At 49.9% G+C, this 69628-nt stretch overlaps 3 protein-coding genes and 1 non-coding gene across 6 annotated transcripts; 3 read left to right on the top strand and 1 right to left on the bottom strand.

Annotated features, from left to right (window-relative positions):
* The first annotated feature begins 9248 nt into the window (after positions 1–9248).
* LOC122912131 (zinc finger protein interacting with ribonucleoprotein K-like) lies at positions 9249–27039 on the top strand. 2 transcript variants are annotated; one of them, XM_044257495.1, is made up of 4 exons: positions 9249–9463; positions 21703–21741; positions 23757–23883; positions 24564–27039. In XM_044257495.1, the coding sequence occupies exons 2-4, from the start codon at positions 21727–21729 to the stop codon at positions 25643–25645; spliced, it is 1224 nt and encodes a 407-aa protein (XP_044113430.1). In that variant the 5' UTR covers positions 9249–9463; positions 21703–21726; the 3' UTR covers positions 25646–27039. The 2 variants fall into 2 exon arrangements, with proteins under 2 accessions (XP_044113430.1, XP_044113429.1); XM_044257494.1 differs by lacking the exons at positions 9249–9463; positions 21703–21741; positions 23757–23883 and adding an exon at positions 24052–24176.
* Positions 27040–38533: 11494 nt separating this feature from the next.
* On the top strand, positions 38534–38668 carry LOC122914722. Its single transcript, XR_006385826.1, has one exon. It is a non-coding gene; the product is annotated as a U4 spliceosomal RNA (small nuclear RNA).
* Positions 38669–39461: 793 nt separating this feature from the next.
* ZNF772 (zinc finger protein 772) lies at positions 39462–44850 on the bottom strand. 2 transcript variants are annotated; one of them, XM_044257490.1, is made up of 5 exons: positions 44634–44850; positions 43985–44023; positions 42253–42379; positions 41790–41897; positions 39462–41178 (listed from the first exon to the last, which is right to left on the bottom strand). In XM_044257490.1, exons 1-5 carry the CDS (start codon positions 44709–44711, stop codon positions 40034–40036), a joined length of 1497 nt encoding a protein of 498 aa, XP_044113425.1. In that variant the 5' UTR covers positions 44712–44850; the 3' UTR covers positions 39462–40033. The 2 variants fall into 2 exon arrangements, with proteins under 2 accessions (XP_044113425.1, XP_044113426.1); XM_044257491.1 differs by lacking the exon at positions 41790–41897.
* A 4831-nt stretch (positions 44851–49681) lies between these two features.
* LOC122912129 (zinc finger protein 773-like) lies at positions 49682–60297 on the top strand. The gene is made up of 5 exons (XM_044257492.1): positions 49682–49845; positions 50737–50775; positions 52660–52786; positions 53291–53389; positions 59112–60297. The coding sequence occupies exons 1-5, from the start codon at positions 49813–49815 to the stop codon at positions 60206–60208; spliced, it is 1395 nt and encodes a 464-aa protein (XP_044113427.1). The 5' UTR covers positions 49682–49812; the 3' UTR covers positions 60209–60297.
* The last annotated feature ends 9331 nt before the right edge of the window (positions 60298–69628 follow it).

Below are 69628 nucleotides of genomic sequence, written 5' to 3'. Positions count from 1 at the left end.
ACAAATTCTTTTAGTTTTTGTTTGTCCTGGAAGCTGTTTTATCTCTCCTTCTATTTTCAATGATAGCCTAGCTGGATATAGTATTCTTGGCTGCATGTTTTTCTCGTTTAGTGCTCTGAATATATCATGCCAGTTCTTTCTGGCCTGCCAGGTCTCTGTGGATAAGTCTGCTGTCAATCTAATATTATTACCATTGTATGTTACAGACTTCTTTCCCCAGGCTGCTTTCAGGATTTTCTCTTTGTTGCTAAGACTTGTAAATTTTACTATTAGATGATGGGGTGTGGACCTATTCTTATTGATTTTGAGGGGGTTTCTCTGCACCTCCTGGATTTTAATGCTTGTTCCCTTTGCCATATTAGGGAAATTCTGTACAATAATTTTCTCCAATATACCTTCTGCCCCCCTTTCTCTTTCTTCTTCTTCCGGAGTCCCAGTTATTCTAATATTGTTTCATCTTATGGTATCACTTATCTCTCGAATTCTCCCCTCATGGTCCAGTAGTTGTTTGTCTCTCTTTTGCTCAGCTTCTTTATTCCCTGTCATTTGGTCTTCTATATCACTAATTCTCTCTTCTGCCTCATTTATCCTAGCAGTAAGAGCCTCCATTTTTTATTGCACTTCATTAATAGCTTTTTTTAATTTGAACTTGGTTAGATTTTAGTTCTTTTATTTCTCCAGAAAGGGCTTTTATTTCTCCAGACAGGGTTTCTCCAATATCTTCCATGTCTTTTTCAAGCCCAGCTAGCACCTTGAGAATCATCATTCTGAACTCTAGAGCTGACATATTACCAATGTCTGTATTGATTAAGTCCCTAGCCTTCAGTGCTGCCTCTTGTTCTTTTTTTTTTTTTTTGTGGTGAGTTTTTCCGCTTCATATTTTATCCAGATAAGAGTATATGAAGGAGAGAATAAAATACTAAAAGGGTGGCAAAGACCCCAGGAAAATGTGCTTTAGCCAAATCAGAAGAGACCCCAAATCGTGGGGGGAAGAAAGGGGGTAAAAAGTTCAGAAAAAATTTTTTTAAAAAAATAAAGGAAAAAATATAAAAAAGAAAATATATATATATATATTAGACTGGTAGATAGAACAGGGTCATCCACTTAATTTGGGGAGTATTTTGATCTCTTAGAAGAAACTACCTCCCCAAATTTTAAAAACATTATTATAAGGGTAAACACAATGAAGGGATGGAATATGACTATAAAGATGAAATTTTTTTAATTTCTAAAAAAGGATTTGATAAAATAAGCTGGTTGGGAGAGTAAAGAAAAAGAAAGTGGAGAGAATTTGCTCAGGCTGGAGACTAGAACAAAGCCCTGTGCTAGATTTAGAGTATATTTTGATCTATTAGAAGAAGTTGTATCTTTTTTAGAAGAAAAAAACCCTATGTGTATACAAAACATAAAGTTAGATACAATGAAGGATAAACTATGACTGTAATAATGAAGTTTCAAAAAATATTTTTTTTAAATGAAAGGTATTGTTAAGATAAACTAGTTTTAAAAATGTTAAAAGAGGAACGGGTAAAAGTTAAAAAAAATTAGCAGAAGGAAAAAATAAAATTAAAAAAAATTAATTAACTTTGCAAGACTAAATAATCATGGGGAGAAAGCCATGAATTCCATGCTTTGCTTTCTCCTCCTCTGGAATTCCGACCTTCTTGGTAAGTGAACTTGGTCTTGGCTGGATTTCTTGCTGATCTTCTGGGGAGGGGCCTGTTGTGATTCTCAAGTGTTTGCCCGAGGCAGAACTGCACCACCCTTACCAGGGCCCGGCTAAGTAATCCGCTGGGGTTTGCTTTCGGGAGCTTTTGTTCCCTGAACACTTTCCGTAGAGTACCAGAGGACAGGAATGAAAATGGCGACCTTCCAATCTCCGGCCCTGAGGGGCCAAAAGCTCAGGGCCGCACTCTGCAGTGCGCCATCGGAGAAAAGCGCTCAATCACTCCCGTCTCCCTGGCCTCCAGCTGCGCTCCGAGCTCACCCAGCCTGTGACCAAGCGACTCTGTCTCTGGCACACAGCTCCGCCTGGAGTCTCCCAACCCCGCAGATCCCTGAGCTCTTCCAGGGGTGTCTCCCTGGATCTTGTGGGGACCCTACTCACAGAGCAGTGGCCTGTGCCATGGACCACAATTTAAGGTAACCCCAACTTGAGAGCTCACTCCTCGTCTCTGTCTCTGTAGCTGGCTTTCTCAGGCACTGCTGGCTGCCCTAAAAGAAAAACAAATAGTTAACATGTCTGCAGACAGGAGTCTCCTTCAGTTTACAAATGTCCTAGTGATTTACAACAAAGAAGCTATCTTATCAGTAGCCTAGCTTCCAGAGACAAGTAACTCAGTTCCTAAAGCCCTAACATCGCCCTCCCCTCCATAAAGCTGAAGGAGGCTGAGGTGGAAGGAAATGTAAATGAAGTTAAATTTCTTCTAAACCTAAAGCTCATTGACAAGGATGTGTGATAGGAGGAATGTGACACTCCACCTAGAAACTCCCAACTGTCTTCATGTTAGTGCCTCATTAGAGGGAAAAACAGCCTTGGCTTGACAATAACCAGGCCTCCAGTATCCTGACAGTCTTCTTTACTGTGACAGCCCTTCTGAACACCCCCTTTGTCCTCACCTACCCAACTCCTGTGTATATAATCAGCCACTCCTCAGGATAGCGGGGCAGCAGCTCTTCCTGCCCATGGGTCCTCTCCTCATGCTTTAATAAACCACCATTTTGCACCAAAGATGTCTCAAGAATTCTTTCTTGGTCATTGGCTCCGGACCTCACTCCACTGAACCTCACCTATGTTCTAGAACTTCATCAAGACCACGCTGTCCCCGCATGGGCTTCACCCCAGCTTAGCCTCTGGAGCAATGTCCCTCAGTGGAGCAGACTTTTAAAAGTCCTGATTTTGTGCTCCGTTGCTCTGTCGCTTGCGGGGAGCCGGCCCCTCTCCCTGTGGTCTATCTTCCCGTCACTTTGGATTCACTTCTCCGCACGTCCTACCTTTCAGAAAGTGTCAATTTTCTGTTTCTAGAATTGCTGTTCTTCTTCTTTTCGATCTCCTGTTGGACTTGTAGGTATTCGGTGTCAGATTTTACAGGCAAGATACACATGATACCAGGTGAGATAGGCGCAAGGCAAGGTTTATTAAAGGCGCCCTCAGGCAAGCTTCCCCGACTCTGGAGAGGAGAGTCAGGGGAGCCGTGCCTGGGAAGGGGTTGAGTAAGCTTTTATTAGGCCAAGGCAGGGCGGGGGCTCATAACCATATTTGGCAAGGTCAGAGGTTAGGGGTTGTAACTTCCAAAGTGGCTGGTTTCTGTTTCTCGAATAAGTTTCAGTTTACTCAAGGTGATGTGTCCTTGACAGATGTCCTTCTGGTGGGAAAGTCCTGGGTAGGGGGAAGATGTTGGTGGCCATTTTATTGTTCCTCCTGCATTCCCAGGGCTGCCGACCTAACATTCTGACCTTTTTTGTATAATAGGGGCAGCGACTCAGATTTGGCTACTTCCTGCTGGCAGGGGTGTCCTCATAGGGTTCCTCAGATGTGGGCAGGCGGGAGTAGGGATGCAGGAGGAGCTGGTTGACAGTGACTCTGGAAACCTCACGTATGCGAGCCTCGGCCACTGAGGGAATCTGCCGTTGTAGGGATGCCAAGGACTCGGCTGAGGCCTTGATGGCTGTCCAGAGCTGTTCAGATAAATCTCAGGTAGCGTCTATGGAGTGGGCTAGGGCCCCGGTGCCCAGTCCGGTGGCCACTAAGGAAGACGCTAAGGAGACCCCGATGACCAGGGGAAGAAATACAGCCCTTTTCTGTCAGGGGAGGCGGGTAGTGAGAATAGCCATTTCCGCTAGGACTGGCACCCTCCGGAATGGCAGTCTGTGGTGGCCCGCTGACTAGACTGTGTGGTATACCCATGGGTCCAAGTTTCCACTAGGAAGAAGCACCACCTGAACCCAGGGTCACTGGAGGGGCAGTTATGGGGGGATGCAAGGAGGAGGGTGAGGAGAAGTGGTGCGGGAAATCTGCAACCATGTGGGCCCCAAGGTCTGGGAAGTCCAGCCATCCTGTGGTGGAGCTCACTTTAGGCTGGAGATGTGTACCCACGGGTGGTGCCCCAGAAGTTTTGCTATGGTGGGAGTCATAAGAATAACAGTATGGGGGCTGGTCCACCTGGGCTATAAGGACTTTGGGTGAAATTCTCTTAGGAGAACCTGGTCGCCGGGATTTAGGGCCTGGGGGAAGTCCCTGGGCTGTTGGAGGCGGGGATGGTCGCATCTGCATGAGCCCGTGAAAGCGCTCCTTGGAGAGTCAAATAGGGCAGGTAAGATAGGAGGGGTGGAGGAGAAGCAGGGAGGTTGTGATTGAGCAGGAAGGGCCTGCCGTACAAGAGTTCAAAGGGGCTGAGTCCTGACAGTCCACGAGGAGAGGCCCTGAGTCGGGTGAGTGCTAGTGGGAGAAGGGTTGACCAAGAGAGGAGAGTTTCTAGAGTGAGTTTTGTGAGTTGCTCCTTGATGAGGCCGTTGGCCCTCTCGACTTTACCTAAGGACTGGGGATGATAGGGGATTTGAAGTTTCCAGGTATTGTTGAGACTCTCAGAGACTTGTTGTGTGATGCTGGAGATGAAGGCCAGTCCATTATCCGATTGTAGGGTTCAAGGGAGCCAAATCTCGGGATGATGTGCTCAATGAGAATCGTGGCGACTATGTCAGCTGTTTCCCTAGTGGTGGGGAACGCATCCATCTAGCCTGTGAAGGTGTCCACAAGAGTTAGTAGGTATCTGAAGGTTTTGTGTTGAGGCATGTGGGTGAAGTCAAGTTGCCAGTCCTTTCTTGGCTGATGCCCCCGGAGCTGATGGGTGGGTCCCGGTCTGGGGAGGCCGCCATGGGCATTGACCGCAGAACAGGTTCTGCAGGCCTGATGTACATCCTTAATGGTCTAAATGGACGAGGGGGTGGTGAAAGAGAGGTTGGAGAAATTGGTATAGGGCCTTTGGACTGATGTGGAGAGACTGGTGGATGTCAGTAATGAGGGTGTGGATTAGGACATTCTGGAGGGCAATCTTATCCTGGACATAATACCATCCCTTGTTGCCTAACATGCCACCTAATGACTCAAGGGCTTGAATCTCATCAGTGTATGAGGGACTGTGGGGAGTGTTGAGGAACAGGAGGGGGGCTGGTGAGGAGTTTAAGGCCTTCTGCCAGGCAATAGAGTCAGCCTTGTTGTTCCCTAAAGAGATGGGGTCCTTGGAGGTCTGATGGCCATGGCAGTGGACAATAGCCACCTCGGTAGGGTGATTGAGGGCCTCAAGAAGTTTGGCAATGAGGGGCTCATTGACTATGGGGGTTCCCTTGGTTGTGAGGAATCACCTTTCTCGCCAAAGGACAGAGTGGGTGTGGGTAATGAGGAAAGCGTATTTGGAGTCAGTATAGATGGTGACCCATTAGCCCTTAGATGAGTGAAGGGCCCTGGTGAGAGCCACGAGTTCTGTCTTTTGAGAAGTAGTCCCGATGGGAAGAGGGGCTGCCTCTATGACTGCGTCTAGGGTGACTACTGCATAGGCAGCATGTCGCTGTCCATTTGGCGCTATAAGGGAGCTCCCATCCATGAACAGAGTGCGATCAGGGTCAGGCAGTGGCTGATCTGAGAGTCCTGGATGGGAGGGAGTAAGTTCTTCCAGGAGTTGAGGGCAGTAGTGGGAAGGAATGGGGTTAGACAAGGGTGTTGGCAAGAGGGGGCGGGATTTAGGTGAGGAGAGACGGAGAGTGTGCCCTGGGGGTTTTCTATGAACAGCAGGTGGTAGAGCTGAAGATGGGAAGGAGTGAGTTGTGCCAAGGATTTGTGGCTGACTAAGTCTCCGAGTCCATGGGGGGAGAAGACCGTGAGGGGCTGTCCTAAGGTAAGTTTGAGGACCTCCTTTGTAAGAGAAGCGGCTGGCTGCGGCTAGGGCCCTAAGGCAGGGCTGCCACTGGACAGTGACATCTAGTTTTTTGGAGAGTTAACGGGGATAAGGAGACCCTGCTACCGGAGGCAGTCAATGATGGGCTTAAGTCCTTGCAGGTGGGTCATTGAGATAGGAAACTGTGGGCGGGATGGAAATGTAGACTCCTGCTTGAGTTGTATCTTAACTGGGGTGTGGTGGGTTGCTACTACAGGTCTGGAAATATCCCACACCTGCAGTCTACAGAGGGTAGGCAGTCCAGGATAGAGGGCCAGAGAGGAGTAGAGGGAGGATGAGGTGAGTAGAAGTTGAGGGAGAGGGAGAGAGACGTATGGTGGCCTGAAGCTTACGGAGGATGTCCCTGCCTAGTAAGGGAACAGGGTAGGAAGAGGTGAAGAGGAAGGAGTGTGAGAAAGGGAACCCATCTAGGCCACGCATAAGGGGGAGGGTGGCCTTTGGAGTGGAGGAGGTACCGCCAATTCCCATAACTGCAACTGGGGAGGGACGAGTAGGACCCGAGTAGGAAGACAGGATGGAATAGGTAGTCCCTGAGTCCAACAGAAAGGAAATGGACTTACCCGCTACCTGGAGTGTGACCCTGGGCTCAGCGTGGGTGAGAGCAGTGTCCGAGTCTGGGCCTCATCAATCATCCTCCAATACAAGTAGTTGGAAGGTGGGACTTACCAACTCAGGGTCACCCCCGCGTGGAGGCGCCAGGGATCCCCCGAGGCTGGGGCAGTCCGATTTCCGGTGGCTCATCATGCGACATTGAGGGCATGGCCTAGTAGTTACTTTGGGATTGGGACATTGACGGGCCCATTGTCCTTCGGCTCTGCATTTGAAGCAGGTCCCCGGAGGGATACAGTTAGGGGCTCCCTTCTGTTGACCCCAGAACCTGCCAGCCTCAGGGCTGCTACCAGGCTTTGGTCTGCAGTTGGACCTTCTGTTGGAGACTGGCTTGGAGCTTAAGTTCTGCTGCCTCATCTCAGGAGTTAAAGACTTTAAATGCCATTTTCACCAGATCAGAAATGGCAGTTTGAGGGCCCTCCTCTGCTTTCTTTAATTTTTTTTTCCGAATGTTGATGGCTGACTGAGAAACAAAGTGGGTGGCTAAAACAGTCGCCCCTGCCGGGGAGGCAGGGTCTACACAAGTGTATTGAGTCAGTGCCTCGGTTAAGTCTGTTTAGAAATATGGCTGGGTTTTCATTGGGTTCCTGAATGATTTCCCTAATCTTGTCATAATTGACCGCCTTGTTGGAGGCTGCCCGCATGCCGGCATTGAGACACTGGACTATGCGGTCACAGCACCTGCAGCCACCTGGCCATTCTGATAGTCCCATCTGGGTTCTATAGCTGGGACCGCCTGAGCACCAACGGGCATGGTGGCGTCTGTGAGATGGAACTGGTCAGCATGTTCTCCGGCAGCAGTCTGAATGTGCTCCCTCTCCTTTGTGGTAAGGGTGGTGGTTTGGACCACATGTAGGTCATTCCAGGTGAGGTCATAGGCCTGGGCCAGATACTGGAATCCCTTTATGTAGTTATTGGGGTTGGCCTCAAAGGAGATGTGAGGGGAGAGTTGGTGGGGGCAATACCAGGATGGGAAGGGTTAAGTTTTTTCAGGAGTTGGGATAGGAGGGGGTAGTGGTAGACGAGGGCGCTGGTTCAGAGAGCCTGAACATAAGGGACCTCGGCCCATATGCCTTGGTGTCTGCTGAGGTTATCTAGGTCTGTGAGAATTTGGTAATCAAAAGTGCCTTCCGGAGGCCATTGGGATTGATTGTCTAATTGGTATTGTGGCCATGCAACGGTACAGTAATGTATGAGATGTCACTTTCGCAGGTCCTGGTCCAGTTCCAGGGTCTTAAGGTTAGCCAATAGACACCCTAGGGGTGTTTTGTGGTTGAATTTGGATTGGGAGGGCCCCATGATTCCTCACCGGGCAATCCAAGGGTTGGAGGGAGGTGTCCCCTCATCCAACACTGGGTTGAGGAGAGACAGTGTCGACTACCGTGAAATTAGGATGTCTCCCAATTCCCAGAGTCGAGGAGGTCACCTGGTGACCTTTGGGGTCCGACCTGACACGGCCATGATTAGGACAGGGCTTTCCGGAGAGATGCGGAATTGGGGGAAACTCACCATGGTCTCGGAAGTGGCGCTTGGAGAGGCAGGTCCAGGTCCAGGTAGGGAGAGGAGAGAGCCTCCTCACCAGGGTGGGATGGACTTCCTCCTGGGTTCTGGCACCAAATGTAAGGTTTTACAGGCTAGATACACATGACACCAGGGGAGATAGGTGCAAGGCAAGGTTTATTAAAGGCATCCTCAGGCAAGCTTCTGCGACTCTGGAGAGGCGAGTCAGGGAAGTCAAGGCCTGGGAAGAGGTTGAGTGAGTTTTTATTAGGCCAAGGCAGGGTGGGGGCTCATAACCATATTTGGTAAGGTTAGAGGTTGGGGGTTGGAAAGTCCCGAAGTGGCTGGTTTCTGTTTCTCGCATAAGTTTCAGTTTACTCAAGGTGATGTGTCCTTGACAGTTGTCCTTCTGGTGGGAAAGTCCTGGGCAGGGGGATGATGGCGGTCTGGCGGCCATTTTATTGTTCCTGCTGTATTCCCAGGGCCACCGACCTAACATTCAGAATGGTTTGATAAGCTATCTAGCTGATCTCCTGTGACCTGCTGTTGTCTCAGCCTGCTACTTCTCCACCATCTTGACTCCTCCTCAGTTATATTGCTTTTAGACAAGGCAGGGTTTCACGGTTGAAGGGCACACACTACCTTGGCAGGAAATGACATGTGACAAGTTGCTGTCATCTTCAGATTGGTGTCAGGTTCGTAAATGCATGAACATTAATAAAAGAAAACCTCATTTCTAATGGATTGATAAGGTGTTCAATGAAGACAATTAGATTTTCAAAATTACTTGGTTGAATTTTATTTTTTAACAATACTATGGTGTGTCCCTTTGGACGTGCGGCCTTTGGGAGTGGACTTAAGAGTCTGCAATAACAGATACCTATTTCTGGCATTTTCCAAGACTGCAGTCAGAGGAAACCTGGGTATACCGCTTTAAGAGTCAGCGACCCCCACGCGAAATCTTAGGAGCCCACTTCCCGGTGCACCTGCACGTTGTCCTTCGGCCTCCCTCACCCAAGTCAGGAAGGACCCGGCTCCCAGGTAGGGCGGGTGGTGCCGGGGAAAGACACAGTCCTCTAGAAGGCTCTGCGGCAAGCCCGGCGGGGCGCTGAGCCAATGAGAACGCAGCATGTGGCCCTTTTCCTGCGGATGCGCATGTGAGGCGGGACTTCCGGCGGCATCCTCAGGCGCTAGGCCCCTTCGCGTTCCCGGCCGGTTTGGCTGGTGTAGCGCGCGGGGAACCGCGGTTTAGTTGGGAGTGGAAGGAAAGTGTCGGAAGAGGCGTCGTTCCCGCCGCGGAGGCCGCTGCGAGGCTCTTCTGTCCCCGCTCGGTCGCCCGCCGCTCCCCGCCCCGCTCCTCCCGCCGGTCGTTGGCGGAGTCCGCGCCGAGGAAGCCGGCTCAGGTGGGTGCTGCGACCCCGGGGTCCCCCGCCCCGAGCGCTGCAGTCGGATGGAGGGGCGCCCTCGCAGCTCCCCGCAGCCGGGCCGGCGGGGCGGGAGCAGAGGGCGCCCCAGCGTGCGGTCCCGCCTCCGTCTGTGAGGTGGGGCGTGGCGGGGGAGGGCCCCGCAGGTGCTCCTGAGTCGGGGCCGGGAGTGGGGGGTGGGGCGGGCCTCTAGCGGGTGCGGGGAGCGGAGGCCGAGGCGGAGTGCCGCCTGCAGAGGCGGCGTGGGCAGCCGGGTCCGCCGAAGGTCGGAAGGGGCGGGGATGGGAGGGCCCCGATGGTGGCTTATAAAAATACATATTTGTTGATTAAGATGACCAAAAGATATTTCTCATATATATCTGGTCTTGGTCCATGGTTCTCCACTCACAGCTTCCAGAAACTGGAATTTCCCAAGTGTTGTCGGTGATGAAGTTGTTTGTGCTCGGTGAATGCGGTGACTTTTGGAAGTACTTAAGCTAGTTGGGCGTGGGTTGGGGGGAGGGGAGACCAACCGTACGATTAGACATTTGGAAATTTTAGTTCCTCCCCTCCCACTTTCTATTTCCCCCCACCTTGGGGGAAGGGAGATGGGCTGGAAGTTGAACCAATAGCCAGCAGCCACTGACTGAACCTACCGTGCTCTGTAATGCAGCTTCCCTAAAAACCTAAAGGACACGGCTCAGAGCTTCCATGCTGGTGCACAGGGACATTTGAGGAGAGTGGTGCACCTGGAGAGAGTATGGACGCTCTGCGCCGCCTTCGTACCTGGCCCTGTGCATCTCTTCTGCTTGCCCGTTGCCAAGTTATTTCCTCTCATGATGAACTGATGATCTAGCAAGAAAAAGGTTTTCTGAGTTCTGTGAGCCATTCCAGCAGATCAGTTAAACCTGAGGAGGGGATCTTGAGAGCCTCTGATTTTTAACCAGTGAGAAGCACAAGTAACCGCCTGGCTTGCAGATGGCGTCTGAAATGGCAGGGGATTGGGATTGACGTGGGGGTGCGTTCGTGTGGAACCGAACCTTTAACCTGTGATTCTGATGCTGTTTCCTCATCGTGTCAGAATTGAATCGGCTGCTTGGACATCTTGCTGGCTTTTAAGAATTGCTTGTGTCTCTCCCCCCTCCCGCCCCTCCCCCCCCCCTCCGGTGGGGAGCAGAGTCAGCTAAGTGTCCCACTCTTGGTTTTGACTAGGGTCCTAATCTCCGGGTCATAAGATTGAGTCCTGCCTCAGGTATTATGTAAGGAAGCCCAGGGAACTCTCCCCCAACCCCCTGCTACACACACACACACAACACACACACACAGACTTCTTGGAATTGGTTGCAGGGACCTAATGTTAGGCGCATATCCAAATTTGAAGTTTAAAATGGTTGAATAATGGGTAGGAAATGGAGACAGGGAGACCCCTGAGGAGGACACTGTGATAGATCCAGGAGAATTTGTGGTGGGGCTAGACCGTTGCAGTCCTAGAGCAGAGATGTGATGGGAGTTCGGCTAGATCATAAAGATAGAGTCAGTAGGGTTTCCTGCTGCATCCAGTCTGTGAGTAAAAGGAGAGAAGTGGAAGACCATCTGAAGTTTGGTTTTTTGTTTGGTTTGTTTTGTTTTGTTTAGAGGACGGAGGAGAAGACGGAGAGAGAATCTTAAGCAGGCTTCATGCCCAGCATGGAGCCTGATGTGGGTCTCAATCCCAGGACCCTGAGATCATGACCTGAGCCAAAATCAGGAGCTGGACACTGAACTGACTGAGCCCCCAGGGGCCTTTAGAGAAGTAGATCCTTAAGATTGTTCTTTCAGATGGGCTCTGTAGTGAGGTTCGAGAGGCCTGAAACCAGAGGGTAGGGTACAGGTGGGCACATATTCCTGATGCTCTCTCTGAGGGGAGCAGTCCTGGTGTGGGATGAATTCTGGCCTGTGTTTGTAAAAAGGGAGGTCTAGGTGAGGTAAGGCGCTGGCTTGTCATGGAGACTGAGGTATGAGTTGGTGTAGCTTCTCCTTAGAGCAGCTGGTCGGGGCCCTGCTGCCTCACCTCCCATCCACCGTTCTGTAAAGGGCTCCCTGCATGCTGTCTTCGGAGGACTGTAGTTTAAGGACTAGTAGTGTCAGTGCCTCCCTTTAACTTAAGAATGTATGAGACAGTTACTGAATTGAACATGAAACAGCCACCCTCCAAATATGTACACACAGGCAGGCAGTTAGAAAGGAACACACTGAATTACTTAAATTTATCCAAATACTTAATGATTGGTTTAAATGTTAACTTACCTTTCAGTATTGGCTTATGATGTAAGTTTGTGTATCACATCCTCTTAAACCCTCAAAAAGTGGGAGGAATACACAATCAAGTTTTTAAGGCCCCACACTTCACTTGCACTGAGAACACAGAACCATGGCTGCTGTGGACTAGCGATAGCCGGTCTACAGCATGTCCTATGTAGGTGCGGTATCAGTGTCAGCCCTATGAGGCAGAAAACAGTCTTCTTCCCATTTTATGGAATAAGTGCACACTGACACTCAGGAAGGGTCAGTCTTTCCAGAGTCCCACAGCTAGTAAGAGGCAGCACTGAAGCCCAAGGAGCTCATTTTGGACCTGCTTTGAACCATGGATCCTGCCATGGTTCCCATTTCTCATGGCCTCCATCCTTCCACAGGGTTCTGTGGCAGTGGCAGAAATGCTTCTGGACTCTGCACCAATGAGTAGTGGATGTCCCAGGCTCCTCCCCACCCTAATTTTCACCCCAGTGGTTTAGGTAACTGTCTATAGGGAATGGTGATGTTCCTTTTTTTTTTTTTTTTTAAGATTTATTTATTTATTTGACAGACAGATCACAAGTAAGCAGAGAGGCAGGCAGAGAGAGAGGGGGAAGCAGGCTCCCCACCGAGCAGAGAACCCAATGTGGGGCTCAATCCCAGGACCCTTAGGTCAGGACCTGAGCTGAAGGCAGAGGCTTAACAACTGAGCCACCCAAGCACCCCAGAAGGGATTTTCACAACGCAGAGTACTAACCACTATATGATCACGGCCAGAAGGGATTTTCAGAGGAAATATAAAGAATCCGTTCTTGGCTACATCAGAAATGTTCCAGAGTCTTTTGAGGGGATGTGGGATGTGTCCACTTGGCTGTTGGAGTCCCAGATTTGGAGTCCAGTGGAGGTGTTCAGATTGGCAACAACCACAATATAATTCTTTTTTTTTTTTAACATTTTATTTATGTATTTGACAGAGATCACAAGTAGGTGGGGGGGGCGGAGAGCAGGCTCCCTGCCGAGCAGAGAGCCCGATGCGGGGCTTGATCCCAGGACCTGAGACCATGACCTGAGCCGAAGGCAGAGGCTTAACCCACTGAGCCACCCAGGCGCCCCCCACAATATAATTCTTGTTGTGTGGACCCCAGTAAAGCTGTGGGTCTGATTTCAGAGGAAGCATCTTTATATTATGGTGGCAGCGCACCAGGGACAAGGGAAGGAGGGGGTAAGTCTGTGTGTCAGGTGGGCACCTGGACAGTGGTGTTGGGGGTGTGCGCCTGTGAGGTGAAGGGTGGAGGTCATAAAGCCTTCTGAGTGGACATAAGATGGATGCTGAGGTGCCTCCGCAGGGAAGGCCGGACACCAGGGCAGGACAGGGCCCATCATCCTTTGGTGGATGCAGCGAGGTTTCCTGGTGATCTTTGCTGGGACCCTTTCATTCAGGCTGGTAGATTCACTGAGGGAAATGGGGCCAGCCAGAAGCTTTGCTTGTCTGGGGCTTTGAATGAAGGTCCAGTGGTGAGAGGAGGTCAGGATTGCTTATGAGATCGTCACATCCTCACAGATGCCTCTGCAGTTGAGCTCAAGCGACACAGAGTTAGGTGGGGACACGTGACAATGAGAGCTGCTCTCCAGTGCGGGGGGACTTGGGTGTGCTGATGCAGGACTGGGACGGAGGGGGTGCTGGTGGCATTTGCGGCGTACTGCCTGGGCTCTGTGCAGACTGGCATGTTAGCAGGCCGAAGAAATGCCTCCAGTGTGGCCAGGGCCGTTGCCTCAGCCATCCCTGGTCAGGTGCCTGTCCATGCTTGGAGCGCCTGCACCCCAGGCCTTCCCAGCCCTTTTGCTAACATACTTTAGGGCCTGCTTGTGCCAGTGACTGCAGGCACTGATCTGGTCACCGCACGTAGGGACCACTGGGTTGTTTTTTGAAGACCTTCCTCTGAAGGCATTAGAATGTGGGATGTGGATGCGAGGTGCTGGCCACTCCCTTTCCCTGCCTTTCCCTGAGGACTGGACTGGCCTCTTCCAGGCCCAGCTGGTTTCTCACATTGACCAATAGGAGGCCCCCGGGTACCAGACAGGGGGGACATCACTTCTGCAACATCAGGAGAAGCTCAAAGGAATATGGCCCTCATGCAGAGCTTCTGTCCTGTGTCCACCATCGTGTGATGCCTAGGACAGTGGCCACACCTCATTTTTACCTTTTCTTTCCCACTAGCATTTCCACTCTGACTTTGGGCTCTTGTCTTTGGCCTTCCACTGCTTCCTTGGAGGGCTGCACATATCCTTAGATAGTCTCTGAACACCGGCCACTGTGTTGTAATCACCCATTTCTGCGTCTGGACCCAGTCTTGTGTCAGTGCTCAGCGGTCCCCAGCAGCTACGGTCTGGTTGAAAGTCACCTGCAGAGGAAGGGGTTGGGGAGCCTGCCTCTCCTCCCTGCACTTCCTCTCCCTCATGTCCTTCCCCAGAGTTAGGGCTCTACCATCACGGGGGCTTGCCAGGCTGAGCTCCGCACTGCAAGCCTTCCTCTTCCTGTCTTGAGTCCCACTCACCTGTCAGAAGTCCTGTGGCCTCGTCCCTGGGTATGTCTGAGACACATTCCCAAGGGGGCTGCCTCCTGCCACCGAAGTCAGCTGGCACTTTCCCAGCATTCGTCTGCTTACAGGTTGCTGGCATGGAGTCCAGGACGAGGCGGCCCCTTCAGAGCACGGTGATTCTGTAGGAGGGTCACAGGTCAAGACTCCAAAGTCAGGCCCACCCACCCAGAAGTCCCAGCCCTGGGAGCCATGTAGCTTGCTCTGGAAGGACCTTTTGCGCTGGGCTGAGCATGATGGTACACGCCCTGAGCGAGGCCCACACACTTATGGGGGAAACTGCAGCAGCATCAAAAGAAGCAGAATAGAAACTTTCCCTCAGGGAAAGTGAGGGGAGCCCTTCATTTGGACCATGTAGCGTATCTAGCAGAGACCTTGGTGTGGAGGGAGGATGGAGAGGGCTCCACAGTCTTTCTCCCTCCCCACTCCCAGCCACTCACAGTGGGTTGAAGCCACACAGGGACACCAAGTGGAGACGCCTTTGAAATCAGACAGAATGGTTTTAAGTGCAGTGCTCTGGGAAGGCCTTCAGCCACAGGCACGCTTATAGAGTCCAAGAAAGTCACGCTGCAAAAGGGCCTTAGAGTGTAGTGGAAGTGGGACATTTTTTTTTTTTAAAGATTTTATTTATTTGACAGAGAGAGATCACAGTAGGCAGAGAGGCAGGCAGAGAGAGGGGAAGGGAAGCAGGCCCCTGCTGAGCAGAAAGCCCGATGCAGGACTCGATCCCAGGACCCTGAGATCATGACCTGAGCCGAAGGCAGCGGCCTAACCCACTGAGCCACCCAGACGCCCCATTTTTTTTTTAAATTTATTTATTTGACAGACAGATCACAAGTGAGCAGAGAGGCAGGCAGAGACAGAGAGAGGGGGAAAAGGCTCCCCGCCGAGCAGAGAGCCTGATGCAGGGCTCAATCCCAGAACCCTGGGATCATGACCTGAAGGCAGAAGCTTTAACCCACTGAGCCACCCAGGCGCCCTAGAAAGTGGGACATTTTTTAGGTACAACTTCAGTAAACATTTTATCAAGACTTCTGTCCTTTTTTTTTTTTAAGATTCACTTATTTTGACTGACAGAGAGTACAAGCAGGGAGAGCAGGAGGCAGAGTTAGAGGGAAGATGGGGGCTCTCTGCTGAGCAAGGAGCCAGCTGGGGGACTCGATCCCAGGACCCCGAGATCATGATCTGAGCTGAAGGCAGCCGTTTAACTACTGAGCCCCCAGGCATCTCCTCAGTAACCATTTTAGCAATCCCAGTGAAGAAAGGGTGTTTAAGTGCAGCCCATGTGGGAAACTGTTGGTACAACTCCACACTCACTAGCCACAGGGAAGTTCGTAGCGTAGAAAGAGTGTGGTGAATGCAGGAAATTTTTCACACACAACTCGCGTCTCCTTAAACAACAGAGAAGTCACATTGGAGAGAGGCCTTTGTGTCGTGAATGTGGGAAGGCCTTCATCAGAAAGTCCCACCTCCTTCAGCATTATAAAATATGGGGGAATTCTTTACACAAAAATCTTTACACAAAAATGTGGACTTATCATCAAAATATACCAGGCCAAGGTTTTAGGAGTTCAGCATATACTAAGGCCTTTGTTAGAAAGTCTGGCTTCTTCAGTCACCAGAAAACGCACACTGGAGGAAACTTCACAAGTGCAGCTAATGTGGGGGAGTGTTCAGGTACAAACCACTTTCATTAACCATCAGAGAATTCACACTGGGTAAGGACATCATGCATGCACAGCATGTGGGAAATTCTTTAGCCAAGACTCCCACCTCATTCAGCATCTGGGGAAGAATGGGAACTCATGAGTACAGCAGAAGGGGAAAGATTTCAGCTGAAAGTGTGTTCTAAATTAGCACTGGAAAAAAAACAATATATAGTCTTCTTTTAAAAGTTGTGGTAAAAGCATGCCTGGGTGGCTCAGTTAAGCAGTTGTCTTCTGCTCAGGTCGTGATCCCAGGGTCCTGGGATCAAGCCTTGTACTGGGCTCCCTGCTCAGAGGGAAACCTGCTTCTCCCTCTCCTACTCTCGATGCTTTGGGTTCCCTCTCTCACTCTCCGTCAAATAAATAAAAATTTTAAAAAAGTTCTGCTAAAATACATATCATATGAAGCTTATCTTGTTTTTAAGGGTATGGTTCAGGAATGTGAAGTACATTCACTTTGTACTGTGGGTATCTGTGACTCTTCTCATCTTGTTAAACTTAAATCCAGTACCCAACTCGCTATTTTCCCCTGCCCCCGATCCCTTGAAACCACTGTTCTATTTGATATAGCATAGCATCCTCCTCAGGGTTCATCCATGCTGTATTTTTTTTTTTTTTAATTTTACTTATTTGACAGAGAGAGAGAGAGAGCACAAGTAGGCAGAGCAGCAGGGAGAGGGAGAAGCAGGCTCTCCACTGAGCAGGGAGCCCGACATGGGGCTTGAACCCAGAACCCAATCCATGCTGTATCTTGTTTGTGAATCTGAATTTCCTTCTTCTTTAAGATTGAACAGTATTTCATTGTATGTGTATGGCACATTTTCTTTATCCATTTATTCTCTCTATCCATTCATCTGTTCATAAACCATGAATTGTTTCTGCCTCTTTTGGCTGTTGTGAATAATTGCTACTATGGGCACGAGTGTACAAGTATTTCTTCTAACACCTTACTTTCAAAGAAGATTTCTTCAGCACCTGGCTTGCCAATTATTTTTGCATATACCCCCAAGAAGTAGAATTGCTGGACCATAAGGTAATACGGTCATTTTTTTGAGGAACTGTTTTCCGTAGTGTTGGGACCATTTTACGTTACTGCTGTGTGTGAGGTGTCCAGTTTCTCCTCAGCCCGTTTTTGTGTCTCATAAGGCCCCTTTCCCCCACTGTGATAAAGTCATCCGCTCTTTTCAGATAGGTGTTAGAATCTAAGAAAAATGTAATAGTGGAGTGAAGGTTGGATATAATTACCAGCTCTACTTTTTTTGGGGGGGGAGGTTTATTTGAGAGTGAGCACAAGTGAGGGTAGGGAGAGAGGGTCACACAGATTACCCCCCACCCAGAGCTGGGAGTCTGAGGCAGGCCACTCCCAAGACCCCGAGATACAAAGTCAGATACTTAATGGACTGAGCCCCTGTACCTTGTTTCCAGCAGAAAAGCTCCTGCAGTTGATGAAGTTACAGTCGAACATGTACTTGAAAAGCAGTAGGACCGTATTTTAGATCCCAGCTATGGGTGGATGCACTTTGTGTCCGAGTGACCTTTTGTAGTTTGGGGGATCGTCTGAAATCATACGTCTGTCTCAGTACATTTCTGTGATGAGCACAGACTACATTCCATGAAAATCTGGGTGTTGACCCAAGAAGCTGGAGCCCCGCTGCACCCCTTCCTCAAAGCCTGCAGATATCCCTACCCAGCGCCTTTCTCTTTTTTTTTTTTTTTAAAGATTTTATTTATTTATTTGACAGAGATCACAAGTAGGCAGAGAAGCAGGCAGAGAGAGGGGAGGAAGCAGGCTCCCTGCTGAGCAGAGAGCCCAATGCGGGGCTCCATCCCAGGACCTCGGGATCATGACCTGAGCCGAAGGCAGAGGCTTTTACCCACTGAGCCACCCAGGCGCCCCCCCCCAGCGCCTTTCTTGATGTCGCCAGACAATTTCCCTGAGGTCAGGAATGGAGACCCTTGGCCACCCTCTGGCTCCATCAGAACTACATTACCCGGAAGGCAGTGCGCTGTGCGTCCCCTTTGCTGGGCCAATGAGGGCTCAGGGAGAGGCACTTCCCGCCCCGAGGTGGGCATCTGGGTGGGTATTCCAGCGTTGGCCTCCACGACATCTCGTAAACCTGGTTCTGTCCTGCGGTCCGAAGCCTTGGCTTGCGGGGGTGGGGGGGGCGGCTGAGGTAACGGAGGAGAGACGGGCTGCGCCGAGACTCAACGTAGCTGTTGCCGTTGCCGGGGCTGAAGGCTGAGGTGCCACGCCCCTTCCCGCCCAGGTGAATGCTGCGCTTCTCGGGGCGCTCGCCCAGCCCAGGCTGCGTTAGAATTTCGTACTTTTGTTCTTGGGGCCGCCGTTTGCCTGGTCTTCCAGATGTTGAGGTAAGACCTGCCAGAGGGATCCGCGCGGACTGGACGTGCGCCGTTAGGTGACCAGCTGCAATCACTCTGGCGTCGTCGCTGCGCCCCGTGAAGAGCCGGCCAGTGGGTTTTACCGCGCGTGCCTGTTGGGTCGGCTGGGCGGTAGCGAGAGCGCTGCGATGCGGGCTGGCTGGGCTGCCGCGGGGCCAGTTCAGCTCTTGCTAAGACCTGGCCCCGCGCGCGGCTCTGCTGCTGAGCTCGCAGGCGGGAGCGGGCGGTGGGGGTGGGGCTGAGGGCCACGCTGCCGGCCTGGCCGCTCGCTGCCGGGGAGCGCGGGCGCGGCGCAGAAATGGGCTGTAGGGAGCGCCGGAACCCGCTGTGTGGGTCCCTGTGGGCGCGTTTCTAGGAAGCGTCTGTGGCTGTCGTGGAGGTGTAGTTTCCGCGCGTCTTGAATCGCTCCGAAAGGACCGCCGTGCGTCAGGTCACGGGAGTATGGTGCCCTCTGGCTCCTGCGTCTGCCCGTTTCTCCGCGCTGTTGTGTGCTGTGACCGCGGGCGTGCGGGGAGTCCTGCTCGCCGGCGAGCGTTGCTGCTCCGGCCGCGCGTGCGGGTCCGCGAGCGCACCGCGGTCCAGCGCACCTGGAAAGGCTGGATTCTTGCAGGGAGTCCACGTGCGAATTCACAGGATCTCGCGAAACTGGCTTTAGAGATTTTTCGAGTCTGCATACCTGCTGCCGCTCACGATATCCAGATATCCACGAATCTCCACCGTTCTGCAGGCGCCGCGCAGCGGCCGCTTCTGGGGCCAGCCCTGCGAAGTTTTGCTTTGATGATTACCATGACATTTGCATTTTTAAAAAGTGCTTGCTGGAATTGTTTACATACACGATTTCAATTTGTTAGATACTAAGATTTTAGATAATTTATTGTAACAAGTGTGGAGGATTCAAGAATTTGTGTAATTTTTGCTCAACTCTGTGGCTTGTCATTTCAGTTTTTGCTATCGCAGGAGCCCTTCATTGTAATGTATTGGGATTCTTTACTGCGATGCTTTTGGGTTTGAGAAATCTGTTCTTTTATTAACTCATAAGAGGGGCGCCTGGGTAGCTCAGTGGGTTAAGCCTCTGCCTTTGGCTCAGGTCATGATCTCAAGGTCCTGGGATAGCCCGGCATTGGGCTGTCTGCTCGGCAGCGAGCCTGCTTCCCCCTCTCACTCTCTGCTTGCCTCTCTGCCTACTTGTGGTCTGTCAAATAAATAAATAACATCTTTAATAAAATAAAGAATTCCTATTCTCCTGAAACTTTTCTCCTGAAACTTTTCCCTCACAGAACACTTCATAAGCTACTGTTTTCATGCTCTGTACCACCACTGAGGCATCAAGACCCATGAGTGCCCCACTTTGAGCTCTAGTTTTTTCAACCTAATTCTGTGTTAGTTTTTTGGAACAATTACTCTTGCATTCTAAAGTGATGTTTAATGTTTATTCTTACTTATGTAACCTTGTCACTTTAGAAAGAACTTCGTATGTTCTAAAATACTTGGCATACTCCGGTATTTTAGCAAAAGTTTGTAGACCTTTTATATTTGCAGTAACACAAAGTATGCATTTTTTTAAAAGATTTTATTTTATTTGACAGACAAAGATCACAAGTAGGCAGAGAAACAGGCAGAGAGAGAGAGGGGGGAAGCAGGCTCCCTGCTGAGCAGAGAGCCCCATGCGGGGCTGGATCCCAGGACTCTGGGATCATGACCTGAGCCGAAGGCAGAGGCCTTAACCCACTGAGCCACCCAGGCACCCCAAAACATGCATTTTTATGATGAAATACAGGCTGTTCCTGTTTTGTTGCCTCTATCTCTTTTTTTTTCCTTTGAATATTTCTTCCCATCCTGGCATCCTTTGTCAAAAAGATTTATGTATTTATTTACTTATTTGTTTTAGAGAGTGTGAAGTGGGGGGAGAGGGGTGAAGGAAGGAGAGAGGGCAAGAATCCCAAGCATCCTCACGTGGGACTGATATCACAGCCCTGACATCATGACCTAAGCTGAAACCAAGAGTCAGATGCTTAATGGATTGAGCCACACAGGTGCCCCCTGGAATCCTTTAATAACATGTATTAAGTAAAGGTTTTGGCTTTGGTTGTTGTGAATCTTTTAGTAGTGTTGGGTTTCAGTTTCCTGGCTCCAGTTTGTTATGATATCTTTTCTCCACATTGTTTTGGGTACTCCTTCTTATGGATATTGTCAAGATTTGTCTTTTCTCTTTAATTTTACCCTTTATGTATATTTTCTTTGGCTCTTTTTTTTGGAGATTCTTTGTGTATATTGATGCAGTTTTCTTAAGTTGTGATTAAGATTTGTTAAAATTACTGTACTTAACTGTTTTCACTTCCTGATAAATCTTTGTGCCATGTTACTAATTTTATCTTTGTGAACACACACTTAAAATTACCGTAAACTTTTATACTCTACACCCACAAGATTTTTGTTTTTTAAGTGGTTATATTCCTTCATCATCCTCTGGTACCACTACAAGAGAAAATGATGATAGGATACTTCAGGTAAGCTACTTTGCTAACATAGGCAGAAGTTTAATCATTGTAAGGATAGAAAGTAATGCCTTAAATAACTTTACATAATGAGGATGGAGCAAAGGTAGGTCCTAGCTTGTTTCTTTCTCTGAAGCTGAAACAGAAATGCAACTGTGCTGAACTGCAGGAGGCCAAAGCACCTTTGCTGCGCTGAACTGCGGGATGCCAAGGCTCCAACAACCTCTGCAGAGAGATTAGTTTTGAAGCACAGTCCAGACTCTAGGAGTGTGGTTTAGTTGTCTGGCCTGGGGGAGAATATATTCGCAGTATTTTTCTGCACATTTATTGAAAAACTTGGAAAAGAAGATGAAGGAGTCACATATCTAAACAGTTATTAGGGCCAGCCAGGAAGTATAGGAAGAGAGGAACGCATTTTTGGCATAAGCAGAATCAGAATCATAAGGAATAAAACAGAAGGGTCAGAAGCACACCCACACATAAATAAACATGGACTTACCTTATCCCTTATTCTTGCTGCTCATTCGCCAAGGGACGTTACCCAAACACAACCCAACCCCGACAGGCTCTATACTCCCTTTTCCCACTTTGGAAGGACATACCTGAGAATGCACACATGCTTTTGGCATAACCATAACACATTCTACATTCTGGTATAAATACTTTCTTTATCCTCTTCAGCTTTCATCTTTACCTGAAATTACTAAGTGTTTCATATTGTCTGTGTCCCTGATTTGAATTAAATTAACGTGGCCCTGCTCTTCCTGCAGGTTCTGCTTTCAGCAGATGCACTTATGGACCCTGCACCGGTGAGTGTCAGGTGTCCTGGAACTCTTGCTGCCACTCGTCCTGCCTTTGGTGTCTAGAGACTCTAGATAAGCCCTTAAGCCCGTGTCAGAGGTTATATGGAGAGAGAGTCCCACTTTTGGCAAGCAGCGGGGTGAGATGTGAAAGGTTGTCTCAGGTTTCAGTATTGACTGGAGTGTTCTAGGTCTCATACATCGCTGTTATGTCTGCTGAGAACAGAGGGCAAGGAACTGAGTCAGAGTAGCAGCCACACAATTCTGGAGCAGAGGAGATAGAATATGCCACAGCCCGGGAAAGATCATTACTAAGGCTGGTACAGTGGTAGATCTGGAAGTAGGATTTATTTGAGAGAATGAGAGAACACACAAGGAGGGGGAGAAATAGACTTCAGTGATCCCAGGACCCTGAGATCATGACCTGAGCTGAAGGCTGGTGCCTAACTGACTGAGCCACCCAGGTGCCCCTTGATTTGTTTAACGATTTATTTGTGTGTGAGAGAGTGTACACCCCAGAAAGGGCAGGGTCAAAGGGAGAAGCAGACTCCCCCTTGAGCAGGAGCCTGATGCTGTGCTTGATCCTGGGACTCGTGGATCAGGACCTGTGTTGAAGGCAGATGCCTAATTGGCTGAGTTACCCAGGTGCCCCTGGATTTGTTTTTTTTGTTTGTTTGTTTTAATTTTATTTATTTACTTGACAGAGATCACAAGTAGGCAGACAGGCAGGCAGAGAGAGAAGAGGAAGCAGGCTCCCTGCTGAACAGAGAGCCTGATATGGGGCTTTATCCCAGGATCCTGAATCATGACCTGAGCTGAAGGCAGAGGCTTTAACCCACTGAGCCACCAAAGTACCCCTGGATTTGTTTTTTAAAGTGGGGCCTCTCCAGGTCACAGATAACTCCATATTTTTGGTGAAAATATCAAGGAATTAGGTTTTGGCCATGTTGAGTCTCAGATAATTCAGAGACTCCCAAGTATGGGGGACAAATGGACAGCTGGGCATATAGTCCTCAAGACGTTCACACTGTGGCATGTGGTGTGTATCCCAAAATAGAACTGTGGTGTGTATCTCAAAATAGAACTGAGGATCTGATACAGGAGGAGGCATGTTTGGGTTATGGCATTGCCACTGGGGGACAAGGAAGGAGAGCTGTGGAGGGTAGATGGCACAGAAATGACCAGACAGAGTAGCTGTAAACAGAAATGTAGAGGGAGGTAGGGGGAGGGGAAAGTCCAGCAGGTAACCAGATTTTCATGGGCGTGAATGAGACCAGAGCAATAATGGAGGTGAGTTGGTAAAGTCACACTGGTACTTAATACCAGGTTTTTGTGGTGGTTCTCTCAGGATCTCTCAAGATCACCTCACATAAAGTGTTGTTAGGACATATATACCTGGTGCAGTGGCACAGAGACATAAAATGTCGAGTACAGAGGCGGAGCGTGACCAAGGTTATTGAGATCTGGGTGCGATCTGCATGTGGTCTAAGCCAGGAACAAAGTCAGGTGGAGAAGCCCCTTCTGTGTGGGGCCATGGGAGGTTGGCATCTATTATTGCACATGGCAGGAACTTCCTAGATGCCACGCACTGATAAGAGTCACTGGCTCTGGTCATGATCTCAAGCCCCATGTTGGGCTCTCCGCTCAAGTGGGGAGCCTGTTCCCTCTCTGTCAAATGGATAAATAGGGTCTTTAAAAAAAAGTCACTTTTATGGGCCAAGTAGTGGTGGGGATCAAACATACCGTGGAGGTGTCAGATCTGGTGAGTAGGAGTCAGAAAATGCTGGGCCCAGCATGGTTATGTGTGGGAGGCAAGATCCTGGGGAGTGTTGGATGTCATGCAGGAGAGGCATGGGGGGTCCTGCCTTTCAGGCAGCATCTGACCACCTGCCTCTTTGTTCCTCCGGGGTACCAGTGCTTAGGGTGCAGAACTAGGGCAGATAATGAGCAGGGAAGGGAGGAGGGGAATGAATGTGGGATGGAGAGAGACTGCGTCTGGTTGTAACTATTGTTACTCCTCACAGAGCTCTGTGACCTTTGAGGACGTGGCTGTGTACTTTTCCCAGGAGGAGTGGAGATTTCTTAACAAGGCTCAGAGACACTTGTACCGCGATGTGATGCTAGAGGTCTTTGCACTCGTTGCCTCACTGGGTAAGGCCCCTCCTCCCAACCCCAAGGTCCAAGGGCTGAGGCACAAATACTGTACCTCCTCTCACAAATTGCTCTAACACTCCTTGGTCTGAAGCTCTTTGAGGAAAGGTTTCCATGGACCCGTCCTGTCTTTCCCTTAAAGGCCTGCATCTTCTAGATGCCATGTTGTCCATCTGGAGCTGGGAGAGCACTGCAAAGTGGACATGATTCCAGATGGGGGAGGACGTGATCTGTAGCTGGGAATCCTACCAGGAACATGTCATGTCCCAGGCTCAACAGTGTTTGGTGCCGAGGTCAGAGGCTCCTCCCCTTTCTTGACATGAATTTGCCCACTTGTCATTTTTCCTCTCAGAAAAGACCTGGGAGTAGATCCTCCCCCACCCCCCGGGCTCTGTAGCACCGGCAGGCTTATGTACCACCAAACCCTTCCACTAATGTTGGAGCACGGGTGTACAAGGCGCTGGCACAAACACCTTTCCACAGAAGGGAGTCGTGGACACAGCCCCTCCTCCCCGTGGTACACCCCATCCGTGTGTCTTGGCCATGGTGAGCCCTCCCTTTGACACAGCCCTGTCTTTCAAACTACCTCCTCCCTGCCCTTGCTCGTTCCACTGTCAGATGCACATTTGGGGTGGGCTGGCTTCCTCCTCACAGAGCTCCTCACTGTTCTCTGCTTACAGGTGGCGGCCAGGGAGCACTGGAGGCGGCAGCACCCTCTGAGCAGAACGTGTCTGGAGGAGGGTCACAGAAGGCCTATGCCCAGGACTATAGCCTGGACACAAACCCTGGCCAGACCGCCTGTGGGACGCAGGGGGATATTCACCAGCATCCAAAGCAGCACAGTGTGGGGCAGCCGCTCAGAAGGAACTTGCAAAGCTGTGCCACACACATGTCAGGGAAGCCCTTCCGTGCTAGCTCAGGCCTTCTCCAACACCAGCTCCTTCACAGCCAGCAGACACCCCCTAAGGCCACTGACTGCACAGACTACCAGTGTAGTGACTGCGGGAAAGCCTTCTGTCGCAAATACAGACTTGCTCAGCACCAGAGAGTGCACACCGGAGAGCGGCCTTATGAGTGTGCTGAGTGTGGGAAAACCTTCAGCTACAAACACATACTTGTCCAGCACCGGAGAGTGCACACCGGGGAGCGGCCTTATGAATGCAGCGAGTGCAGCAAAGCCTTCAGTAACAAACCCACGCTGGTGCGCCACCAGAGGATTCACACTGGAGAGAGGCCTTACGAATGCAGCCACTGTGGGAAATTCTTCAGCCAGAGCTCCAGCCTTAGTGAACACGAGAGAATTCACACTGGGGCACGGCCTTACAAATGTGGGGAGTGTGGGAAATTCTTCACCTCCAACTCCAACCTAATTAAACACCGGAGAGTGCACACGGGAACAAGGCCTTATGAGTGCAGTGAGTGTGGGAAATTCTTCAACCAAAGTCCCAGCCTCATCAAGCACCAGAGAATTCACACTGGTGAAAAGCCTTATGAATGTAGCAACTGTGGGAAACTCTTCAGCCAAAGCTCCACCCTCATCAAGCACCAGAGAGTTCACAGCGGAGTAAGACCTTACAAGTGCAACGACTGTGGGAAAGTCTTCAGCCAAAGTTTTGGCCTCACTCAACACCAGAGAGTTCATAGCGCAGACAAACCCTATGAGTGCAGTGGAGGCGGACAATTCTCTAGCCAGAGCACACAACGGAAAGTCCTCGTGAATGCAGCAGCAGCTGTGATGGTTTCAGCCACAAGTCTGCTCTGATGCACCCCCCAGCAAGTGCACCACCCAACCCACCCTTACGAGTGCACCGAATGTGGGAAAACCTTCGGCTGGAGGTCTAATCTCATTTGACACCACAAAGTTCATCCGGGAGAAAGGCCTTACAACGGAGGTGGAGAATGAGCCAGGCTGTTTAACACAGCAGCGTGCGGCACCCTGGGTGGTGATGCTGTTCCTCACCTGTATCTGCACATGTCCCAACTTCGTAGGCATTAGCGGGGGTAGATGGATGGTATCATGGCACCGAATGTCTAGTTTTTTTGCCCCCAAGCCTCCTGGGATAAGTCACTAATCCTGTAATCCAAATGTTGTGGTTTTCTGTGGGTCTAGAGGTTTTCCTCGGAGGACAGTTGTATTTTTTGGATCAGCCTCTTTTCATAGTGGAGGACACATATGACCCTGTTTGGTATTACTAGTCTCCCTGGAACCCCTTTCAGTACAGCAGACTGGGGGCTGGGATGCCCCATACCTCCCTGGGATTGTGGATTGTGCCTGGTTTATAGGAAGGTTTTTGCAGAAATTTGAGGCCTTTTAGAGCCAGCTGCTCTAAAAAGCAGAACTAGAACTCCAGACACCTTAAGGGAGAGGAAGTGTAATTTTTATGGCCCATAGCCCCTACCTATCCAGGGGAACTGCAGCGATCCACACAAGCGACCATTCCTACTCGGCCTGCATCATACTTAAAATGTACTTTTCATGGGGCTGGTTACTGCGGGGCTATGCACTGAACAAAGATGCAGCAGTTGGTAACTGCCCTCAGTATGACCGAGAAGGAGGAATAAGTGGGAGGAATAAGTGGGGGGTGGGAAAGGGAGCAGGCTTCCCACCACGGGCCTGGGCGCCAGGACCCCACAATCATGAGTCATGATCTAAGGTAAAGGCAGGTGCATAAGGATAGAGCTGCCCATGTGTCCCAGTATTTTCATCTTGAAATGTCGGTGGCAAGTACTGTTACTGTTTCCTGCTCTTAAGTTGGCTTCTTAAAGGGTAGGTAGGACAGTCTGCATTGAATAAGGGACTTTTTAAACCTGCTGAAATGACACGATGTTCATCCTTTCCCCTCAAACCCTTTCTGGTTTGCAGAGTGGGGGCTGTCACAGATAAGCTTACTGCGAACACACAAACCTTTTATAGAATGTGTCTTGCTAGGCTTGGCAGCACAGAAGCTGGCACTCTAAATGCATTGGTCACACCAGGTCTACGCTCATGAAGTTGAAATGGTCACATTTATTCAAGTCTTTAAAGTGTCGTGTAACACTGTGCTTGAATTCCGCATTTCCCCTACCCAGTCGCTTTGCTACCTATAAGCTCTCCGAGTGCTAATGAAGGGGGGATTGTTGGAACTCTGCTTGTGCAATAAAAATAAACCAAAACCACTGGGTGTTTTCAGTTGTCTTCACAATGTGGCTACCCTTCCTTTTAAGGTTTTCTAGTATTCCCCAATTTCCAGCTGTGGAATGGAAGGTTTGACTTAAAACTCCTTTGGATCCATTTCAGAAGAACCCTCTTGGCAGCAGAGTGGTCCACCAGGATTCCCAAAATAATGTGCCTTAAAAAAAAAATACCCCACTAATAAAATAATAAAATGGAAAACGGTACCCCCTACAATAGGGCAACATGCACTTTCCAACTTTTGAAAAATTTCTGAGGCCTAACCCACCCCCCCATGCAAAAACCTAGACTGGGGATGATAAAGCCAACTGCGCCACCCCACCCGGACACCCCTAAAGCAACTCATTGTCATCTTCTCTGTGTGATGGAGGTGGGGGTGTTGCTTGGTTTGTTTTCCAGGAACACTTCTGGTCTCCAGAAAAACAGCAAATGAGATCTTGGCACCAGCGTCCTCCCCCAAGAACATCTGTGGCCAAGGCTAGAGGTCCATACAGAGAGCCCCAGACAACGGTGGGACATGGTGGGTGCAAAGATGAGGAGGTCAAGGCCAGGGGTAGTATGAGAACCAGCGAGGGCCAGGTAGCTGAGAACCAACCACTGTGGGGGGCAAGGAAACCCCGCATCTCCATTAGCACCAACCACACACCTGGGGTGGGGACAGCCTTATCACAGGGACACAGAAGACAAAAGTGTGGGGGGCCCTTAATGCCTCACAGGAGCACACACTCCAGAGGTGGCAGGGAATGGTGTGTGTTGTGAGGGCACGGAGCCCCTCTTACCGTGCCCACACCCAAGGGCGGTTGTGGGGCACCATCCCCATGGGACTAATGACCCCAAGCTTCAATGCTTCACATTCAAGGAGCCAGCGGTTCCCCTCCCACTGGGGACCCTGCCTCAGTGACAGCTTCACACTCACACATGCCCCAGAACACAGACTCCGTTCTCCCAGCCGCCACCTTATCGCAGGACACCGGGTCACAGCTGTGACGTGACCCTGTTTTCTCAGCCCCAGCGTTCATTTTCTGGAAGCTACACTCGGCCAACGCTCTCCTCCCTCCCAGGACACACCCGTCCACAGCAAGGACCCCCACCCAGCTGTGACAGCCAAGCACGAGGGGATGGGCCACAGCCAACCTCGACCAGGCTCTCCCCACCCCCAGCATAGAGCTCAGACTCGACGCCTGCGACCAAAGGATCTGAGGCACTCCCCTTCGGGGACAGGGAACCTCCGTTTCCCCTGGTCCGGAGCCAAGAACGAGTAATCAGGGCTCCTGCTGCACCCCTTGATGCAGCGCTCGGTTCTGAGGTTCCCACCACCGGAATGGAATCCGGATTCCCCATCCCTCCGTACCATCTCTCCCAGAATCAAGGACTACCGTCGCAATGCACAACAGTAAGCATCCACTTGGGCTGGCAATCTCGGCGGCGTGCGACCACCCTGAGGTCCCGTCACCACAGCCAAAGGAGCTCACGCCAGGGCCGCGGGGGGCTGAGCCGACAGGCACTGGTCTGCGGGGTGCGTTCCCGGGGGAAAAGCCAGCCGAGGAACCCCCTGAGGGCTCTCCCCCATCTCCTGACCCGGTGTGGGAAGGGGAGCCCCCTCCCCTGCGGCTTCCCCGGGGGCGGCGCGGACGCCAGACCATCCCCTTCCAAGCCAACGCCTCGCACGGACAAACCCAGGCCCTGCCCCACGGGAGTGGCATGCCCCTGGCTCAGAAACGGGTAGACACGACCCGACCCGCGTGCTGGCATTTCTCTTCGTAGGGTGCGGCGGGCCACACGTCCCTGCCTGCACACACGGCCGGCGACGGAGCTGCAGCGCGGCCCAGAAGCGAGGTCCTGGAGCGTGGCCCCACATCGCAGCAAGGCGAGGGCACGAAACCATGGAGCGGACACTGGGCCTCTGGCTAGCGTCTCCCAGTAACTCAGCTCCCGGGGCCCTCCCGGAGACTCCGGTCCTGAAGGCCCCATAGGAAGTCGGGGGCACTTCGGGTACCCACAACACCCAGTTGGCCTTCAGAGACCCTGCACCGTCTCCAGACATAAGCGACCAAGCTCCGGGTGCTGCCCCGCAGCCGCGCGCGGTCCCGGAGCGCTGCACGGCGGAGAGTCGGTGGCGATAGGGAGAAACGCGCAATGTGGGCCCAGTGTCAGGAAACCGTACGCTCAGGCCTCCTCAACGGACACAGGAGCGGGCTTGGAGGCTTGGGACGTGGGCCAACCCCGGCACGCTCGAGGTCCTCGCTTCCGTGGGACCGCGTCCGGGAAGCGCTCCAACGAGGCAGGTCCCGGTGGTCGCCAGCCACCCAGCGCATCGGGAACCAGGAGCGGCCGAGACCCCACCGCAGCACAGGGGTGCTGGAGACAGACCGCAGGACACCAAAAATGAGACCCGTACACGCGCCCCTCGCCAGGCGGTCACGAAAAACTCTGCCCTGCCTCGGAGGCAACGACACGGTTCCCCACGGGGAAGGCGCTGCTCCACTCCCGGAGAACTCCACGCCAAAAAGCGGCCTCTCCCCACGGCGTGGGCCAAGCGCCTATGCAGCACGAAAGGGGAGCAGCAGCGGGGGCGACAACAATGCCCAGGGGCGACTGGCTTGCTTTCCCACTACAAATCATGGTCTGGGAGAACCAGCCACGCGGGCTGCGCACCCCAAGATGCCGTTCGGCACACCGTCCTTCCGGGCTCAGGGTCCGACTGGGAAACCGCGCCACTTCAGTACTCATCCGTGCGCCCTGCAAGCCCAGACGGACCCCGCAATCCCACAACCGTGAAAACTGCCCAACACGCCTCTCACACCGCCGCCACTGTTAACCGGCTGCACCTGCGCAAGCCTCCGCGTGCGGCTGGGCGCAGCGCCCTCCCCACGCGGGCACAGGCTCCCGCTCACGGAACCGGGAGGGGGCTCCGAGGCCACTGCGAACAGGCACCCCGGGGCGGACCAGGGAGCACAAAAATCACTGCCGGCAAGACAACACCCGCCAAGCCGGAAACCCCGGCCCAAGCGCGTCTGCGCGGAAGATCGAGGCTGCCCGGCTCCGCACCCCTGCCCGCGTACCTGCCCGGCTGGGAGAAGCAGTGAGAGCAGAGCCCCGCGCCGCGAACACTCGCCTCCCATTAGCCTCGAGCTGGGCCCTGGGGCGAAGAGCGCATTCAGCACAGTGACCAGCTCAACGGCCCTAACGGGAACCCACCCGCAGGGTGACCAACGAGGGCCCCCCATGGCCCCCTCGCCGGAAACGGCCGCTCGTGTAGACGCTGCTCCCCATTCGCCCTAGCACCCAACAACGCTGGGGAGCCGATCAGGTTTGTGACCGCCGCTCCGTGCGCCACAAGGATGTCACACGCCCCAGGATGTGTCCCCCGCGTCCAAGCCCACGGAAAACCCGCGTGAACAGCCGCAACAGGAGTACCCGGTTTCCAGCTCAGCGCTCCCATGCGCTGTCCGAGACGTAGCGGTTTCCACGTGTTGCCAAAGTTCCTGACCCGTTTCCATGGCTACAAGGGTCCGCGCAGCGCGAGAAACCCGGCTGTGCTCAGGGACCGCGCTGCCGCAGACTGTGCGGGGCCTCTTTGAAGTGGGGCTCGGCTCCCAGCCCCAGCGCGACTCCCTTTTCAGGACTGGTGCTTCTGCGGCCACCCGGTGGACTCCAGCAGCGCCAAAGACGCAACCCTCGGTGGACGCCAGAAGACGTGAAAACACACTCCTCCGTAGAGACCAAACGCTGTGAAGACGCAGAAACGCACCACCAATAGAGGCCAATTGTTGCGGAAGCTGGACATTTTCACGTGCGCATGCAGGGAGTGGTCTCTCCACTCAGGTCTCTGGACTGGAGTGTCCGTTGCACGGAGCCCCTCCCACCAGGAAAAGCCAACATCCCACGCCCCTTTCCCTCGCAGGAGGGCGCCTGCTCGTTCTCAGCTCCGGAGCAAGGGCTTAAAAGCCCTGGATGGACCACCAGCCGCGCGAGGAATCGGCCAGCCACGCGTTCCACGCCAATATTTTTTCCAAGCCAACAATTCGGAAAACTGAGCAATAATGACAAAGACCCATGTGGGAACGCACACGGGCGCGGGCCCGGACTGGTCCACCCCACCTACCCGTCAGGACCTGGAAGAACTTCCCGCGGGGAGAGCCTCGGGCCACCGAGGCGCTCGCGAAGTCGCACCCCGGACTTCGACGCTGTAGCCCGCCCCCAGCACATTCCGGGCTGGTCTCTACTTCCGGAGCCGACAGCGTCTGGGCGCGGGGTACCCTCTCCTGCGACCCCGCAACGTCATAGTCCGCTCCCGCAGGCGCAGAAACGCCAGGCGGGGGCTGGCAGCGCTCCTGGGCAGGCTCAGGAGCTCGCCCCGCACGGCGCCTACCCCCACCCCGCGGCAGGCCTGCGCATCCAATCTCCCGCGAATGGATGGGCCGCGACGCGCGGGCGAGAGCGGGACAATCCCGCCGGCGCCGCCAGCCTCCTGGAACTCGGCGCCGGGCACCGGGGCCAAATCCTCTCCTCGTTAGTTTCGCCGGAGCTCCGGGGGGGAGAACGTACAAGAGCGGCCACTCGGTGGCGCCCGACAACCGGCGCGAAGGTCAGCGGGAAGGCTCTGCACCGCCGGCCCGGGAGGGTGCACAGCCCGCGGTGGGCCGGGACGTCCGAGCTCCTCCCGCCCCACCGCGGACCGTGTCTCTCCGCAGCGAGAAAGTCTTATCGCACACCTCCCAACCACAAACTGCGGAGTGCGGTTGTGCTTCCTGCCGAATACGGGACGTTACCACCTAGCTGCTTCCCACCACTCTAGTCTTAGAGGCACAGTTCCCGTTCCTCTTTGTGCTTGTCAAGGAAAGACTAAAAAAAGATCGCAGAAAAAGTCTTTGTTGTACACAGAGAACTGCGTTTTCTTTCTTAGTTTGCTTTTACACCTATGCACCTTCCCCCATATTTCTTCACACCAGGGGGATGGGTGATTCAGGTCTACTCCAGGCGGACAGCTGTGCAATCGAGATCATGGAGATGATGACACACCACACATCCTGGGGACACTTTATGACAACTGAGGCATGCGGACGCCCCACAACAAGACTACGCACGTAGTGCGTTACACCATGTCCATTGCCAGAAAAGATGCACAATAGACGTGGCACGCACAACGACACATCCAGCTTGCGCCAGGGGCTTGTGAGGATAGAGGGAGGGGCCCTAGCAGGTATGAGGACACAGACACGCAAATACTGCAGGGAGACTTGTGAGACAGGCATGGCATAGGGACACCCAAAAGCCTGGTGTGTGGAAACACACGCAATCCAACAAGCTCTATGGACTGAGCGTGACCAAGTGATTTCAACCTGGCTGGGAGAGAACCACCACCCTTGCTGCCGGCTCCTAGCCCCGTCCCTGCGGGTTTGATGATGCAGTGATGGTGGTCGGAACCAGGAGCTGGGTGCACACCTTCTTCGGTCAGTGTGGAGACTCAAACAGGTTTGAATACTGAATGTAAGCACTCAAGGACACATGATGGGAGCAAATCAGCCCAAGCTGCAGTGGCAGAAAACTTAAACTTGGAAATGCCTGCTAAGGAACCAGGGCAGAACGAGGGCAGGGGTGGAGTAGGGGGCAGTTATGGGCTCTACTGGAGGGTTCAGCAGGCACTGAGTCAGCTTCAGGGATGGTGGACCAAGGGTGGATTATTCGCCATTGTTCAGGTGATTTGCATTTCCCTCAAGGTGTGGGGATAATCACTAGCATGAGGCCACCCCAGGCGAGCCCTACTTCTCTCCTTTTCTGGGGTTTCTTAGGTCATTTACTCCTGAGTGGTCAGGTGTTTCTAGGTATACATCCCAAGTTTACAGCTATTAACAGATTACAGCTACCACAAACACAATAAAACACAAAGTTGAGTAAAGTACTCAATGAACCCAGGAAAACACACATGAAGAACTCTCATTACTTAAGCTTATGCAAGTTTTGGCGGCATGTTGTAAAGTGCCTGGAACTTTCACAGGCAAACCACTGTGCAGGTTTCACAGTTACCATCATAGACTTATTCTCAAGACGCTCTTACAAGCTCGTCCTCTGGATCACCTTTGTGGCTCATTTTAAAGTCGCATGAAATAATCAGTGTGACCTTTAGTTTAAAAAAAAAAAAGCATCGGAGGCACCTGGGTGGCTCAGTCATTAAGCATCTGCCTTCGGCTCAGGTCATGATCTCGGGGTCCTGGGATTGAGACCCACATCCGGCTCCCTGCTCAGCTGTGAGCCTGCTTCCCCCTCTCTCTCCGCCTGCGGCTCTGCCTACTTGTGATATCGCTCTGTCAAATAAACAAACAAAATCTTTTTAAAAAAGAATTAATTTATTTGACAGAGATCACAAGTTTTGATCTCTGAGCAGGGAGCCCGATGTGGGTCTCAATCCCAGGACCCCGAGATCATGACCTGAGCCGAAGGCAGATGCTTAATGACTGAGCTGTCCAGGTGCCCCGGCTTGTGTAGTTCTTATATTCTTTAGGAAAGCAAGTTGCTTGCTGAGGACTCTAATCTCTCTCACTTCCTCTCAAGAGGAGTGGGCAATGCTTGTGGCTGTGCACGTAGCTGCCCTGGGGTCCATGGGAGGCAGAGAACCCACTTGGTTCAAAGCACAGGGTTATTCTTTCCGAGGCAGGCAGAAGAGGGAAATGCTGGGCACAAAACACGGGTAACTGGGGCGCCTGGGTGGCTCAGTGGGTTAAGCCGCTGCCTTCGGCTCGGGTCATGATCTCAGGGTCCTGGGATCGAGTCCCGCATCGGGCTCTCTGCTCAGCAGGGAGCCTGCTTCCCTCTCTCTCTCTGCCTGGCTCTCCATCTACTTGTTATTTCTCTCTGTCAAATAAATACATAAAATCTTTAAATTGCAAACTATTAAAAAAAAAAAAAAACACGGGTAACTGAGTCTGACCCCTGACAGTGTTGTGACTGCTGCTAGTGCCCCTTCCCGCAGGAAACAAACCGCTTCACTGTGACTACCCAGTGCACTTCTGGTATTCCAGTTGATAAGGACAGCCAGTATCATTTTGTTTTTTCCAGGAAAGAACAGAAATAACACCTGGACAGTCATGCCTCAAGGTCTCACAGAGTCCCTATTACTTTTCACAAACTGTAGAACTTGGATTTGGATGACTGAAAGTTCTGTGCACTCTTTACTTGGCTGCAAGATGATTTGCTTCTCTGTCCCCTTCTCAAATCTCTTCATGGGAAGGCTGCATCCACTTGTTAAAATTTTTGGCCTTAAAGGGACATAAAGTTGCCAATGAAAAATTGCAATTTTCTCAGTCTCAGGTTAGATACTCAGGGGGCCTGATCTTAAGATTTTATTTATTTATTTGACAGAGATCACAAGTAGGCAGGGAGGCAGGTAGAGAGAGAGGAAGGGAAGCTGAGCAAAGAGCCCGATTCGGGGACTCAATCTCCGGACCTGAGATCTCTGTACCTTATGGGAAACCTCTCTCAGACTTCCCAGCGATCAGGGAACCCATTTTACTGGTCAGATACTTTGACATTTCTGTGTAGCTTGGCCAGTTTTACACTTTTGTTGTGCATATTATCTTAAACCCTCAGTTCGCTGAATGCACTAGCGGCACTTATTAAGATTCAATTGGCAAGACTTTAGACTCTCCAATACCTTGGCTCTGGCTGTTAATTCTTCTATACCTCACATCCACCCCTGTGGGGACTCATGGACTTTTACCCTTTGATGTAGTCACAGGACTTGGTCCTTGCCTTCTTTGACCCACAGTTGATAAAACCGTGTAGAGGAGTAATTACTTCTATTAAAGATAACCATGTTTTGGTAGAGTGATCTTCTCAGAGTACTCCCCCATGACCTTAAGCATCACACTTTGCAACCTGGAGATTTGGGCTCTTGGAAAAGACACCTCCAGACTCTTCAGCCTCCCTGGAAAGACCGTTGTCAGGAACTGCTAAACAACCCTTGTGCCACCAAACTCCAGGGAAAAGACTTGGGTATCTGTAACACCTCTACAGAAAGCACCAAACCTTTACTGGATCTGCACACCATCTGGTGACTTTAAAGTAAAGATTTCTTGGAATTGAGGCAGACGTCTGACAACAGCTTTCCCAAGATGTGCAAAACAAGAATCCATACCTTTTTCACTGCAGCTTCTTGAATGGGAAGACAGTCCCACTGTCTGCATTTTCCAAGCCCTGGCAAGCAGGAGAGCATCTTTTGATCGTGGCCTTTCAGAAACAGCCTCGTGACCCTGGGACAAGTTAGTTTTCACCTGCTTTTCCTTACAGGTTGGAAGGTTCAAAGTTCGGAAGTCTCCTTCATCTGAACTATTGACTGACTTCAGATTCATCTCCAAATTCACGGTCTCTGAATTTTCAACCTCTCAGGCCATATTAGCAAGAACACATTTGTTTCTAAATTTTTAAATATATTTTTAAAGATTTTGTTTATTTGAGAGAGAGAGGATAAGAGAAAGAGAGCATGAGAGAGAGGAGTGTTAGAGGGAGAAGCAGACTCTCTGCCAAGCAGGGAGGCCGATGCAGGGCTTGATCCTGGGACTCCAGGATCATGACCTGAACTGAAGGCAGTTGCTCAACCAACTGAGCCACCAGGCACCCTCTAAGTTTTTTGAGGTAATGGTATGGTGTTTTGTTTTGTTTTGGTAACGGTACGGTTTTAAGATATCTTTGAAGTTCTGTTGTTCTGCAAACAGTTCATCGGCTGTTGCTCCATGTTCATACCCACACTCTATCTTCCCAAGCACACGTGGTTCACTCTTCCCCTGTGCTCTAGTGGTATTCGGTAGTCTGTTTTCATGGTCACTTTAAGCAAACATTTTCAAGAGGAATACATCACTCCAAGTTTGACTTCATAGGGAGAACCTTTCTCCCCTAAGTTGGAATAAGTGCCAATACACATTTCACTTTCAGACCTAGGGTCCTTGTTTAGAACCATCATACAGGGATGCCTGGGTGGCTCAGTCGGTTAAACATCTGCTTTGGGCTCAAGCCATGACCCCAGGGACCTGGGATCTAGTCCTGCATCAGGTTCCCTGCTCAGCGGGGAGCCTGTTTCTCCCTCTGCTCCCTCTGCTTGTGCACGCGCTATCTCTGAGAAATAAATGAATAATTAAAATAAAAAGAACCATCAGGGCGCCTGGGTGGCTCAGTGGGTTGAGCCGCTGCCTTTGGCTCAGGTCATGATCTCAAGGTGTTCGGATCAAGTCCCGCATCGGGCTCTCTGCTCAGCAGGGAGCCTACTTCCTCCTCTCTCTCTGCCTGCCTCTCTGCCTACTTGTGATCTCTGTCAAATAAATAAATAAAATCTTTAAAAAAAAAAAAAGAACCATCATACAATGTGAAATTGTTAACTTTTGACTTGTATAGAACTGTTTTGTATTTTGCTGTTGAGGTTTCTTTTTTTTTTTTTTTTAATCTTTTTAAACGATCACCCAATAAGGTGATGCTGGCTGATGCTTCAAGACTCTGAATTTCTCCCTCCTAACCTTCCTTATTCCTCAAATGTGGCCTTAACTGGTTTCCACTTGCAACACTTTCCTTCCAACGCAGGACATGACAAACTTCCTGGTACTGAGGGACAAAACCAGTAAGCATAAAGAATCTGACTACTGATTGGCAATGCTTTCAAAGAAAGATCTTAATCAAAACAGGGAAATGGGGGGGCGCCTGGGTGGCTCAGTGGGTTAAGCCGCTGCCTTCGGCTCAGGTCATAATCTCAGGGTCCTGGGATCGAGTCCCGCATCAGGCTCTCTGCTCAGCGGGGAGCCTGCTTCCTCCTCTCTCTCTCTGCCTGCCTCTCTGCCTGCTTGTGATCTCTGTCAAATAAATAAATAAAATCTTAAAAAAAAAAAAAACAGGGAAATGGGCACATTAATAAAAGGAAACCTCATTTAGAATGAGGTCAGGCGGCCAGCAGGGGGTGCTCTCATGCGTGGCACTAGCTGCCTACTGCAGACTCGACCGGAAGAGGTGGACCTTGTGACCCAGTTCTACTTTATTATCCTAGCAGGAGGAGAGATTTCTTCCTCTCCCGGCAACATCCAACGAATTACGGACAGTGACAGCTCAGCTAATAACAAACTGTAGTTACAAGCCCCAGTTTAGGTTAGTGGACTTTTAGTTTATCACATCCCTTCCCAACTTCCCCCTTTCCTCTATAAAAAAGTGTTCTTCAGGCGCCTGGGTGGCTCAGTGGGTTAAAGCCTCTGTCTTCAGCTCAGGTCATGATCCCGGGGTCCTGGGATCGAGTCCTGCATCGGGCTCTCTTCTCTGCTCAGCAGGGAGCCTGTTTCCTCGTCTCTCTCTGCCTGCCTCTCTGCCTACTTGTGATCTCTGTCTGTCAAATAAATAAATAAAATCTTAAAAAAAAAAAAAAAGCGTTCTTCACCTTCGTTCTCTGGACTTGCCTATGGTTTTGCTAAAATTCACTTGTCCTAGATTGTAATCTCAGCTATTGCTGAAGAAACCCATTTGTTGGCTGGTAAAATAACTGGCAGTTTTATTTTTAAGGTTAACACAGGAATTACAGGTGGCATCAGTAAAGACTGCAGACACTAAAATAATAATGGTTTGAAAAGTTTGATTACTTAAATAAAATGAACTCCTTGAATGACACAAACCACCAATGCTCACTCCATGGGAAAAAAGATAACTTCTATAGATCTAGATCCACTATGAAAATTAAATTTGTAATTACAAATCTTCCCATAAGATAAACTCCATATCCACTTGGACGCGGTGAATTGGTGAATTCTACAAAACAAGGAAGAAACAACACCAATTCTTCAGAAACTGAAATTAAAAAATTAAAAATCAGGAGATACTTAACCAACATGATGTATAAAGCCAGCATTATGGTGATACCAATTAAACACAGGCATTAAGAAAAATTAGAAACTAACATCTCTCATCAACACAGATGCAAAAATATTTTTTAAAAAAGGCAAATAAATAAAATACATAAAAAGAATACATCATGACCAAGCGGGGCTCATCTTAGAAATATAAGACTGGTTTAAGTTTTTAAAATTAGTCAATGTAATTCATCATTGAAGACATCAATGTTGAATTACAAGATGTAATTATAAGACATCATCCAAGACATTCTCTTAGAAACCCCTACCTTCTTGTATTATCCCTGTTCTGGAATCCCCTTCCACTCTACACCGGGATGAGTCTGTGTCACCCACAGAGTAAGTCAGGAAAGTTAACACATCACGTCCAGGAAAAGGTTGAACAGATACTGTAACTGTTTTTGTGTGAGGTCCCTACTGGATCACCTGGATCACCTGATTTGGAACTTCTCTAAAATCAGAGAAAAAGCATAAATGCAAAGGAATGAATTGGTCCTAACACTGATGGATCACAAGATAATTATTCAAAGTTAAAGCCAGATACATAAGAGTACATATTAAAGTGTTACCTGTGTATATAAATTTTTCCACAGATAAAAATTCTGGGAGCTTTGCGCAGTGGCAGTATTGTAGCCGATGAGGTTTATCCGAGGCACAATTATTGCTAATTGAAGAAAATTCTGGGAAATTCAAATAAATCTACTGTGACAGAAAGCAAGATGAATGGTTGCCTGGGAATGGGTAAGGGGCAGAGGGATTGTGGGGCACATCAGAAAACTTGGCTTCACAGGTGCAAACATGTATCAAAACTTATCAAACTGTACACTATAAATATGTGCATTTTATTGCAGAAAATGCTTTGACTGATTGCTCTGACAGTGACTGTAGCCATAAGAGACACAAATATGGGAATCCTGAGAACTTCTGTAACCTTGTACCAAAGCCATAGTGATGGAAACATGTGGATTTAAGTTTATTAGAGTCACACTCCCTGTAGTTTGCTCCCAACTCCCTATTAATCAGTATCTGTGCCAATTATGATTCCTACCAAGTCTTTTTAGGGGACAGTGACACCTGCTTATTAAATAATAGATTTCAGGGGCACTGGCAGGTCCCAGAGGTCAAGTTCTCATCAAGAGAATATGGGACTATGAAACTCCCTCTGGGACAAGGGAAACAATTCATACTGCCCCCAGATACACCAGAGGCTGTCACAACTGCCCAGTGTTCAGGGTGACCATGATCACAAATCTCGGCATATAGGTCAAAAGATTAGGCCCACCAAGATCAGTATTCTTTCATAGGAGACCTTGAGCAGTAATGCAAGTTAGGCTAAAATGAAAGATGTTCCTTGCTTGCCATTCTGCTAACACCACTGAGACGCAACATTTGGCACTCTCACAAAAGCTCTTCCTCCCTTTACGCTGGCAGAATCTAATTCTGTTTTCAATACAACGCAGAGTGAATGGAATCCCCAAAATTATAGTTTAAAAACTAAGTCATTTGTTGCAAAGACAAAACATGAGACAGACAACTCCTAAGGTAGGTTACTTGAAGACTGCACAAATCCATCGTGAGTGCAAAATGAGACCAATGAAGTCCATGAAAAACGGAAACCTTCTCTGCAAGCAGCCAGCAGAACAAAGCTTGCCACCTTCTGACCAAAGTTAGGTCGTGTCCATGCTTATACCAGCTGGTAGTGGAGATGGCAGGAAGGAGTGTGGATTTTTAATGGGCTCCAGGTACTGATGATTCCCTCTGGGGAAGGGAGGAGGAGCAGAGGACTGCCTATTAGAACATGTTGGGGTGACTTGTGCACAGTGTGGGATTCTGCCATTCCATACATGGCTGGTTTTTTTGTTTTCTGTTTTTCCAGAGACACAGGCAGTGACAGAATTCTGGCAAGGCTTCTGGACAGGTTACAAAGGGCAACACTGCACCAGTAAGCTCCCACATATGTTGCACTCAGAACAATCTCCTCAGGGTGGATGTTTAAATGTTATGAGGTTCAACTTCTGGCTGATGGCTACTCAAGAAGGCTAATCTCAGAGCTTCTCTTTGCTGTCAGTCACCAATGGAACAAGGAAATGGTGTATTCCCTGCCATCCTAAGGCCTTTCTCCAGTGTGAACTTTCCAATGTCGGATGAGGGAAGCTCTTTGCCTGAAGGCCTTCCCACACTCACTGCACTTATATGGCCTTTCTCCAGTGTGAATTCTGTGGTGTTGAACAAGTACATGTTTGTGGCTAAAGGCTTTGCCACAGTCAGTACACACATAGGGCTTTTCACCATTGTGAACTCTCTGGTGTGCAATAAGGTCAGAGCTCTGGCTAAAGAACTTCCCACATGAAATGCACTCGTAGGGCCTTGCTCCAGTATGAACACTCCAGTGTTTAATGAGTCTGTATTTGTGACCAAAGTACTTCCCACATTCGCTGCACTCATAAGGCCTTTCTCCAGTATGGATACTCTCATGCTGAACAAGTGTGGATTTGTGGCTATACGCTTTCCCACATTCACTGCACTTGTAAGGCCTCGCTCCAGTGTGAACTCTCTGGTGTACAATAAGGTTGGAGCTATGATTGAAAACTTTCCCACATATGCCACACTCGTATGGCATTTCTCCAGTGTGGATTCTCTGGTGCTGAGCAAGTATGGGTTTGCGGCTGAAGGTTTTCCCACATTCGCTGCACTCATAAGGCCTTTCTCCAGTGTGGATTCTCTGGTGCTGGACAAGTGAGTCTTTGCGGCTGAAGGCTTTCCCACATTCATTGCACTCGTAATGCCTTTGTCCACTGTGAAAGGCACCCACACATTTGGTGTTACTGTTTGGCTTCCATTGACTATGAGGAGCATGCTGCTGGAAAATATTTGAGCTAGTTGGGAAGTCCTTATAACTCTTCCCTGTCATACAAGGGATCTCCAGTGGTTCGACAGGGGAGCTGCTCACAAACAAGGGGCTGCCCTTGCCCCCTCTGAAGTGCTCCTCTCCACTGTGCTGCTTCTGGTGGTGAAGGTTTGCAATGAAGCGGAATTGTTTCCCACATGCCCCACACATGTACGATTTCTGCTCAGGGTGTGTTCCCTGGGGCTCAGCCACATGCAAAATGTCTCTCAAGACCAAGCCACATGTCTCACAGAGGTGGGCCTTCTGGGTTGAAGGACGTGCCTTGGGAGTCCTGACCTGTGACACTCCCACAAAACTGTTCTGCTCAAAAGCTATCTCCTCGTCCTCCATTCCATGCCAACAACCTGCAAGCAGACAAATGTACAGGACAAGTACAAATTAACACTGATGGAAGGGGTGGCCTTATTACATATGCATGTCTAACTGAAATAAGATCAAGGTCACAGGAATGCCATCAGAACAAGTGGCCCAAGCTCAAGCTGAGTAAAGGGCTGTGTGCAGTAGCTGGCATCTAAAGATCACAGAATGGGAAAGTCTAAGGGGGAAAAAAAGAAAGTAAAAAGGAATGGAAGAGGCCTTGACTAGGAGGACAGGGTACAGCCTGTGGGGTACAGCCCAGGAAGAAGATTCCATGGGGGGACAGGTGAGAGCTGTGCAGCTTGACTACTGTCAAGCTACCACTGAGCAGCTGGTATCTAAGGGCAGTTTAGGGCATGTGCACATCTCACGACACACGGAGTATAAGCCAATGTTGGGGGGCACTGCAGAGGAAGCAGTGGAGAGGAACAGGTGAGCTATGGAAGCTGAAGTGGGGAACAGCCAGAGGCCAAAGGTCAGAGCATAAGACAAGTGTGTACATGGGAAAGTAAAGTGTGGGAGAGAGGTTAGGGAATGACAGTAACACAGTCCCAACATCACATCCTTCCCCATTCCCATTCCCCAGGGCCACACCCACCCTGAGCTTCTCCGGTCCTGGCTGGAGTAATGTCTGCCCAGTCAGACCCCCAGGTCTTGCTGCCCAGCTCCAGGGAGGGAACCCCATGGGACATGGAAGATTCATCTCCTAAAGGGAAGACGAGACAGGTAAATGGGCAGCACTGATTTGGGTAACCCACCACTCAGAGAAGAAAACCAAGTATTATAAAATAAACCTCAAAGTAGGGTCTTGCACAAACAGCTCAGTGGTCTCAGCCAGCAGTGACCACTCTGGTCCTGCAGTTCCTGACCCAGACAGGCTGCTGCAGATGTCAGATAGAGGGAGGGGCCAGAAACTGGGGGACACGGGCACATGGATCTGGACAGGGCATCCCGGCAGGGAGAGAACAAACTCTGTTAACAGGAAGGACTAGACTATCCTTGGGAGATAGGGGAGCAGCAGAGCCCAATACAGGACGCTGGGGTGGGTGTGAGGGACTTACTCAGCGAGGCCATAAGTGCAAAGTTCTCCAGCATCACATCGCGGTACAGGCGTCTCTGAGCCTCATCAAGGAGACCCCACTCCTCCTGGGAGAAGTACACAGCCACGTCCTCAAAGTTCACCTGTCCCTGCCACAATGGGGAGAGCCAAGTCCATGAGTAGCCTCTCTCCCAAGGACACCCATCCAGGCCCCCACAGATGTCCCTCCTGCATTTCTTCCTATCTAATTCCTCAACTCAGGAAATATAGGGAGTGGATGCCAATGGTGTCTGCACTCTCCTAACCGTGCCTTTGTTATGGTGCCTGCCAATAGCAACCACAGGCAGGTGGTCAGAGAGGCACCATCTAACCTCTGGGTCCAGCCTGCAGGACTTCTCTGTTCTCCCCATCCCCCGCCCCCACCTCCTGACAACCAGTTCTCCTGGGGCTACTAAAATCATGCTACCCCACAACCAAAGTTGGGCTCACCTTTCTCCTTTAGGCCCCCAAAACCAAGACCCAGGAGCCATCAGTTCACACTACTTTTCAGGTGCACAAAATTCTGGATCCAACTCTGTCTCACAACTCTGGTCCCCCACCCAGTCACTGGCCTCCACCATCACCTTCCTGGCTCACTAACTGCACTGCATGGCACATTCTTCCTCTTAAACTTGCCTACACACCACCTGCTACTTTTTGGATGTCTCCATCATGAACCCCTCCACAGAAGTCCAGTCCTGTGTCCAGCAGCTCACCTGATGCCTCCACTTGGTGTTCTCTGGAACATCTTAGACTCTTCACATAGGCAACAAATTTAAAATCCTAATATCCAATCTGAGTTATGTCTAGCACTGATTTGCCCATCTCTGCTGACGGAGCTTCTACCCCTCCAGCTAATATAGGCTAAAACCTTGGGGTTCTCTCTCTCACACATGAAAAAAAAAATCTGATCACACTTCTCCCACCTACACAGCTCCCCTCGGGCCCATCCCTTCCTACCACTCACCTGGAATGTTGAAGCAACCCCCTCCCTGGTTTCCTTGTGTACACCAGAGCTCCTTCTACCCTCACCACACACAGTCTGTTCTCCACTTGGCATCCACAGGGTGCCTGTTAAAACCTGGAGCAGACCACCTACCTCCTCCACTCCATACCCCCACGGCTACACAACTCTCAGAACAGAGTCCTAGCTATCAGCTGGTCACTCTAGACCTGACTCCTGGCCACCTGCTCCTGATTCCTACCACCCATGGGCGAGAGAGACCTGCTGTTTCCTGAAAACTTCCATCTCAGTCTCTCCTCCAAGTACATGCACATGTTAGTTCCTATACTTGGAACAACTCTCCACATCTGATTCCAACAGTTAACCCCAAATGAGAAGCTTTCTATATAACCCCTGGCCTGGGCTCAAAATCCTGGGCTGGAGACCTCTCCAGGGTCCTCAGACTCAAGAGCTGAGAGAGTATAAGAAGAGTGCTGTAGGGGTGCCTGGGTGGCTCAGTGGGTTAAGCCTCTGCCTTCAGCTCGGCTCATGATCTCAAGGTCCTGGGATCGAGTCCCACATCAGGATCTCTGCTCAGCGGGGAGCCTGCTTCCTCCTCTCTCTCTCTCTCTCTGCCTACTTGTGATCTCATTCTGTCAAATAAATAAATAAAATATTAAAAAAAAAAGAAGAGTGCTGTATGATACCCAAATCCTGGAGACCAGGTGGGTGGGGGGTCAGATGGCTGAGAGCACAGACACCCTTCCCTCACCTGTACAGCGTCCATAATTACTTCTGAGTTCATCGGAACCTGTGGGAAGAGGAGACTGTGAGAGACAAGCAAGCACGAAGGAGCTCATGCCTATCCCCTACTGCTGACCCGGCGCAAATACCCGGGGCTAACTGCCTACCTTCTGTGCCTAGGTCTTCAGGCCACCTGACAGCTGTGTTACCTCGGACTAGGTCTCTCTTTCTGTGCCTCACCGGCCGCCTCATCTCCTAACCTTGTCTGTCCGTTCCACAAGCAGCCTATGAAATACTTTTAAAAGCCTTCAGATGGCGTCCCTCCCTGTCTAGAACCCTCCATAGCTCCCAGCACGCTCACAGTGACGTTAGAGCTGCTCGGGCTGACACCGCAGGTCTAAGTCCTCCTCACACTCTAATCCTTGCACACACCAAGGCTCCAGGTTTCCCGAATGCTCCGTCTGTGTCGCCTTCCAAGCCTTTGCATCTGCTGGCCCCTATGTCCGCGACGTCCCTCCACACCCCGCCACACCGGCGATCAGAAATGGGGCTCAACCAGGGGCGCCCCTGCTGTCTAGACACAGGGGCCTAAGCGGCAGCGCCCTGAGGCGGCTCTCATTCGAGGGACTGCGTTTAGAAACGGAGGTCGCGCGAGGACCCTAGGGCACAACACCCACCTGCGCCGGGTCGGTCAGCGCGACCGCGGCCACCGGAACCTGCGGACCGGGGAAGGCGCGCGGAGGGGAGGGCGTCATTAGCGGTCGACAGGTGCAAAGACCTGCTCCTCAGGTCCGCCTCTGTTCAGGGGAGACAACGCCTCCTCTCGCGTCTGCCTTCTCGTGTCACTCAGGCCTGACAGCTGTCTGGACACTGACCCGGTAGGTTAATCTAAAAACAAACAATATGTCTGCTCTAGAGGGGAACGGAAGTCTCTCCCTGACGTCTCCCGCACCAACGGAAATGCCCCTCTCCCCAGCCTTCATTGGCCCAGCATCGCGGAGAATCCTGGGTAATGTGGTTTCCTTCGCGACCACACTGGCGAGAGGTGTGTGTGCAGCCTCTAGAGCCACGTAGCTAGCGAAGTCTAGAAATTGCGTCTCCCGGAGGACTAGGTGGGGGCTGCTCTTTCCCTTAAAGGAGCCGTCCCCATATTTCCGATAAGGGCGAGCTGTAACACATTACAGAAATGCTTAGAGATATTATTTCAGGACTCTGCGCAGAGACTGCTCACCAGAAAATTAATTTCTCTCAGATTTTTACAGGTGGAAGCTAATAAATATTGTCATCAAGTAAACTCTTGTAGCCTGCAGCTCTGGAGTTAGTTTTGTGAGCTCAGCGTGGAGGGCGAGGAACCGGAGAGGAAAGACTCCAGACACCCGACGAGGTGCACATGAAGAGGGATATTAAGCGCCGCTCAAGCACGTGGGCAGTGTTTGTGCCTCTGATCACCTCAGAAGTCATTCCTCCTGACTGTATAATCAGTGACTGTGTAGAACAGGGGCGCAGCCCCTTTTTACAAGATAATATTTCTTACTCTATACACAGAGATGTATTCAATTCCTTGTAGGTATGTTACAAATGTCTGAAAGAAAGGCGATGTACCAAATGTCGTTTGGGAGTCAGGAGGGCAGTAAGAACAGTCTCTATGCAGAAAAAAGTGGCCACGAAATTAAATTTCTATACACAGTAAAAATGTCTCTTAAGAAGTTGTGACAGAGGTGCCAGTCGTTAAGCGTCTCCCTTCAGCTCAGGTCATGATCCCAGGATCCTGGGATGGAGCCTCAGGCTCTCTGCTCAGCAGGAAGCCTGCTTCTCCCTCTCCCACTCCCTCTGCTTGTTCCCTCTCTCTCTCTCTGTGTCTTTCTCTGTCAAATAAATTAAAAAATCTAAAAAAAAAAGAATTTGTGACATAAGACTATTATTATATGAGCCCCCAAATGAGGAATGTAATGGAAAACAAACCCACAGAAAATAAAATTCTAAGCAAAATATTTAAGTTCAAGGAAGAGTGATCCCAGATGAAAAGTCTGCAATGAGAGAAGGAATCAAGATTGTGAGAGAGGTACATTTTTTTCCAAAATAGATGATCATTTATTTTGTAAATGCGAATACATCCCCCTATGGAATTAAAATGATGGAATTGATATGCAGATGTTGGAGTTTGGAGTGAAAAGTTGAGAAGGAATTCTTGAGACGTCATTGGTGCAGAAATGTGGTTAAAATTCAAGCATGGAGACAGAACCTGTGGGCAGAAGGAGCAGCACTGGGTTTATGAGGGGGTAACTGGTTATGTACTCTAAAGTTGGGAGAGGGTTATGCATAGCCTAAGTCTCTAAGGAATTTGGAAGCAAGATTTCCAGGACCTTGACGGACTAATCACTTGAAGGGCTAGATATCATTAGGAAAAGGTCATTTATTACTGCAGAGCAAAATCTTAGTCACAAGACCGTTCCGATGTATACAAGTGGATCATATGCTTGAAGGATGATTGCTGACATGTATCTTTGGTGGGGTAGAGATAAGGAAATTTCTAAAGGAATTTTTATGTATTAGGGCAGCACAAATATTTTTTCTCCCTAAGGAAATTCAACCTCCCGAAGTGGGGCTTGAACTCACAGCCCCAAAGTCAAGAGTCACACACTCTGCCAACTGAGCCAGCCAGACATTCCTGGCATTTTTGTATGCTAAACTAGACTTGCAGGATCTTGGAGGTCAAGATAATATTACTCTATTATTATCTATTAGGCCTTTTGCCCTCAGCAAAGTATTAACATCAAGGCAGTTGAGTTCCAAGAGGAAGGTCACCTGCCTATCTCAAAGACTTGTTAATGGGCTTTAAGTTGTAAGGAAATCTATTTTTTTCTTTTATCTTTGTTCTCAGCATCAGAATTCCCAAGCATTCCTTCAGACAACATCCACTGAGAGAAGGCTAGTTGTTTAACGTTCTAAATCCCTTATATTTCTAAATGGGAAGTAAATGTATTTGTAACTCTGTTTACCTTAAAAATAGAGGCTGCCAGTTATTTTACCAGCAAGAAATGGGTTTATTTGGAAAAAGAGAATTGCAATCCAGGACAAACAGGCTGCAGCAAAACCATAGGCAAGACTGGGGAACAAAGGACAGACAGAATTTTTTTTAAATATATATATTTTTTTGACAGAGAGAGAGAGAGATCACAAGAAGGCAGAGAGACAGAGAGGGGGGGGAAGCCAACTCCCTGCTGAGCAGAGAGCCTGATGTGGGGCTCGATCCCAGGACCCTGAGATCATGACCTGAGCCAAAAGGCAGAGGCTTAACCCACTGAGCCACTCAGGCACCCATGGACAGAATTTTTCAAGGAGAAGCAAGGGAACTTGGGAAGGCTGTTATGAACTACACATCCATTGAAGTAAAGAGGGAGTTCAAAGTGTGGTGGTTTTGCATGGGCTGAGCTATTGTCTGGGGTGGGAGGTGAGGAAAACATTTCTTCCTATGGCTGGAGTGTTAGGGTCCGTGATCAAAGGAGTGAGACTGATACAAAGCGAAGGTCAGGCAAAGCTTTATTTTGCGCCAAGCATCGAGAATCAAACCGACCATTTGGGGCCACCTCTTACAGAGAGAGAGAGCGACTCCCAGCCTCACAGAATAGCTTTTATAGAGCAAAGGCCATGTGGTTGAGCCTGGCCACACACAGGTGGCCAATGAGATTGCAACACACAGAGAAAGCTGCACAGTCATGCTAGGTCACACATGGGTGGCCAATTGAATTACAATTCACCCCATAGTAGCTATTTGAACGAGCCTATCACCTTGGTCAGAATTGGCGCCCTAGTTTGGCGCCCAAAAGGCAGGGCCCACACTCCTTGGTAGCTAGGGAGGCGGTATGCACGCTCCACTGATTGGATGTTTACCTGGCCCGACTCATCCCTGCATTCGGACTCTGTTATCTCCACCTGACCTGACCAGCCCTTGTATTTGGGGTCTCTTATCAGGGACTGGTCGACCACATTTTACTGGTTTCTGGGACTTGCTTCTAAGTAAATTCCTCGGGGGGAAGGCAGGGTTAGTTTAAGTTTTACTGCATAAACAACAAAATGGCTGTTCAACCGAGATGGACCCAATCTGGCTAAGTAGGCCCTTACAGGATTAGTAGAGTAGTATCAATAGGCAAGGTCCTGCTCAGGTAAGACCAAGTCCATCTCTTCCTGTTGGGTCTGCAATTAACTACAAGTGGGTGGGAGTGAGAACTTCCCTTGCAGAAACATCCTGACTCCATTTTAGTGAAGTTTCCCATTACTAATTTTCACAGCTCAAATGTATTACATACATATTTGTGAATTTTAGCTTAAATACAATAAATAGAATCAGAATGTATACTTGTCAGAGCAGAAGAGGAAAAGTTTGGAGTATATTTTGTTGACCAAGAAAGAATTCACTGCCAAGTAAAGCGTACGGACTCTTGCTTGGGCAATTAGAATTGCAATTTGGAGACAGAGATTCAGGTAGAAACCTTGATAGTGCTCTGAGGAAAATAAAGAAGGGGGCAGAGTTATAAAGATCAAAGTTCAAGAGTGCAGTTCCCATTTTTCTATCACATACCTGACATCCTGGATCAGCTTTGCTGTGCGTCAGGTGGACACTTGGGTTAGGTTTCACCCTAACCCATGCTATGTCGAAGCCTGAACTAAATAACTAAATAACTAACACCACTGTCATGTCATGTTCTCAACTCCAATGCTGACTCCTCACCTCCTTTCCAGAGTACTTTCGCTAGTACTTAACAAGTACTTCCAGGGAATTTCAGGAAGGAGTTAATGCTACATCATCATCTGTGCTCATGAGTCATTCCAAGGCAGTGATGAATTTAGTCACTGCTCAGCCCACAGATAAAAGGGACAGAAGATTTGGGGGAAATGAAGATGGACAGGAAAGAAATGGATCCAGTGGCAAGGGAGGTGCTAGGAGAGCACATGCTAATGTGGTGGTGTTTCTTTTACCAACTCTTCCCGGTGTCAGTAATAGTCCAGCTATAGTCCACTCAGCCTGCAGGGGTTTGCTTTGTACGTGGAGACGAAAGGGCATTGGGAACACAGAATAGAAAGGGATGAAGAAGGAAAACCTGGGACTGAGAGTGTGTTGGCTTATGGTTTTGAGGCCCATTGTCCTACTTGAACACCCACGTTGGGCCCTTAAAAAGGGGAAGGGCACAGATGTGCGGGGTGAGGCAAGAAGGCGAATGCTTGGGATGAACAACTGTCTCCCCGCCTACGTTCAGAACTGCGTTGCTTTATCAGGCCTTGCTTCACCACGGCTGTCTCTGACACTGGGCATCGCCTTGCAAGGGAAATTTGGTAACGTACAACTGGTCCAGTACAAGGAACCCCTTTGTTGTGGTTCTCAAGACCCTCTTAAAGTCCTTCAGGAGAAGGAGAGACGGTAGTAGCACTAGCTCCGCAGGGAAACCGGAATCCAGGGACATCTACATGTAGGACAGTCTCTGGAGGAGAGTATGGGACAGCTCTTGACCCGGGTCTCTACTGCGCCGAGTCTCTGCCAGTTCGCCCCTTTCTGTCACGTTGGGCTCTGTGAAAACTACATTACCCGAAAGTCGCTGCGCCCCGCGCCGCCCGCGCTCAGCCAATGAAAGCGGTCGTTTCCCACGGCGGACCGCGCTGGGCGGGACTTCTGGCGCGACCGCAGGGGCGGGCGTTTTAGGGTACCTGGGGGCCGTACTCTCTGATCAGAGGTTCGGGGAGGCTACCTGGGGCTGGGGTGGCGGGAGCCGGGAGCCGCGAGAGGAGGCTGGTCTGAGGCAGCGGCGAGGGATCGGGGTCGCGCGGGCTGGTCCTCCTCCCGGTGTTCGCCCGCAGAGTCTGATGGCAGCGGCCACGCGGAGGGACCTGGCTCAGGTAGGCGCTGACACCGGGCTCGCCCGGCGCAAGCTGAGCCCCGAGGGAGCGGCCCCCCGGGTCCGGCACGGTGAGGCGCTCGTGTCTGCGGCTGCATTTCTGTCGGTCAGTGTGATGGGGCGTGGGGAAGTTACGGGGCCCGAGCTAGAGTCTTAAAGCTGGGGACTCCCGTGTGTCCTCGGAACAACCTGAGAGGGGGTGGTAACAGTGGAAAGGCAGCCCCAGCGGCCGGGCCTTCGTTCCGAGGGCGCTGATGGCCACGGAGGGTTATGAACAGAGGAATGACCCATCTGTTGCTCAAAGTTTTCAGAGGCTTTTTGGGGAACACAGGGATGGGGTAAGGAGGGTGGAGGAAGCCCATACAACGGACTGCTGTAGAGCTGTGACCCGGACTGGACCGTCCTGACGGCAGTGGAGGGCGGACTGATAGATCTATCAGAGCAGGGAGCCCTATGTGGGGCTCAGAATCATGACCTGAGCTGAAGGCTGACTGAGCCACCCAGGTGCCCCTACCAGTTAATGTTTAAATAAACGCTTTCTTCATATAAATATCACATTCTTTTAGTTAAAAGTCATGTGCAAAACACATTGTCAATACCTATCCGTTTATTTGTACTGAAAACATTGACAAAGGTGTTAATTATGAGGACAATAAGAGTCACTACTTAGGAAAGAATTCAGTTCCAGTAATGGCCCCACAGGCTGGGCACCACTATTATCCCCATTTTATAGAAGACAACACTGAGGCACTCGGGGGTCGAATGTTTATCCTAAGTTACACAGCTGGTAATGGGCATCCCGGAGGATGAAGCCCAGATGATGTGACGGGCTTGGGTGGGCGTTTGTGGCCCAACACTGTTGCCTGCTTCTCATGGCTTTGCTTTTCTGTAGGTTCCTGTTGCTGCAGATTTGGTTCCAAACCATGCAGAGGTAAGTAGGGAGTATCCCAAATCCTCATCCTGTTTAGTTCCCACCTGTGTGGGGGGCAGGATTCTGTGACTCTTTGCCTGCCCTTGTCCCTACTCTTCCATCCCTGATTCCTGGAAGATGATCATCTAAGGTCAGGGGCCTGAGTCCAGACCAGAAATTACAGGGATTGGTTCCCACTTCTGGCAGCCAGTGGCATGACATTTGTAAGATCTTACGTTCACGGTGATGAATGTTAGAAAATGCTGGAGGTGAGGCTGGGCCGGGAATGCTCATACAAACTTAGGTCCATCATGTCTGGTGGAAATAGTAGGAGACAGAAATAAGACCTGATGGAAGCCAGGAGCTAGGCCTCTCTTCTGGAGTGGTGGGAGCCAGGGAAGGTTTGGAGCAGAAGGGGGAAGTGACAGATCCAGACTTAATGAGCTGCTCCCGCTGCAGAGCAGAGAGCAAACTGGGGGGCGGAGGTGGCTGCGGTTGTCCGAGTGAGTGTTAATGGTGGCTGTGGAGGTGGGATGTGGGGGAATCTGTGTCTGTTTTTTCAGTAGGTGCAAGCAGACTCTTTGATGTGGAGGGTGGGAGAGAGAAGTGGAAGGAGCAGTGACTCGGAGATGTTTGGCCGTAGTAGCTAGAAGCAGGCAAGTACCACCATGTCAGAGTTGGTGGTAAGAGTCATTTTCTGTGGGAATATTAGGAGTCAGGTTGGGGCTGTGTTGAACTGATGCTTCAGAGACACACAGTGCATGTGTCGAGTGGGCATCTGGACATCAGTGTGGAGTTGAGGTGAAGAGGTCAGATTGGAAACACCCAGAGTACAGATAGTTTGTGGACTGGGACGGAGCAAGGGGTCAGATTTGGTGGGGCATCTTCAGGTGACAAGGAGGAGAGTGTGGGGCCAAGGACTGAGTCTCTTGCTGGACACCTGCATTGGGGTAGTGGGCTTCACAAAGACCCAGGAGGGAGAATAGTGTCCCTATGGTCAGGGTGTAGTCGTGAAGAGGGTCTGACAGGGCCAACAGACATGAGATAGATACAGAGACAAAGCAGCGGGGTGACAGTGAGGCTGGTGCCACTGCTTATTCATTCAGCTCTGGGATTCCCAGGCTCTTGTTCTGACCCTTGCTGGGACCAGGGGATTAGCTCAAGAGAAAAATGGGATCCTTTGGGACATTTGTAGGCCTCCCTGGAGAGACAAATGGGCTTGGGCTTCGAATAAGCATCAGAGGAAACTGACAGGTGAGGGGACACCTTTGCAACACAGAAGTGGAAGAGGTCCAAGGGTGTCTGAGATCTTTGTATAGTTCCTGGTGGCTGAGGATGAAGCAAGGATATGGGCCTGGCAGGAAAGCCTTAAAAGCAGGCTGAGGGGTTGCCTCTGGCAGTCAGGGTCATTGGAATTCCGGGACAGAATGGGATTCTGATTACATTTTCCAGGCACCCTCTGGATGGCATGTGCCATACTAGCAAGTGGTGAGGCCAGGGAGATGCAGGATGTGGGTTGGGAGTGCTGGTGGCAAAGGGAGGTGTGGTACAGCAATGTGCATGTTGGGTGGGAGTGTAAACTGATGCCTCCAGGCTCTTGTACTAGGAGCTAAAGGGAGAACAGTGGCCCAAAGTTAGATGTGTTTGGACAGCACAGTCTAGGAGACCGCAGGTCAGTTGTCTGGCAGGCCCAGAGCTCAGATGGCATTTACCTGCACACCTGCTGTTGCTGAGGGCTGAACACAGGGCCTCTTGGGACAGTGGGGAGCAAGCAACCATCAGTTGCCCCAGGGCTTGATATCTCCTCTAAGGTGGGGACCTCTGGAGGAGGGTGGACGCTTGTGAGGGTGCCTAGAGTCCTGGGATAGGAAGCCACACATCAGCTCAACTTCCCTGTCTTGACAGGATCACGTGACCTTTGAGGATGTGGCTGTCCACTTCTCTTGGGAGGAGTGGGGGCTCCTTGATGAAGCCCAGAGACTCCTGTACCGTGATGTGATGCTGGAGAACTTTGCACTGATGGCCTCTCTGGGTAAGGTCCTTACAACCATTGCAGTGTCCTGGGCTGGGCTCTGCTCTTCCCCTTTCCCTCAGGGGCAGGTCTCGCCTTCACAGGGCCGGACCACGGGCATTTCTTCCTGCCCTGTGCACGGGAGTAGGTGCTGTGATAGCCTGGGCTGCGTGCACCACCCCTTCTCTCTTGAGCAGCCTCAGTACTCGCTGCCCCAAAGCTGCATTTGGATTTGGGGATTAGGAGTCTTGCCGTCAGCCTAACAGATTACAGCCTATTGGCCTCCCTGTGGCCTGGGGATGCCATAAAGATCCCCAGCAGCTCCATGCCCTAGGCTCTGCTCTCCTCCTCTGGCTGACATACAGGCAGTGCCTGTCCCAGCAGTTGAGGTGCCGACTTGGCAACTGCCTCCCTGTGTTGTTCTCGCAAGAGTCTCCTCCACTTTCTCCTGTAATACTTAGTTTTCTTTCCTGTGGGCTGCCATGGGGTGGTCACTTTTACCTGCCTGTGTTCTCTCTCCCCGAGGACTTGCATCTTCCAGCACTCATGCAATCACCCAGTTGGAGTGGTGGAGAGAACCCTTTGTGCCTCCCTGTGCAGTCCTGACTGCAGCCACGCTGAGAGGTACTTGGAGGGTGGAGCTGGGCAGGTGTGAACCTGGGGATGGGCTTAGGACGCACCAGGAACCCTTCTGCTGGGCCCTGATGATTTGGTGCCAAGGCACGGTCCATGGCTAATTTCCGTCTTTTCTCAGTTGCACACTTACTATGTCTACTCTGATTTCTGACCCAGGGCTGTCCCCCACCTCTCTAGCCTTCCTACTGCTCCCTCTGTGATGCTTCCCAACAGTGGCCTTCCTTTGTATTCTTTGTGAGATGGTCAGTCAGGCATGGCCACAAGAGGAGACACAGGGGCAGCTCAGGAGAAACAAAGCCTATTTTGCTCAGCAGGTCTAGAGAGACAGTCATGACATGCTGGGGGTGAGTGTGGGGAGTGGTTCCCAGGTGAGGGAGCACCCAGGGACTGGGCTCAGGCAGGCAGGGGAAGAGGAGAATGAGTGAGGACCTATGAGCATGTGCCTTTCCTGGGGGTCTGGGGTTGGGGGATACACAAGATTTGGTGTGAGTGGATTTCATTTGGAACATTTGAGTGTCCCTAGGTCACAGGAGGGGGCAAGAAGGGGGACTGTGACAGGAACCAGCCTTATCACTTGGTTAAGCTGGTCACCTGGGTGGGGTGCTCACAGCCTGTTTGTGGGGATGTTGAGGCAACAGGAAAATACGAAATTTAAAAGGTTACAATACAACGAACGCTGTGATGTTTCAACATCATTACCAGTACTAACGGTGATGGCTACTGCTTGCCACCTGGGTTGTAGGGACGTTAAAGGTGACTGGAATAGCTAGGTCTACCCATCAAAGGCAAACTTTGATATAGGTGACAACTGAGAGGAGTGCTAGTAGGCCTATGATGAGGGTTTGAAACCCGGGCCACAGGCAGGCCTGCGCTTAGTGGGGAGAAAGCCAAGGGAACAGCTCATGTACCTCTTGGTTTAAGGGAATCTACTGGAAAATTTTGGTATATTATGAAAGATTTTTTACTTCTTGGCCTAATTTTCATAGCTTTGCTTCTAACTGTCTGGAATTACTCATTTATATACAGCAGGAGGTACCCCGAATAGCTCCAACACTCCTTTCCTGGCTAGTAAACAGTTAAGCCAGTCTTTTACCCATGACCATCTGGGCTTAGAGATTTGCGTGCTTGTTGCATAAGGGACAATATTTAGCAGCCTTTGTCCATGGTCTTGAGCGGGCTGCCAAGAGGTGCTGGTTGGCAGTCATGATGTGAAGTCATCGGACACAAAGCCTGCTCTACTGGGATCAGCTCTGGCGTTCTGTGGTATGGTGGGTCCTGATAAGATGGGAATAAAAATTGCCTGTTTTGCCTGGTGTGATAGCCAAGGGGAAGAACCTGGCAGATAAAGAACCGTGGGGACCCTCAGGGTACCTGCTGCACGCTGGTGCTCACACTCACTGGGTGTCAGCGGGGGAGAGTATATAAAGCGCTATACCCATGAGTTTGGGCCACAGTAGAACCCAGAGGTGCTGTTACTGATTTACTGATTTGTTGGAAAGAGAGAGTGTGCGAGTGGCGGGAAGGGAGACAATCTTAGGCAGACTCTGCGCTGAGCCTGACTCCGGGCTCGATTCCATGACTCCGAGATCATGACCTGAGCTGAAACCAGAAGTTGGATGCTTAATGGACTGAGCCACCCAGGTGCCCCTGAGGTGCTGTTATTTACAGCATAATGTGCCCGTGAGATAGTTAGCATGAGGAGGGCAAGGGACCTAACATGGGGAACTGTCAAGTGAAGCTGGCTCGGGGGCACAAGCAAGAAGTCCGTGGGGGTGACTTGATTATAATTTGTAGCCATTCTGCGTGAGTACGTAGGGAACAAAGGCAGGTGGTGTAAGCAGATAAGGTTCTTTGGGGGAACCCTGTCTGGGTCCTAACAGTACCGATTGAGGGCAGTAATTGGGCTGTTTAAATTACTCATGGACAGGGGCACCTGGGTGTCTCAGTGGGTTAAGTCTCTGCCTTCGGCTCAGGTCATGATCTCAGGGTCCTAGGATCGAGCCCTGCATCGGGATGGGGGGTGTCTCTGCTCAGCAGGGAGCCTGTTGCTCTCCTCTGCCTGCCTCTCTGCCTACTTGTGATCTCTCTCTGTCAAATAAATAAATAAAATCTTAAAAAATTACTCATGGACAACTCAGTAAATGTATGTTGGGTTCCTTGAAAGGTAGAGGTGAACAGGGGCTGTGACTGGTGGTAGGCACTGAATAAAATATGTTGCCCAGATCTGCCACAGCAAAGTTGTCACTGGGCATCCTTTGGATATCTTCAGTTAATTCAATTATGTTAGGTATTAGAGCCTTGATGGGGAGAGCTTAAGCTTTGGGGTTTTGATAATCAACAGTTAAGTGGCACTGTTGGTAGAAACCTTGAAAACTGGTCAGATAGGATCACTGATAGGAGAAATTATGAGAATCATCACCCCTTCATTTAGTAGATCTTGAACAGCACTCTGAAGGCCAGCAGTCCCTTGTTTCAGGTAATACTGTGGTGTGTTTCCTACCTTCAGCAGCAGGGGCAGCCCCAGAGGTTTCCATTTGGTAATTCTGACTGGTAGCACTGGGGACCTTGGCTCATTCCAGCTTTGTTTGTGGCACCTCTGTCTATAGCAGGAAAACACAAAGTGTTAGGGGTTCTGGTGACAGACATCCAATTAAGAAGGACCGTTGCAGTGTTGACATTGAGTGCAGTTTCTTTGGCACGAGTGGTTTTACTGGCATTACCCAGTAATTGAGAGGGGCACCTCCTTTAAGTCTGAATGGGTTGCTTGGAATGTTGGTGACTTGGGCTCTTGTAGCCCATAAAGTTAGGAAATGTCTAAGAGTTCCAGGGAATTAGTTGAGTTGTATGTGGGTGATTGCCCTTGGGTGGTATCATGGGGCCTGAGTACTAGCTGAACCCTCACCAACTTGGCCTTGGCAGTTGCGGATTTTGGAGCTGGAAGCATAGTTGGGTGGTTCCAGAGTAGTGGCTCTCTGAGCCACCAGACCTGACCTGTGGGTAATAAAGGGTGAGGCTCCTCTAATAGTTCCTCTAGCTGTTGTAATTTGGGGATGGCTTGCCTAGTAGTTATTTCTTGGGGTCTCTCAGTTGTCCATGAGCCCCCCAGAGGCAGTAGGGTTGTCAGCAAGTTGGGAAAGAAGGAGCAGACTAAGTAGCACAAGTTGGAGGGGGGGACCTGCACACGGGGAGGCCCATGTGGTGAGCCAGACTGTGTCAGTCAGGGGGAGCCCTCACGGCCCATCAGGAAACCAGTTCCGTCCTGTGTGGTATGAGACTGTCGGTGAGGTTAAGCAGCGCCACCCTCTGTTGGGAAGGGCACCTGCAAGAACAACTCCTAGACTCTGACAAAGGGGCCTCCCCTGGATTGAAAACACACTCGGGATTTGTTCGGAGTACCGACAGAACCACCGAACTGTCCTCGTTTCTGCGGAGGAGGGTGAGGGCTTCCTTATGGTTCTTGTTGCCTGTCTCCAAGCGGTGAAAATCCCAGTCAGTAAAGGCAGGGCTTCTGAATCCTGAGGCCTGGTAGAACTTTCAGATTCCTCACCTGAGTCTTTTCTAATCGCATCAAGAATTTTGGCCTCTGTCATCCCTGTCCTGGCCTTTGGGATGTCCTCTATCCTCCTTGGGTGACTTCAGCCCAAAATGCCATGTGAGATTCAAACTTGTCGGGCCAGAGGATCTTTAGGTAAAGTATGTATCTTAGGCTCTTCAGTAACACCGGCAGCTGCCTCGTCTCTGTGGCAGCCTGTGAGCAGGAGCTGCAGGGTCGTACTAAGTGCTCCTGGTAACAGGGAGTGCCTTTCCCCCATCTCTTTGCATGAAATCTTTCAAAGTAGTTTGGATTTCCAGTCTTCTGAAGTCACTTGTTTCAGTTTCTAATTCCTTGTGATCTGTGTTCTTGACCTGCTGGGTCTGGAAAGACGTGGGGTGCTTCCTTCCTGTGGCCCATTTCTTAGGGTGACCTCAGCTGGATTGGACTGTTGAGAAGAGCTGTGGTGGCCTGATGTCCTTTTGGGATCGGTCTCGGACCTTGGGAGCAGAGTTGGCAAGTTGATAGGCAGAGGCATGAAGCAGAACCCAGAAGGGTTTTGAAGGCGTTTACCTTTCTTGAATTATTGGCTAACTTCCTCTGGTTATTGAGAGGTGCTAGAATGAAATGCTGGGATCCTGGGCCATAAGAACTTGAGCCATTTATCTCCAGGGATGGGACCTGTTGATGCCCGTGGGCTGGGGAGGCAAAGAGCCCCAGCAGCGACACACACAGTGCAGGGGTCACCAGCAGCACCGACCCTCTCAGGGTACCATGGCAGACTTCCTGACTGAGATGCCACATCCCTGCTTAGGATTGAGGGGCAACATGGACTAGAATGGGAACACGAGAAACCTCCCAGTCCTGGTGCCACAAGTCCACAGGAGTTCTCTATCCTAAGGGCTACCCAGCCCTCCTCTGCTGACAGATCAGCTAATAGCCAACAACTGATATGCAGTGTTTCTTTGGTGGCTGCAAGGAGCTTACCCTTCCACACTCACGCTCGATTCCAGTGGAGCCTTCATAATGTTTTTACCCAATGCTACCAGTCTGTCCCTTACAGGAGCACTAGGAGAACACTCCCTCTCCTCACCAGCACCTGTTGAGTCAGGGCTGGCCAGAAGTGAAGTCTCAGGGTATTTTAGGGGAATGAGCACCACGGTTTAGGGTGGAAAGCCTTGGCGGTGCCTGTGAGAGGCCACACAGAGCAGCCCAGAGCAGCACACAGGAGGGCCAGCATGACACCCAGCCTTTCCATACAGTAGACAGCCGGTTAGTAAGCCAAGCAGTTAAGGGGCATTTACTAAATCTTCCCTCACTTGTGAGTGACTGGTATCACAGACCATCCTGTTTGCTATGTAAATCATTTTGTATTCTCTTATGAAAATAGGAGCAGCCACGACAGGAGAGGTGCAGGAATAACAGAATTTATTATACCCAAAGGTCTTGGAGAGACAGTCACTGCATACTGAGAAGGAGGGGGTCACCTGGGAGGGAGTCCCAAGGGAACTGGCCCAGCCAGGCTGGGGGGATGTAGAGAGGACCTGCGCCGATACCCCTCATGGGGAGGCAGGGTGGGCTGCACAAGAAAAGGAGTGAGGGGATTTCCCTGGTGCATGTGAATGGGGCTAGGTCGCAGTCAAGGGGGAGGGTAGGAAGGAGGACTTGTGGCAGGGGCCCACATCATGCTAGTGTATGTGGTCGCAGTTCATGGCCTGTTTGTGGGGAGGTTGAGGCAGTAGAATATACAGTTTTCAGGGTCATAATACAGCTTTCAGAGAATGTGTCATGAGGTGTGTGCACGTATCCTTAAGAGTTCCTGAACACCAGCTATTTGGTTGCATTTGATTGTCCTCTGGGCCTGCCCACACCCTCCTGCACTGTGTTACCGTCAGCAGCCTTGCGGAAGCCATTTGCAGAGGAGTGTGTTGGAGACCCAGCCTCTCCTCCCTGAGTTGCACTCTGTCCTAGTGTCCTCGCTGCTCCTGAGGCCTCCCACCAACCCACGAGCTTGCCAGGTCCGGTGCGGCACAGCGAACCCTTCCTTACTCTGAACCTCGGGCCTGATTCTGCCAGCACCACGACAGACTGTTCCCTGGGTGTGTGACACATCTGTAAGCACGCTGCGCCCTCCCACTGACGCCTGCAGACACTTCATCAGCATCTCTTTGCTTTCAGGTTGGCGCCATAGAGTGGAAGCTGAGGAAGCCCCTCGGGAGCAGAGTGTTTATATAGAAGGGGTGCTCAGAGCAAAACTTCAACACCAGAGGCTGCACTGTGGAGAGAAACCTCTGAGAACAGAAGAGAGTGTGGGGGATGGAACGGACTTCCCAGTTAGTTCTGGTTTTCTCAACCATCAGGTGACCCGTGGTGGAGGGGAGCCACAAGGGAGCACCAAAAGTGGGGAGGCCTTTCACCCTGGGAAAAGGCATTACAAATGCAGCGAATGTGGGAAAGCCTTTGGTCAGAAATACTTACTCGTTCAGCACCAGAGACTACACACTGGAGAAAAGCCTTATGAATGCAGCGAATGTGGGAAATTATTTAGCCATAAATCAAACCTTTTTATACATCAAATAGTTCACACTGGAGAAAGGCCTTATGGGTGTAGTGAATGTGGGAAATCCTTTAGCCGCAATGCTGACCTCATTCAACACCAGAGGGTTCACACTGGAGAAAAGCCTTTTACATGCAGTGAATGTGGGAAAGCCTTCAGGCATAATTCCACACTTGTTCAGCATCATAGGATTCACACTGGAGTGAGGCCTTATGAGTGCAGTGAATGTGGGAAATTTTTTAGCTTTAACTCAAGCCTCATGAAACATCAAAGAGTTCACACTGGAGAAAGACCTTATAAGTGCAGTGAATGTGGGAAATTCTATAGCCACAAGTCAAGCCTTATTAATCACTGGAGGGTTCACACTGGAGAAAGGCCTTATGAATGCAGTGAATGTGGGAAGTTTTTTAGCCAAAGCTCTAGCCTTATGCAACATCGGAAAGTTCACACTGGAGAAAAGCCTTTTAAGTGCAACGAATGTGGAAGATTCTTCAGCGAGAATTCTAGCCTTGTTAAACATCAGAGGGTTCACACTGGAGCAAGACCTTATGAGTGCAGGGAATGTGGGAAATTTTTTCGCCACAGCTCCAGCCTTGTTAAACATCGGAGGATTCACACTGGAGAAATGCCTTATGAGTGCAGCAATTGTGGGAAATCATTTAGCCAGCGTTTCAACCTCCTCCAACACCAGAAAGTTCATGGTGGAGAAAAGTCTTGAATACAGCTCATATGGACAAGCCTTTAACCAGAGGTCAGCTCTGATTCAGCAAGAGAAACTTTACAGTCCAGATAAGCCTAATGTATACAGTGAATGGGAAGAAAGTCTTCAGCCAAAGGCTTAACCTTGTTGAGCCCCAGAATGTTCAGACTGGAGAGAGACTTTAGGAGTGCAGTACACACGCAGTCTCCTTGTCAACCTAACAAAACAGAGAGCAGCTCTGGAAGTAGCCCTTACGAGGGAGCCAGCAGCTGAACATGGTTCATCCAAATTTCCTGACATACTGCCTCCTGAGAAGAGAATTCTCTGCCTGGAAGCTCCAGGGAGAGGGAGCCCTGTGTTCTTGGCTATACTAGTCTGGATGGAGTGGCCACCTCTATCTTTGGAGTGGGGAGAGAGGGAATGGGCTTAGTTCAATGTGACTGGCTCTTGTTCTTACTGAATATTAGATGTTCTTGAGGAAGTGCTTCCTCATTCGCTATATGCCCTAGGACCATTTCCAGAGACTCTTAAGTTGTGTTTTTATCATTTTCCCCAGTTTTGATGGGAAGCAGGCCTGCAAATCTCCTCACACATTGTCATGCAGGAAGTTGATCTAAATATTTAACTTTATGAGAACTTGCCAACTTGTGTTTAGATGGTTATGCCATTTCATATTTCCTTCCAGAGTGTTAGATTTCCAGTTTCTTCACATCATTGGTGATCTGGGCCATTCACTCCAGCCATTCTAGTAACTTTGTGACTGTGACCTCTCTAATGACTCAGTGTTGAGCATCTGTCTCTGCTTAACCTGCCACCCATACATCTGTAGTGAATTATCTTTTCATGTTTTTTCTTCCTTTTAGAAAAATTGGTCAGTTTCTTATTGTTTTGTGATTTAATATAATATACATAGAGGTTCCTTATTTGATATATGGTTTACCAGTGTTTTCTCACAGTCTATGCCTTTGAGTTTCTTTCCCTTTTAAAAAATTTTTGTTTTTTTTTAAATTTTTTATTTTTTGTAAACATATATTTTTATCCCCAGGGATACAGGTCTGTGAATCGCCAGGTTTACACACTTCACAGCACTCACCATAGTACATACCCTCCTCAATGTCCCTAGCCCCACCCCCCTTTTCCCAACCCCCCTCCCCCAGAAATTTTTCAGTTCTTAACAGTCTCTTTCCTAGGGCAGAATTTATTAATTTTCATAAATTTCAATTTCTTTATTTGTTAGCAGCTGCACATTTGGTATTACATTCTCCTTCTCTTATGGTACTATATCTTTGCTTATAAATTAAAGCCTAATCTGAGTATGCTGGTGTCTTATGTGTCCTTATCCAAACTTGTGAAATCTTTGTGGATTTAAATGTACTTAAAGATTTTCAGTGTATGTAGAAATACTTATGTGTGTACATATCCTCTAACTCTTCTGAAAGAGCCTAGAAAGCAGTGGCATTCCAGTAGATGTGAGCTTACCCAGTTACTGGTACAGGTTTTCAGTAAAAAGAACCAGAACTCCTTAGAGGCTGTTTCCATGTTGGTGCAAGAAAGAACATGAGCCTAGGAAATAGTCTTGGATTAGTCAGTAAATGCTCACAGAATAATGCTGATGTATTAGCTTTCTAGTGCTATCCTAACAAATTACCACAAACCTGAGGCTTAAACATTTTCTGTTATAGTACTGTAGGTCAGAAGTCCTACACAGGACCGGTCTCAATAAGTTAAAATCAGGGTGTTCACAGGGATGTATTCTTTTCTGGAGTCTCTAAGATTTTGTTTTCTGCTCATTTAAGTTGTTGGACTGTTTCAGTTCCTTATGGTTGTAGGGCTTATCTTCCAGTTTTCTCTGTGACTCTCAGCTTAGGCTTGTCCCTGAAACATGTAGGAACTTTCCCTACAATATTTAAAGCTAAAACAGTACCAACTGCATACAAAGTCTTACAAAACAAAGTTTAAACACTTCCCAACTAATTAAGTGGACACAATACTACATGACACTAAATATGGATGATAGTGAAACAAATTACAGAGCAATGTCCACATGAACATAGATACAGCAAAACCATGATGAAAAGTTTTTGGAGGTGGAGTGATGGCAGCAGAGTAGGGGGACTGTAAGATTGCCTCATCCCACAAATACAACTAAATATGATCATCCTAAATACCCCTGAAATCAACCTGAAGACTGGCAGAACAAACTCCACAACAAAAGAGAAGAGGCCACATCAAAGAAGGTATGAAGTGTGGTGACATGGTTTAAAAGAGAACAGGATCATGGCTGATGTGGTGGGGAATCATGCTGATGGAGATGATCAAGACACTTACACAGAGGGAATGCACAGGAAAACAAATACCTGTAGCAATTAGCTTGGAAGGCATGAAGGGCCAAAAAGAGAGGAAGATATGGGCGCCTGGGTGGCTCAGTGGGTTAAGCCGCTGCCTTTGGCTCAGGTCATGATCTCAGGGTCCTGGGATCGAGTCCCGCATCGGGCTCTCTGCTCAGCAGGGAGCCTGCTTCCTCCTCTCTCTCTCTGACTGCTTCTCTGCCTACTTGTGATCTCTCTCTCTGTCAAATAAATAAATAAAAATCTTTAAAAAAAGGTAAGATAATCACTGAGACCCTTAGCATGGTGATAAAAACAAAAACAATCAGATGAAGAGTGCAATAAATGCAATTAGAAACACACCTGATGCAATGAACAGCAGGCTAGAAAAAGCAGAATGAATGAATGACCTAGAAAAGTAATGGAAAGTAATAAAGATGGACAAAAGAAAAAATTATGCAAAACAAGAACAGACTCAGTAACTCCATCAAATGTGCTAACGTTCTCATTATAGGAGAGGAAAGAGGAGGAGAAGAGAGAAAACTTATTGGAAGAGATAATAGCTCGAAATTCCCTAATCTGGGGTGCCTGGGTGGCTCAGTTGGTTAAGTGTTTGCCTTTGGCTCAGGTCATGATCCCAGGGGCTTGGGATCAAGACCTGCATCAGGCTCCCTGGTCAGTGGGGAGCCTGCTTCTCCCTCTCTTCCCCATTTGTCATCTCTCAAGTAAATAAAATCTTAAAGAAAATTCTCGGGGCGCCTGGGTGGCTCAGTGGGTTGAGCCGCTGCCTTCGGCTCAGGTCATGATCCCGGGGTCCTGGGATCAAGTCCCGCATCGGGCTCTCTGCTCGGCGGGGAGCCTGCTTCCTCCTCTCTCTCTCTCTGCTTGCCTCTATGCCTACTTGTGATTTCTCTCTGTCAAATAAATAAAATCTTAAAAAGAAAAAAAAAAAAAAGAAAATTCCCTAATCTGAGGAAACAAACATATCTACATCCAAGAGGCACAAAGAACCCCTAACAAAATCTGCAAAAGCAGATCCATACCAAGGCATATTGTAATTAAAAAGGCAAAATATAGTGGTTAAAAAAAAAAAAACGAGAAAACAATAACAAAAAACTTTAAAAGTGGCAAGGCAAAAAGAAGACAGTTAATGCAACCGCATAAGTCTGTTGGGATTTTTCAGCAGTATCTTTCCAAATCAGAAGGGAGTGTGTAAGATATATTCAAAGTGCTGAATGGGAAAAATCTACAGCCAAGAATACTCTATCCAGCAGGACTATCATTCATAATAGGAGAGATAAAGAGTTTCCCAGACAAAAACTAAAGAAGTTCATGACCACTAAACCAGTTATGCAAGAAATATTAAAGCGGACTCTTTGGAAAGGAAAGACCAAAACTGACAGTATGAGGGTAGGAAACACAAAACTAGTAAATATGACAACATGCACCTAAAATGTGTACGTGGGGGGGTGTAAAGAATGGCTTCAAACTTAAATGACCACCAACTTAATAATATAGACTGCTATATGCAGAAGATGTTACATACAAACCTAATGGTAACCACATATCAAAACCACTAATATGTGGGGTATGTGGGTGATTCTCTCAGTTGAGTGTTGAACTCTTGATCTCAGCCCAGGTCTTGATCTCAGGGTTATGAGTTCAAGCCCCACACTGAGCTCCATGCTGAGTGTGAAGTCTACTTAAAAAAAAAAAATTGTTAGGGACACCTGAGTGGCTCAGTCAGCTGGGTAACCATCTTGATTTCAGCTCCAGGTCATGGTCTCAGGGTCCAGGGATCAAGCCCCACATCAGGCTCCATGCTCAGTAGGGAGTATGCTTGAGGAGTCTCTCCCTCTCTCCCCCAACTTTCAAGTGCTCGCTCTCTAAAATAAAATACTAAAACAACCACCCAGGGTGCCTGGTTGGCTCAGAGGATTAAGCTTCTGCCTTCAGCTTAGGTCATGATCTCAGGGTCCTGGGATCAAGTACCGCTTTGGGCTCTCTGCTCAGTGGGGAGCCTGCTTCCCGCTCTCCCTCTGTCTGCCTCTCTGCCTACTTGTGATCTCTCTCTGACAAATAAATAAATAAAATATTTTTTAAAAACCCACTCTAATACTAATACACAAAGAATAAAGAGAAAGCAACTTTTTTTTTTCAATGTACGTCCCTTAAGACAAGGAAAACAAATGCAAAAATAAACAGCTGGGACTACATAAAAAGCTTCTGCAGAGCAAAAGAAACAATCAACAAAACTAAAAGGCTACTGACAGAATGGGAGAAGATATCTGCAAATGACATATCCAATAAAGGGTTAGTATCCAATAAAGGGTTAGTATCCAATATATATAAAACAAACTTATCAAATCCAATGCCGAGAAAACAGTCCAATTAAAAGATGGACAGAAGACCCGAATAGACATACAAAATCTTCAATAAAAGGAGTAAAGGAGACATACAAATCTCCTTCAAGTAAAGGAGACATACAAATCTTCAAGAAAGACATGAAAGGCTGCTTATCATCACTTATCAGGGAAAAGCAAATCAAAACTACAATGAGATATGACCTCACCCTTGTCAGAATGGCTAAACAACAAACAACGCAAGCAACAACACAAGTGCTGGAGAGGATAAGGAAAGGAGTTCTAGGGCACCTTTGGTGGGAATACAAACTGTTGCAGCTACTTGGAGAACAGTATGGAGGTTCCTCAAAAAGTTAAAAATAGAACTACCCTAAGAAAATAAATATAAAAATAGAACTACCTTGCCATCTAGCAATCATACTACTAGATATTTACCAAAAGGATACAAAAACACTAGTTCAAAGGGATACATGAACCCCAATGTTTATAGCAGCATTACTTAACATAGAAAAGATATGGAAGCAGCTCAAGTGTCCACGGGTTGAAAAATGGATAAGGAAATATGGTATAGGTACATACAATGGAATACTATTGAGCCATCAAAAAGAAAGAAAGCAATGACATGGATAGAGACAGAGTGTAATGCTAGGCATCATAAATCAGTCTGAAAAAGACCTACAACATTATTTCATAATGAGGAATTTTTTTTAAAGATTATTTGAGAGAGAACTCCAGAGAAAGAGCACAGGCTGAGGAGGGGGCAGAGGGAGAGGAAGCAGCAGACTCCCTGCTGAGCAAGGAGCCTGATGCAGGGCTGGATCCCAGGACCCTGGGATCATGACCTGAGCAGAAGGCATACCTAACCAATTAAGCCACCCAGGCTCCCCTTTTATGAGGAACTTAAGAAACAAGCAAAAGGGGGGAAAAAAAGAGAAAGAAACCAAGAAACAAACTCTTAACAATAGAGAATAAATTGATGGTTACCAGAGGGGAGGGGGGTTGGGGAATTAAGGAGTGCACGTGTCAAATTGAACACTTGGTGATGTGTGCAGTTGTGGAATCACAACATTGAATACCTGAAACTAATACAACACTGTATGTTAAGGAATGGAGTAAAAAAATTTAACAAAATTTTAGCAAATTGAACCCTCCTGTGCACATATATAAACCCCAATAAGTCATAACCCTGGTGTGGTTTATCAGGTATGCTAGAATGACCTAATAACGGAGTCTAACGCAGACCGTATTACCAGGAAAATGAAAGCCATCGAAGACTGGTGGAAGCATTTCACAGACTCAAACCCAGCCTATGATAAAATCTCGCAGCAAATGAGGGTTAGATGGAAATTTTCTCAGCCTGCCTCAGGCATCTGTGAAAACCAACAGCTTACAAATCAGTGAAAGGATGTCCTGCGCTAACAGATGGAAGAAGTGATGCTGTTAAACTCCGCCTCACCCAAAGCCATTTAGATTCCACACCACCCTGTCAACTTGCCAAAGGCATCTTCCATGGAATCAGAACAATTGTGAACTCGCACGGAGCCGTCAGAGACATGGAGCGAGTCGCACGGAGCCGTCAGACACCAAGCAGGTCTCGCGGGGCCATCAGAGACATGAAGCGGGTTGCACGGAGCCGTCAGACACCCAGCAGTCGCGTGTTTGCGGAAATGACCCAGCTAGCACCACATCCAAGTGCGTGTCCATGCTGGCTCTCCTGACGGGAAAACCTCACTCCGTGCCCCATGGTTCCAGAATGGGACACGCTCCTGGTCTCAGCTGAGGGCCTTGGGCCATCCACCACTCGCCTCCAGGAGCCCAAACTCAGGTGCGCACAGGGGAGGGCGAGGAGCTCCAGGACCCTTTATATTGGGCCTCTGGAACCGGGAGGGCGAGGGGGTCCCACCGACCCAAGGGTCCCCATAGCCTGCACCCACTCGCCCGCCCTCAGCCCCCCATGCAAATTGGAAGGGGCTGCTGGGGCCCTGGGAGTTGCGTCTGCTCCCACCCTGCTGGGTCGCAGGTGGGGGGTGACCGTGGCCCACCACACTCCCAGCCTCAGCCGGCCTTCTGGAAAAGGCCCCCATGGCCACAGGTGCCGGAGGGCTAGAGACCAGTGCGGGTCTGGGGGAGCGAGAGGCTAGGATGGCACAGCTCACGCAAAAGGGAGGGGTTGGGGTGGGGTCCTGCTCTCCTTCCCTTCTCCACCCACCCTCAGCAAACAGGCACAGACCCCCCCCCCAGCCTCTATGACGTCATGGGAATGTCCACACCCACTTCCTCGGAGGCAGGGTAGGGGGACGCCTCCCTCCTGTGTCGTTAGGGGAGGACAGATGGCCGCCACACACATGGCACAGCCTGTTGGGTAATGTAGTTTCTGTCCCCCATGTGACCAGGTTGGGCTGGGCCCTCCCCAGTCCCCACAACCTTGGCCGTCATACTACTGCTGTGGATGTACTGTCATACATAGCACTGTGAGGGCCCATCAGAAGTACTGCTTTAGGACTCCAGAGGCAAGGGCCATGGGGCTATAAGGGCCTGGTTGGCCAGAGGGAGCCATTTTGTTGCAGTAAACTTAGATTGACCCTATGCAGTGAACTTAGATTGACCCTGCCCCTCCCAGAGGAACTTACTTGCAAAGCCTAGATACAAGAGTGGATCAGGCCAGGTGAAGACATCCAATCAGTGGGGCATGCATATATTTACTGAGGTGAGTTTAAATTCCATTGGCCACCTGTGTGTGGGCAGGGCTCAACCACTCCTATAAAGGTTAGTTTGGGAGGCTGAGCCGTGGGAGGAGTAGGAGAGCTGTCAGAGCCACCAGAGCCCCAGAGCCACCAGAGCCATCAGAGCCTTCAGAGCCATCAGAGCCGTCAAGAGCCGTCAGAGCCATCAGAGCTGTCAGAGCCGTCAGAGCCGTCAGAGGTTTTCCCGTCAGCAGCCCCACCGCCCCGAGCCGCAGCCTCGCCGAGCGGCCTCGCGGGAGCAGCGTCATTCCGGGAGTGGCTTCCTTGACATGAGGCCTCCTCGGTGAGCGGCCTAGTCAGGAGCAGCATTGTCTGGGGAGAGGTCTTGTCTGGAGCATCCCCATCAGGGAATGGCCTTGTCCAGAGTGGCTACATTGGGAGCGGCCTTGCTGGGGTCATCGTCGTCACCTTTTTGTAAGAGACCGCCCTTACCAGTTAGTTTGGTTTCTGATGCTTGGCGTGAAACAAAGCTTTGCTTGACCTTCACTTTGTATCAGTCTCGTTCCTTTGATCACAGACCCTAACATTGGGGGCTCGTCCGGGATTAAACAATGAGAACTGAGCCAACATCAGAATTTTTGGGAAAAGCCATATTGGGATCTTGGGTATTGGGATCTTGGATGTTGGGATCTTATCTGTCTGTCTGGTTGTGGAGCTCCAGGGTATAGCCCACCGGGGAGAAGCTGGACGCAGCCATGCTCCCCAGGGCTGGAGTGGATGCGGGGATGCCCCATCCCTCTGCTGGTAGATCGACAGGGGGTTCGGGTCCCCCTGGGTGGATGGGGGGTTTGATTCCCCCTGGGTGGTTGGGAGTTTCGAGTCGCCCTAGACGGTTGGGGGATAAAGAAAGCCCCCACCAGTGGCAGGTTCTGGGTAAGAATCGTTGGGCCTGCTGTTGTCTTTGCCTGGTTCTTTTGTTGTCTGTTGTGTGGTTTGTTGTGTTTGTAGGGGACCAAGAAATCCCCCACCAGCAGCAGGCTCTGGATGGGGATCGCTGGGTCTGCGGTTGTCTTTGCCTTGTTTTTTTTTTGTTGTATGTTGTGCTGTTTGTTGTATTTGGAGAAATGGGACAAACAGGGAGTAAGGGGCCTGTGACACCCCTAGGTCTTGTTCTTGAACATTTCAAGGATTTTCAAGGTAAAGCCACTCAGTCAGGTGACAAGGTTTATCCGGGAAAACTAAAAACACTCTGCCAATTAGAGTGGCCCACTTTCTCCACAGGGTGGCCGCCGGAAGGAACGTTTGCCTTGACTCAGATCTATTTACCCTGAGTGAAGTCTTTCATCTACATCGAGACAAAATACCGTACATTGTGGCTTGGCGATATCTGATAGAAGAGCTGCCATCATGGCTCAAGTCCCACCTTCCCCCTGCTAATGAAACTATCTCTCTCCCTCTAAGGCAGGTCAGAGCACCAAAACCAGAACAGACAGATGAGGGGGAACCAGGGAAGAAGACCATTCTACCTCCATTGGATATGGAGGATGTGGAATTTCCCCCCACCCCCTTATTTGTCCTCTAAATCTGACTCTCGGTCCCGAAATGCCTTTACCAGTCCACCTCATACACGGTTGGGGTCCACCTATCAGACCACCAAGCAGAGACACCGCCCTGATCCTTTCCCTTTCCTCTATCCCCCTCTGCCTCCCTTTACCTCACCAATACTGTCCGCGCCAATGCTGCCTCTTCATGAGGTTGCTCTACCAGATGGGAGAGGGCAGCCCCACCTAAGCTATATCCCTTTCTCCTCTTCTGACATCTATAACTGGAAGACTCAGCACAAATCCTTTTCTGTCCACCCTCAGGATTTATTTAGCCTCTTGGAGACTGTCTTTCTTACTCATCAACCTACCTGGGTGGATATTCAACAGCTCCTTATGGCGCTCTTTAATGGGGAAGAGCAGGATCGCATCATGTGAGAAACCCATAAGGTGATAAGTGAGAGACTTGGCAGGACCTCGATCCCCGCCGAATAGAGGACTACTGTCCGAGGGAACCCCCTGA

Source organism: Neovison vison, chromosome 7, assembly GCF_020171115.1.
Source record: "Neovison vison isolate M4711 chromosome 7, ASM_NN_V1, whole genome shotgun sequence".
NCBI classification, from domain to species: domain Eukaryota; kingdom Metazoa; phylum Chordata; class Mammalia; order Carnivora; family Mustelidae; genus Neogale; species Neogale vison.
Note: the sequence above shows the minus strand (reverse complement) of the source record. Positions and strands in the feature narration are given on the sequence as shown.

Excerpts from the sequence above, each read along its gene's own strand:
- LOC122912131 (XM_044257495.1), top strand. Across the intron at positions 23,884-24,563 it reads TGCACTCGTTGCCTCACTGG|GTGGCGGCCAGGGAGCACTG; the intron begins GTAAGGCCCCTC and ends CTCTGCTTACAG.
- ZNF772 (XM_044257490.1), bottom strand. The coding sequence starts at position 44,711 with ATGACGCCCTCCCCTCCGCGCGCCTTCCCCGGTCCGCAGGTTCCGGTG. Across the intron at positions 44,024-44,633 it reads CGCTGACCGACCCGGCGCAG|GTTCCGATGAACTCAGAAGT; the intron begins GTGGGTGTTGTG and ends CTCTTCCCACAG. Across the intron at positions 41,179-41,789 it reads CAGGACCGGAGAAGCTCAGG|GTTGTTGGCATGGAATGGAG; the intron begins GTGGGTGTGGCC and ends GTCTGCTTGCAG.
- LOC122912129 (XM_044257492.1), top strand. The coding sequence starts at position 49,813 with ATGGCAGCGGCCACGCGGAGGGACCTGGCTCAG. Across the intron at positions 50,776-52,659 it reads TGGTTCCAAACCATGCAGAG|GATCACGTGACCTTTGAGGA; the intron begins GTAAGTAGGGAG and ends CTGTCTTGACAG. Across the intron at positions 52,787-53,290 it reads TGCACTGATGGCCTCTCTGG|GACTTGCATCTTCCAGCACT; the intron begins GTAAGGTCCTTA and ends TCTCTCCCCGAG.